The sequence below is a fragment of the Pholcus phalangioides genome, unplaced genomic scaffold, assembly GCF_987345545.1.
Source record: "Pholcus phalangioides strain wild (caught in Gottingen) unplaced genomic scaffold, Ppha-v1.0 ptg000022l_1, whole genome shotgun sequence".
NCBI lineage: Eukaryota > Metazoa > Arthropoda > Arachnida > Araneae > Pholcidae > Pholcus > Pholcus phalangioides.
In genome coordinates this window covers 21,428,300-21,500,388 of record NW_028301615.1, presented here as the reverse complement: position 1 = coordinate 21,500,388, position 72,089 = coordinate 21,428,300, and the positions used below count along the sequence as shown (strand labels likewise).

The 72,089-nt window shown below is 38.3% G+C and overlaps 2 protein-coding genes across 4 annotated transcripts; both read right to left on the bottom strand.

Moving 5' to 3' along the window:
* Positions 1-32,765: 32,765 nt before the first annotated feature.
* MICU3 (Mitochondrial calcium uptake 3) lies at positions 32,766-63,471 on the bottom strand. 3 transcript variants are annotated; one of them, XM_089249251.1, is made up of 12 exons: positions 63,222-63,471; positions 60,733-60,877; positions 59,663-59,773; positions 57,030-57,077; positions 55,600-55,682; positions 54,605-54,685; positions 53,224-53,301; positions 50,312-50,406; positions 46,132-46,309; positions 44,360-44,468; positions 44,110-44,267; positions 32,766-42,210 (listed from the first exon to the last, which is right to left on the bottom strand). In XM_089249251.1, exons 1-12 carry the CDS (start codon positions 63,459-63,461, stop codon positions 42,142-42,144), a joined length of 1,395 nt encoding a protein of 464 aa, XP_089105377.1. In that variant the 5' UTR covers positions 63,462-63,471; the 3' UTR covers positions 32,766-42,141. The 3 variants fall into 3 exon arrangements, with proteins under 3 accessions (XP_089105377.1, XP_089105378.1, XP_089105379.1); XM_089249252.1 differs by lacking the exon at positions 53,224-53,301; XM_089249253.1 differs by lacking the exon at positions 54,605-54,685.
* A 3,656-nt stretch (positions 63,472-67,127) lies between these two features.
* LOC149069994 (uncharacterized) lies at positions 67,128-71,617 on the bottom strand. The gene is made up of 2 exons (XM_089250083.1): positions 70,130-71,617; positions 67,128-67,715 (listed from the first exon to the last, which is right to left on the bottom strand). Exons 1-2 carry the CDS (start codon positions 71,615-71,617, stop codon positions 67,128-67,130), a joined length of 2,076 nt encoding a protein of 691 aa, XP_089106209.1.
* Between the last annotated feature and the right edge of the window lie 472 nt (positions 71,618-72,089).

Here is a 72,089-nt window from a genome sequence, read left to right as displayed (position 1 = left end):
CGTGCTTTTCGTCAACAATACCCTAGTGTTGAACTTCCTACCGCCCGGAGTATTACGCGACGGTATAAACAATTCCGAGTCTGTCTGTGTAAAGGGATATCCCCTGGCCGTTCCCGCATGTCAGACGAAATTTTTCGAGCGCTTCCGACAAAGATTCGGACATGTACTCCACAGAAATCCACTCGTAGTGGATGCAAATATGCTCGCAAAAGTTTGGGACGAATTTGACTACCGTATAGACATATGCCGTGCGTCCCAAAGTAGACATATTGAGCACCGTTCATTTGGTTTGTATTCAAATTTTCTGATTAGCTATGTGTAATATAAAATTTATTTCACGTGTCTATGTTCAATATTTTTCGTAATATACGCATTTCAAATCGGGTGATTCTTTTTCAAACACCTTGTACATTAGAGCTCTGTTCATCACGGGCTTCAAAAGTGTCCATTCACAGGAAGTATCCGTTATGAGGAATTCCACTGTAGTGTCTGCGTTTCTCAGAGGTAATCTCAACAATGATTTGGGGAGTGAAATTAGATTTTCTACCCACCATTGTTGTCATGTCAACAGTACAACCTGAAAAATTTTCGCAACAATGATTTCGAGTGTTTGTTGTGAATGCTCGCCGTATAATCTTACAAATTATATAAAGACGTGCACAGGCATGATAAAATTCATTAAAGTTCCATTTCTCATTAAAATGAAAATAAAAAGTAAGCATTAAATTTTAGGCATTTGAAATAATCTCTAATAGAATTAATATAACAAATTAATTAATTAAAAGAAGTAGCTGATGAAATCGATAATAATACATTATCGGGAAGGGATTTCGTATTAAATTCAATCTTCAGCCATTGGTGTGGATCTACTTTATGTTGAGAAGCGGAATATGAAAGGGGGGCAGAGGATGTGGACGGAAAAATATTCCCTAGAAGAGCACAGGTTGATATTTTTTGAGGAAAGGGTCGAGGTATGCTGGAGTGGATTCCTCACCCTGTGTAGTCTTTAGTGGTAGTTGGAGGACAAGAAGACAATTTTCTCGTCGGAGACACGGCATCGCAAACTCGGAGAATTTCTGGAACCACGGGAATTGTCCCGGGGCCGTGCCACCGTCTCTCACGTAAAGAGGTATCACTGGTGGATGCGATGGATTGAACTAATAATTCGGAGTGGGATTCGGAGTGGTAGGATCGGATCTTTCAATGGAGTTGTAAGAATTATTGGAGTAGTCAAACAGAGGTGAGGAAAAGTGGGAAAAAAAATTCTTATTTGGGATGTGGCTTTATTTTTATATATGGTGATGTGGGAAAAAGAACAAACAATGAGGACGTGGAAGGTTGGGGGCCAGTTTGGTCTTTTTTCTTCCCGCTGCGGTTTTCGGTGGTTATCCTCGAGGACAATATGGAAAACAATTCCCTCATCGGTGGGCAGAGCGTGATAAATGGGAGATCATGTCTGGAATCACGGCAGTTCTCCCATTCCCGTTCGTCGTCTTCTCCATAAAAAGCCGTCCTACTCCATTTATTAAATCGATATAACTAAATTTTTATACTTGGGAAGAGGATGGATACAAGTCGAAGATATCAAGTTTATATTATGACAGTTGTTTATGGAAGTATACTGGTGCTTTGTAATGACAAGATGGAAAAATTTGTTCCCCAAGTGGGGGTGTCGGCTTATACACGGGTCAGTTTTTGATGAGAAAATATCGTCCCCGCAATCAGTAGTCATTTTTGTAGCAGTGTTCGAGAAAGCGGCATTATTGGAATGGGATATGTTCAAACCCCACAGAACTGATAATGTCAAAGCCGAGGCAAATAAACCGAAAACATAATTGGTTGGTGGTGGCAAACGCGTTCATTGTACAGCCTTTAGATGTGAGCATCAACAAGCCTATCAAAGTCTATTTGACGAATTTGTGGATCGAATGGATGAGTTCCGATGGTAAAGAAACCTGACATTGGCCTAGTGTAGAGTGCCAATGGGTGTATGAGGCGTGGAATTCAGTTCGCACCGAAATTATTATCCGATCCTTCAAAAAGTGTTGCAATAGCAATGAGATGGACGGAACTGAAGATGATATTCTCTTTGAAAGTGACAATGGAGATGACAACCCAGATGAAGATAAAAACGAAGATGCCGCACCCCTCCCCCCCCCCTATGATGATCTGATGGATTACGATGAGCTTGGAGACTTCGCCCACTTTCCTCAGTTTTACTCGTACGTTAAGTTTTGAATCACCCTGTATATATTCTCCCATTTGCATAACATTGTTCTCCCCCCTTCCCCTTTAAAATATTACTAAGGCCAGGATTACACTATAAAAGAGTTTTCTCTAAAAGTTGTTTTATGAAATCTGAACAATTCAACCAGTAAGGTTACGGGTTGCATTTGCTCGAAGGTAGCCCATGAGCTTTATTGGCTGGATTTTTCAAGTTTTATAAAAGGGATTTTATCAAACCTTTATAGTGTAATTCTAGCCTAATAAAACAATTTTTAAATCATAAAATTTTTGAATATTTTAAATTTTTTGAAGTTTTTAAAGTCAAAAAGTTTCTCGACCAGAGATTGATTGAAAATTCCTCCTTTCTGTAATTTTAAGTAATCAAATGCGCCTCGACATTGATGAATTCCGGCGATTCCTGAGGACTTTGTGCTGTGGAAACGAATCTTTCTGCTATGAAGATGCCTGCCACGCGTTGATGAAAGTTCCAAACGCAGAGAATTCCGGCGTGGCAGGAAGAAGACCAGCACGTGTCGTCGTGGATCTTCGGAAGATCAACAGTGATAAGCAGGTAATTAATATTTTTGAATATGAAGTATTTAATGCATGTACAGTACAGTGTAGGGGGGGGGGGGGTAATATATTGTTAGAGAACCAGGGGCGGCTTGTCAACCCCAGGGCTGACAGGACTCTAGGTTGGGGCCCGGGACTAAATATTTCTAATTTTTCTATTTTTTTTACTCTATATATTAACTGTGAAAGGTGCAACATGGAAAATCTGGCTTGGATCCCGCGAAAGATTCCAACCTAGGGGGCCCTGACGCCGAATGTATGGTCTATGGGGGAGGGGCAATAAGCAGTATGCGCAAAAAATAAGTCCTGCGTGGGTACAGATTTCGTCTTGAGCCGCCCCGACAGCTTACATTTTTGTTTCTTACATTACTGTCACAGGCCCTATCTATTTTCTCAACGCTTCCGTTGTCGAAGTGTGACTCCAAAGCGTGATGTCATGTGAATTTTTACTGTGTAAATTTTGGGGGTCTTAACTAAAGTCTACGCTTCCGCCCCTGGTTAGGACTTCATTAGAGACAGATTATAATTTGTTTCTAAAGAAATTTTCCTCTGTTTATAATAGCTATTTATACATATAGGTATGATTGTGATGGTCAAATATAAGTTCAATTTGAGCTTTTTCTTTGTTTCATGTGCGCAAGCAGAAGATAGAGGCGCGAGAGAAGGAACTCGATGATCTATTCCGACATTGCTCCAACCAAAAAGGCAAGTTGAACGCCACAGCCTTCTGGGAGTGGGCGCATGCGAAAGGACTATCCGTATCTAGGGCGCAAGTAAGAGACTCCTTCGACAATTCGATCGGCTTAAAAGAAGGAGAAAGGTAAAGTAGATTGTTTTTAGAAACGTTTCAAGATAAAAAATAAATATTACGGTTAGGCAAAAAAGTATTCCCACTTTCAACACGGTTCTTGTACGTTGTAACAAGCACATAGTATCATTTTTATAGTTTACTCTCACTTTATTATCCATTTTTCATGAACTGAATCACCTCACCAGGGCCGTCTTAAGAGCATCATGGCCCCCCCCCCCCCCGGGCCAAGTGATTTTTCTGAGACCCTACCAGGCGAATTCTCGAAAATTTGAACCAGTTCTAATTTTTGTAAGGCCCCTCTTTTCTTGAGGTCCCCGGGCCGTGCCCCGGTGGGCCCATGCGTTGAGACGACACTGCACCTCACCCATCCCAGGCTCGGTAGGTAAGAACTTCCTTCTGACGTTCTATGCCAGGATTCGAACCCACGGACCTTAATGGTAACCTTGACAGTAGAAGACGAGTATTTTGCCACTCGTGCTGGAAGGATCACTGGAGAAGTCAATTAAATAATAAACTACATACCATCAAGCTCATTGGCAAGGAAGTCTCGGGGGACAGTCGCTTCACACAATCATTTTTTTTTTATTATTATGAGAGAGTCAACCAGAATGACCCATTGTCAAAGTCCATTGACAATGGGCTCATGCTTTTACTTGTTCACATCATCGTCATCATTTTACGCCTGCTTTTTGGTCACTGCCACCTTACACTTCATGACATTTTTATTTTAAATGACCATTGCGATGCATCTCGCATTTTTAAATTCATTAAAGCCATTGGTTTATATGAGAAATTATAGTTTTTCAATGTTTAATAAGACGAATTGATTTTAAAACCAAAATGGTTGCAATTTGGTTTAAAAATGCAGTCGAATCTTGTTATAATGAACTGCAAGAGACCGGATAAATCACTTCGTTATAACGGAATTTCGTTACAAAGGAATTCCACGTTTTTGCATTTTTCCTATGTAAAATTATCTGAGGGATTAGAAAGTATTCGCTAAAACGAGATAGATTTTCACTATAACGGTATTCGTTAAAATGGGATTCGACTGTAAATCGTTTATCTATATGCTGTACAGTGTGTCCTGTAGGTGCTAGCACGGCCTCCATCTCATCAACTGTAAATCGTAGAGGTATGATTCCAATTTAAAAAAATGCTCGACATTCAAAAATTACCAGTTTTGAGAGTGAAAATACAGTGTGTCGTCACAAAATAAAAAATCTAAATTTTCATACGTTCTTCCCCTGCGCTCTAATTTTCAATTAGAAAGTTGTGGTCCTATCTCTCCTGTTGCCAACAGAAAAAAAATGCCATGTTTCTGAGTGTAATATTCACAGAGATATCCGAAGAACGGAGGAAATTGGGGAAAGAACAGCGTTAAATGCGAGTAAAACGGCTTTTTCCGCATTTAACGCTTTTCTTTCCAAAATTTCCTTCGTTTTTCGAATTCAAATATCTCCGTTAATATTGTACTTAGAAACATGGGATATTTTTTTTTTCCGTTTGCATCAGGAGAGACAGAGCAAAATCTTTCTAATTGGAAGTTAGAGTACAGGGAGATTGTATGAAAATTTAGATTTTTTATTTTTATTTTGTGACACACTGTATTTCCACTCCCAAAACTGGTACACTGTAATTTTTTGAACCCTATAAGCATTTTTTTTAAATTGGAATCATACCTCTACGACTTACAGTTGATGAGATGAAGGCCGTGCTAGCACTTACGGGACACAATGTACATAAAATAACTTGTCCTGACTAATACTGATTCCCTGATTCATCATTGCCGAGCTCAAACAACTGAAGCTACGAATTTGAAATTTAGTCAGCAGTTCCATTTCAGATGCAAATACTCACTGAGAAGGGACTTTTCAAAATTCAACCCGTAAGGGCAGGGGGAGGGGGAGTTCAAAAGTTATGTGTAGCAATAAATCTCAGCCTAAAACTATTATACGGGCAAATCGAAATTCTCCCCTTGCGTAATACAGTGTGCATTTCAAACTGCTACTAAACCACACATGTACCTTGTCCATATTCCTCTGCGGAATTTCCAACGAATTGGCACATGTTGGGGATATAGGTGTCATCCGTGTTGTGAACCTAACGTGAAGCTTGTTTCTGTGTAATGCTTTTTATAGTGCTGCCATCTGCAACGTATTTTTCGAACTATAAATGAAGTGTAATGTTCGAAGATTTTTACTGTTGTAGGCCTGTTGCTCTCTGCTGCGAGGCATTTCAAACCCCTGATTAACGGCCAACCCCTCTTTTACGGATCTCCCACCCGTGTCCGCAAAAGAGAGGTTTTATTGTATTCTACAGGATCTCCAGTAGCTATTCAATTCCCTCCGCATCTGAAGTTTTTAGTGATCTTACCTATTAAACTTATTCGCAACTTTTCTTACTTTTGGTAACTTCTTTTGCTGATCGATAATTACCCTTTGTGGTTACATTTGCAATGTCTAGTATAGATCCCACGTTTGTAATAAAGGAAATATAATAATGTGTTGTGTAAATTTTTATGCGGGTAATATTATCAAATTTCTAATTATTTTACATTTTTACTCATTTATTAGGTGCCGATTGATTGAGCGCCACCAGCTCCACATATTCCTTTGTGGGTTAGCGAATCTGAAAGGAACGTGCGTGCAGGAACTCAAAGACGGTCTGGTGTACGGATTCACGGAGCTGTAGCGGCTAAATTAAGGTTTACAGATTCGCTTAGACTAGAACTCACACATGAAATTTCAAAAAAAAATTATAGTCGTGTGTACAGTATCTAATTATATTATCATTATCTAGATTTGACTCCTCTTCATTTTGTGAGAGTCAAATATTTCATTTCTGAACGAAACCTACGTCAACCAGGGCCCTTACCAGGAATTTATTTCGGGGAAACACTTTTCCCTAAATCCCCCCTTCGTACTAGCACCTGCTAAAAATCAGCAGAAAGCTTACTCCATCAAATAAGATGGCGTTTTGAATGGGGTTTAATGATTTCTATATTTCAGTATATGTTCTGTTATGCCGATGATGTCATCAATTCTTTTACTGCCAGTCTTGAGATCGGTTAGAGAGTCATTAATCCAATGAGATTTGGTGATCTTGTGTGTGTACTTGAAAGGTTTTTTTAGAATTGAGCTGCCATTTAGAGAACATACCTTCTTCGTCGTTGTATTGAATAGTAGCCTTAGGTACAGTACCGTCTTTATCCCAGAGGACGTGCATAACTGGATTGGAGTGTCTGTAGACTGTTTGAAGAGATGTACTGCCGACGAGCTTGTTGTCAGGATCAGTGACGTATCTGTATATGTCGTAGTTTTTGAAGTATGCTGACCCAAGGGCGTAGCGGGGGGGGGACTTGGGGGTCTGGTCCCCCCCCCCCCCGAAATGTGAGAAAATGACCGAAAAAAGGGAAAAAGATGGCCAAATCCATTGTTCTGTCACTTCGGTCCCCCCCAAAAATGAAAGTGGTCCCCCCCCCCGAACGAAATTTCTGGCTACGCCCCTGTGCTGACCATTGCACAAGTCGTTAGGGTTAAATAATTTCTGTAATTTAAATGTTTTTTGAAGATTCGTAACACTCAAAATTGCTCCATAAGAAAATTTTTGTGCTCCCTGCAGAGATCAATCACTGAGTACTTCACCTGGTTATTACGAAATTACTTTTGTTTTGTCTCGCTTGGCAAAGTTTCTGGCAAAGTTGCGAGAGATCAATCATGCGAATTATATTGTAGTAATCGAATTCTGATAGGACAGGATAAAAAAACACGTGATTCTGCAGGCAACAGTCATTCGCCCACCCTGTTCCCATTTTGTCATATGGTTCCTGGACTATTATTGCTGGACACTGGACTTTTTTTTTTCTCCTCCTTCTTTCTCCTTGACGAGCACAAAATTTTAGCGATTAAAAAAGGAAAAACCGGGTACTGTTGAGATTACGTGGTGTACTAGATCAGAGTGTTTCTAAACCGCTGGGCCGCCGCCCGATACAGGGCCCTGACATCATTCATACTAGGCTGCAAATGATCAGCCGTTTAATTTTTCCTCATTCATTTTCCGTTGGTCTTGGGTTTGACTGAGCCTTCCACTCACAAAAATGAATGAAACCGGGCCGCGGGCTTAGCAAGGTTGAGAACCACTGCACTAGATGGATCTCCTTCCCACCTTTTTTTTCCCCCATGAGAAACAAAAGTTGTTTTACAGGTAATAATCGCCAAAGCTACCCCAGAGCACCTCCTAGAGATAGAAGGTCTCCGCGCGCTGCTTGTGACGTCAGTAAGCAGCCCATTTTGCCTCAGAATATTCAGAGAAAAAAATCCCTGCTCGTGCCAGTATCATCGTTTTACGGAAGAGATGATCGGCTCAGAATTGGCGATTTTTATGCCCAACATCCAGTCACCATGCGGTATTTGTGAGTCAATCAGGAAGATTCTACGCCAAAATAAGAAGAAACGAAATAGGATGCTGCTTTTTAAAATGTGGCAAACTTGCTAGGTAATCTGAATGATAGACGGCTTTTTCTCAGCCCGAGATATCGAGGATACAGTTATTTTCCGGATATTATTCTGAGGTGAACTCAGAAAGAAAAATCGTCACGTCTCCGCCGGGACTCGAACCCAGGCCCTCTTGCATACCGGGCAAGCATGATACCATCTACATCACTGGAGACATGACCTTGCCTTCCTTATTTCACGCACTGTGGCGTGAGGCGCTGAAGTAGAGGCAATAGTAGCCTCTGTTAACTTCAGGAAAACTGAAGAACTTAACTTTTCTGAAGTTGAGGCTACTAAAATGCCTCTACTTCAACCCCTCACGCCACAGTGCGTGAAATAAGGAAGGTATGGTCATGTCTCCAGTGGTGTAGATGGTAGCATGCTTGCCCGGTATGCAAGACTTTTCTGCTCCTTTGTGATGACTTTTCTTTCCCAGTTCACCTCAGAAATAATATCCGGAAAATAACCGTTTCCTTGAGTCTGAATTATGTTTATGGCAACCCGTGCGAAGGCCTTTTATCTCTAGGAGGAGCTGGCTACCCCCAGTCTTGCACATGTGTGTGTGTGTGTCCTACAGTTAACATACAGAACCTATTATAAACTCCCTGAATTTTTTCTCCCCACCAAGCGTCTTCCTTTGAAATTTTCGAAGTACGGGATTTACCTCACGCCGGCTGCGGTTGCCAATAGCATTTTGCGGTTTATGTCCAACAAAGACTTTTATTATCTTTTACTTTAATTTCTTTAAAGTAAGGCCTCAAACCCAGGCCTTCGTGCACATCGGCTTGCTTGGTATGCAAAAGGGCCTCTGGAAAAAGCCATCTATCTCTCTCTCTCTCTCTAAAACCGTCCCACCTGGGGGCCATTTCTTGAAGTTAAGAGAGGCTACTAATATCTTTACTTAGCACCTCACGCCACAGTGTTATTATTGTCGTATATTATTGTCATCACATTTATACGTTCATTTTAATTTATTATAATTTTCTATTTCCCCCCCCCCCCCGTCAGCAACATTTCGTCAGCGGCTTAGAATGTTTCATATCTTCAAAAAATGGTGGTTGATGACGTAAGCAACCTTCAAACCTCCCCCCCTTGTCATCAAAAGTCAGCAAATCCGAAACCCCCCCCCCCCACCTCGATTCTGACGTAATACTTGAATGACTCTTTAGGGGGGGTGGGGGCCCGTGCTGATGAAATTTTGCTGACAATAGCGGGGGGAGGTCAAAAACGGCTAAAAATCTGCTGACGTAGTACTTGAACGACCGCAAACATTTACAAGATGATCTTGATTTTTAGAGTATAGATGATTACATTTTCAAGAACAATCTTGAAGAAACACTTTCAGGACCCACCAGAAGGAAAAAAAACATTTAGGAGGGATTTTTGTGCAAAACGCACATCTTATATTTTGCTGCGAATACGGGAATTATATCACAGTAGTAGTGTTTCCAGAAAACTGGGAAAACAGACCGCGAATGTGAAATCCGCGGAGTCCGAACACTTCAATTTTCCTTTTGAAATCATAAAAAAGCGTCAAAATGTTTATGGCATAAAATTCTCTCGTTGACATTCAGTATATATTTTAGATCATCATCATTGTTCCATGTTTTCCTCATGTGTCGTTCCGTGTCTCGAATTCATAACGAGGGTAAATCGAAACAAAATATTTCGTACTTACATGGAAATAATATTATCTCTAGTGACGAGGAAATTCCTGATTGTACTAATTGTGTGTGTTTTGGTTCTTTTCTTCTTCAAGGATGTGCGCAAAGGAATGTTCAAGGATGTCCATGTTGTTATCCGAATTTCGTGATTTTTTTTTGAGTTTCGCTTTTACGGTTTTTTTCCAGCAAATAACGGATTGGCGTATAGAGAAATACGATTCCTTAATAATGGATTTCTATGGATAGATTATAATCTATGCCGGTACTCGGCTAGATTTTTTGGCATGATTTCGCGGTTATCCTCAATTTCAGCTTTCCTTTGAGGGATCATACAGGTGGACCGAAAGTTTCTGGGGGAGGGGGAGCGAGGGGGGGGGGTAAATCTTCCAGAGGAGTTTTAAGTTACTTGTTTTCAAAAAGCAATCTATAAATTAACAGAGATGGATTAAAACAAAAAATACAGTAAAACCCCTCTTAACGGTCACCCCTATTTTTTACGGCCAAATAAAAATATCCCGGAAAAAAAAAAACTTACTTAAATAATGTATTTTCGAACCCTTGCTTAATGGTCACCCTCAAATACAGTCACGGACATCATTTTCATTATTGGTTTCGTTGGACTAAAACCCCCGCACGGACACCGAAAGCTTCAATTTTAGTTGAAATTCATTTTACTAGATGGCAGCACAAGTTTTAATATTTGATCTCCCCTTTTTGGTTAAAATTCAGTGAAATTTTGGCTTTCAGTGAGTTTTTGTTAACGTTTGGCGACTCTGGCGTCCGTTTCCTGGTTGTGCTCGTATATTTTACATGATTTTGCGCTATTTAATATGGCAGCCCTAGTAATCGTTTCACTCTATCACTAAGAGAAAAAAAACGATGTCATCGTATTTGGGCAGTGATTCGGCTAAAGTTCATGAGTAAGTTTCATCCGGACCGCAAAAAGTGTTCCGGTATCAGTAGTAAAATGCTGATCATAAATTGTGCTTGGAAAATGGTGGAAATCGTATGCATACCGGTCCTCGCCAATTACAGCCACAAATATTTTCAAATGAAAGTCATATTGCTAATTATAGTTAAAACTTCGTCAAAAGAGATAGCAAAGTTGCTAATTACGTACAGCCAAAAAAAAAATTGTCAAGGAAAAGTAAAGTTTCTTACTATCAGCGAAAAATTGTCAAGGGAGAGTAAAGTTGCTAATTATAACCAAAAAAACATTTCCAAGAAAGTAAAGTTGTTAAGAAATTAATACATTTATCTGACTATGAAAATTAGAGTGATAATTATAATCATATAAGGTATAATTTCAATCCTTAATTTCATTTAAAAAAATAAAAATTTGAATAAGACTCGTGTGAAAATCGTGAAAACGATTTTGTAAAAGTTGGGACGGCCGAAATCATGAGAATGTCCCGTAAAATACGGATCATATGGTCACTTTATATATTTAAGTTTCTGACCCGCGAGAGGCATAAATACTGTGCACCCCCTGCCTTATATGTTTTAAAGAGGTGGTACAAGAGGTGCGGGGCACCCGGGCGGCAAGTTGTTAGGTGCGGCAGCTTAGATGGCCTATCTTTTAGTTGAAAATTTCCAATAGTACAAATTCAAATGACATGCTTTTGAGCCAAAATTTGGCGATGAAGATGTTGAGAAAATTGGAGGGAACGGACAAGGCGTGGGAGGGGGACCATAATACCGGACAAGAATATGTGCATTGTGTCACAATACAATTTCTCTACGAATTTCAAATGTAAGATGTTACTTCCAGATAAGTATGGGGCCCCCAGCACATCACTTTGACCGAGGTCCCCATGATGTTGAAACGGCCATGTGCATAAAACCCCCCATAAGGAGGAAATTCACCTTACTCTAGCCCAGGGTAGGTGTGGATCGTCCCATATTTTAGATAGACCTATTTTTCATATTTAATTCGGTAATTGGGAAATATGATTACCCACTTTCTGGACCCATGGCTGGCCCAGGGTTCCAGAGATTGGTCTGATTCAAAAAAATTTCGTTCACTATAAATTTAATTTTGATTGAATTCAATAAGTAGAAAAAATCTCATTCTGGGATGAGCGTACGGGCCCTAAATAAGATAGAGGGGCCACGAGAAAAAAATATTGTCCAAAGGGAGCCATGGTCTGAGAACTGAACACTGCTCTAGAGAAGGGGGTTCTCAAACTTTTTCAAAATTTGACGATGAAGATGTTGAGAAAATTTGAGGGAACGGACAAAGCGTGGGAGACCATAATACCAGACAAGAATATGTACTGTGACACAAAAAGGGCAAGTGTGCAATTTAGTGTCCCCCCCCCCCGTAATTTTTCTGGAACGGGCAAATAAAGACAAAGTAAAAATTTAGCTTCTTTTGTGGCTCTAGAGCAGTGATTCCCAACGTGGGCGTTAACGCCCCCTGGGGGCGGTAGAAGCTATGAGTATAATATAGGATCCTATGGGTTGGATTGCGTTGGAGGGGGGGGGGGCGATGGGTGAAAAAAATTTCTGAAGAAGGGGGCAATGGGACAAAAAAGGTTGGGAAACTATGCTCTATACAGCAGTGATTCCCAACGTGGGCGTTAACGCCCACTGGGGGACGATAGAATGTTCCCCAACGCAATCTAACCCATAAGATCCTATGTTATATACGTAGCCTCTACTGCCTCCCTGGAACATTCTATCGTTCCCCGGGGGCTTTAATGCCCACGTTGAGAATCACTGGTCTAGACTCTAGAGCAATGGTTCTTACCCTTTTCTCTCTCCCGCACCCCCAGTGCAATGTGACTTACCGTTCTTCACCCCTTTGGATAATGCGTTGTTTTTTCATCCTAAATTGAGGTTTTTTCCTGTAATTAATTACATTAATTAATTTCCACGAATTCTTGTACTTATTATTTATTGCCTTTTTCGGCTATGGCTGATATTTTTTTTTTTTTTTTGAAAATTACTTTAAAAACGAAACTAAAAGAAAAAGTTACCGATTTTTTTGGCATTTTTTTGAAATTTGTAAAAAAAAAAAGGACTCATCGAACAGTTCTTCACTTATTGATTCCAGCCGCAACCACTATATATCAACGTTTCTTTGACACTTGACAAAATGTTTTGATGTTTTTCCCTGAGTCATGTTCACGACAGCAAATCTAAGAACAACATGCTAATAACACGAGGTACCAATGTAAAAGCAAACCGTGGAATAGTTAAGGTAGAAAATGGTATTTGTTTTCCTCAACCGAAAAATACAAAAAACAAGTACGATCGTAAATCGAGAAAGAAACTTTTACAAAGCAAATTTTTTCGCGATAAGATTAACAGAGATTTGATTACAACAATTATACAGGAAAACCCTCTTAACGGTCACCCCTGTTTTACGGACAAATAAAAATATTTCGGAAAAAAACTTATTTTAAGTAATATATTTCGAACCCCTGCGTCACCCTCAGATACAGTCACGGACGTTATTTTCAATGCCACATATATTGTGAAATATTTCTGCAAGCGAAAGCCAAGGGGTGAGATGTCGGAATATTGGTAAGATTATTATTTATTATTATTATTTTAGGATGGAAAAATTCAATTTTCATAATCATTCCAATTTTTTTGAATAATCAGTCAACATGATGCTATTTTTAATTTTCTTCGATGCCGCACCCTAAAAATGCTCTCCCGCACTCCGGATAAAATACCGTTGCTCTAGCACAGTGGTTCTCAACTTGGAGCCATGTGCACCCCCCCCCCCTCGTGGTCCTGGGATATTATAGGGTGAGGGGAGCTCGAGTGAAAATCTGATGAAAGGGGAGCTGTGCCGTAGCTTTCAACTGAAATATAGTGCAGAAAAATGTTACTGCTCTCAGAATCCAGTAGAGCTATATATATATATAGAACCAGGGTCCATGTGGGCATGGCCCAGGGGTCTCATATCCTTGGGTGGAGACATGATTAGATCTGGTACTACGAATTTCAAATGTATCTAAATACATAAGCTGTTACTTCCACACACACAGCTTGGTATGGGGGCCCCCAGACCATCACTTTGACCGAGGACACCATGATGTTGAGATGGCCATGCATAAACCCCCCCATAAGGAGGAAGCTTACCTTACTCTAGCCTAGGGTAGGTGTGGACCCAGGGTGATACGTCGGAAGTGTCGATTGTAGGTTCAATGGGTGTGGATCGTCCCATATTTTACATAGACCAATTTTTCACATTTAATTCTGTAATTGGGAAATATGGTTACCAACTTTCTGGATCCGTGCCTGGCCTACGGTTCTAGAGATTGATCTCAACCAAAAAAAAAAATCGTTCATTATAAATTTAGTCTTGATTAAATTCAATAAGTAGAAATAATCTCATTCTGGGATGAGGGTAGAGCCCTGGATAAGGCAAAGGGGTCACAGGAAGAAAATATTGTCCAAATGGGGCCATGGTCTAAAAACTGAACACTGCTATAGTCTGTTTCAGGTTAACTTTGCAGTGAAGAGAAAGGTAGGGAGTGTATTCCTTCGCCGCAAAATATAGTTCCCACCAGATATCGGAGGTTTAAGATGAACCTTTATACAGAATATTTCAATTTTTTATATGATTTTGAAAAAAATACTGAAAAAAACATCGTTTTGAACCGATGTTTACTTGTTCAAAATTTTTAAATTATAGAAAGTATTAAATACCATTATCAAAAATTCATAGCAACGGCAATGACACTCTGGCGCGATATCCTAGAAATTTTTCACAGACATCACTGTCTTGTTTTTTCCGTTGCACAATTGTATACTGTATACATATATTTTTTTCGTTATTTGGTTGAATTTTCCATAACGATACAATTTTTCATTGTTTTACATACAGTTATAGGCTTACATAAAAACCAATATTCAATCAGTGTTATTTTCTCCCAAAAATAAGCTTCAGTGAGTTCAGATATTCACTCATAGATTACAAGAAGTGTTCCAGTGTTTCTCTTCTACGAGAACACCGATATTGTTATGAGAGGCCCTCTATGGGTGCAGAAGTTTTGGTTTTATGTCCTTTATTTTAATTATTTATTTTTTGCCATGTTTATGGGATAGTTTTAGTTTCCGATCACGGAGAGTGTTGACAGAGTCGCGACTTCCACTCGCACGAACGGACGCCATCTTCCATCCACCTGTTTCGCCAGATGCCCCTTGCCTTTAGTGTCTCTTCAGATAAAACAAATGGGGGGGGGGGGTCTACAGTGGTTTGGGCTTTCATATTTTATGTGACAGTTGTGTCTTTATTTTCACCAGAAATAGCCACGATAAAGTTCTCTGGTCTTCCATTCCTGAATACTATGTTTTTGGTTTTTGAATACTCGCTGTAAACAAGACTCGATAAGAATCATCCGTAATAACCATGAGCAGCACATCAACCGTAACAAAAGACTGAGAAAAGTGAGTAGAAAAATTCTAAACTTTTCCGTATCATTATTATTATTTGGTGCTATTCCTGCATTTACACGTGAAAACAGAGTTAATCTGCTTCTTCTCAATTTTATTTAACGTTAATTTTTTAAATTTAAATTTGAGAAAAAATTAAAAATCCCCAAGTATTTGAGAGCCATGGTTAATATACAGTATTGTAACGAATCTATTTTCCCAGTATGGATATTTTTACTAACTCTCTGTGGCCTTACAGCACCTAATGCGTTTTGTTTGTTTATACGTTGTTAAAAGAAGTTGAGAAGAGAAAATCTATCTTCCAAGAGAAGAGAACGTGAGTTGGAATGTGGCTTCCATTCTGTACGGTTGTCTGTTTTGAGTGTGCTTCGAAATAAAGTCTTCTTCGTTAAGCTCCGTAGTTTCGTGTATCAATTGGACATCCCTCCTATATCAAGTGATTGGGGATATTCCGCCACCTCACGGAAAAGAGACGCACCTCCGACTCGACGTCCCCTTATAAAACTGGCGCCCAACGTCGTGGCTCGAACTCAAGGCAGTACGAAACGGACATTCGAAATCAACTGTGAGGTTCCTGATAGCTCCTAAAATCGAAATGGCGTACTTGGCCAAAGGTAAGAAACGTGATTTGATCCTACTCGCTCTAGAATTAGGAGAGGAAGTTCCGAATGATTCGCGTGTAGTAGATCTCAAGCACATAATAACAAAGTCCTCCGGTTATGAGGAAGAATTCGTGAAATCCCTGCTGGCTACTATTATCGGAGAAAGAGAGGGAGAAGAAGAACGAGCTAGAATAGCTGAGGAAAGAGCTAGAATAGCTGAGGAAAGAGCTAGAATCGACGAAGAAAAGGAACAATCTAGGATCGCCGAAGAAAAGGAACAATCTAGGATCGCCGAAGAAAAGGAACGAGAACGTTCGTTTGAACTTGAAAAGATGCGGTTGCAGCTTGAGTTTCAACGACTCTCGCAACCGGCAGAAGAGCCATCCGTCGCTCTCATCGATCAGCCCAAGTTCGACGTGAAGAGGTTGATCCCGAATTTCAATCCGAGTGAAGATGATATGTCGCTATTCCTAAAGTTGTTTGAAAGACAGCTAAAATTCTTGAAAGTGGAGAAGGTGAACTGGGTTGCATATCTGCTGGGAGTTTTGCCGAATGAAGTTGCCAAACTCATTGCTCGAGAACCTGAAGATAAGGCTCATGATTACGACCACATCCGGGAGGTTCTCTTACGCCGTTTCAAGCTGAGTGCGGAAAGGTTCCGGCAGCTCTTCTCTACTCACAGAAAAGCACCTGGAAGTACCTGGAAGGACTATCATTTCGAGATCCAAAGTTACTTCGAAGGCTGGCTGTCCGAACTGAACATCAGCAACTTTGACGAGCTGAAAGATCTGATGATTTCGGATCAGAGGAAGAAGAGGATCCCACCTGAAGTTAAAGAACATTTTCTGGATGTTTGGAGTGAGTGGACTACCCCTGATGAAATCGTGGAGAAGCTTGATGCTTATGATAACCTTCGAAACAAAAAGAGCGAGATCCAATATGAGAGGAAGAAGTTGCAGTCAAAGCAACATGAACCCCCTAGGTCCCCAATGCGACAAAGAGACTTTCATTCTAATCAACGTGCGAATCCGGAATCGGAAGATGCAGGACGTCATCCTGTCTTAAGATGTTATGGTTGTGGGGAACCTGGTGTTACCAAGTCCCGATGCCGAACGTGTAATCCTCCAACGGATAGACCAGGACCCAGTGTCAACGCTTTGGACTTATACAGTTTATCATCCCATCCTAATATGGAATCGAAAGATGCCAGTAGCAGTCATATCCTAAGATGTTACGGATGCGGAGAACCTGGTGTCGTTAAGTCCCGATGTCGAACGTGCAATCCTGCTACGAACACCCCAGAAGTTAGTGTCGACGCCTTGGCTTTTTACAGTTTCTCAACTGAGAGACGTCAAAGAAATGCTATCGAAGTCATGATCTGTCATAAGCGTGGAGCAGTGTGTGCTGACACGGGTGCCACACATTCAGTGGCAGGGGAGAAGCTATACCATCTCCTACAAGAACATGGCTTGCCCTTTTCCCGCAAGACTATCGTTATGAGACTAGCCGATGGATATGCTCGTAGAGCCGAAGTCCTAACAACGACTGTGGACATCAACGTCCAAGGTAAAATGGTTCCCACCGAGTTGATGGTGCTTCCACACGCCAGAGAAAACCGAACCCTTCTCGGTATGGACTTTCTCGGAGATGCCGGGATCGTCCTGGACGTTCAGCAAGGAAAGTGGTACTTCTCTGAAGCTCCTGAGACGCGATATCCGTTCATCGAGAGCCCATCGGAAAACAGTGCACTCCTGCTGGCACTACCTGCTGAATCACCCTCATATCGACTTCGTGAAGATGAAGGTACCCACCTCACCCATCAGCAACGGGAAGTCCTTGATTCTCTCCTTGAAAAGTATCAGAGATGTTTCAAACCAGGGGGAGAACCGACCCCTTTCATCGAACACCGCATCAACACTGGTGACCATATGCCCGTAGCTGTTCCTCCATACAGAATGAATCCCACCAAAAAAGAGATTCTGAAACAAGAAATCGACAAGCTCTTGGCTGAAGGGATAATTGAGGAATGCGAATCCCCATATGCGTCCCCCGTGGTACTCATCCCCAAGCCTAATGGTACAATTCGCTTGTGCGTCGACTACAGGAAACTCAATGCCATCACCGTTGCTGACTCTTATCCTCTTCCACGAATGGACGACCTGCTCCATGAGGCTCGACCTAAATCCTTCATGACAACTATTGACCTCCGATCAGGTTATCACCAGGTGAAGATGCATCCCGCTGACCAAGACAAAACGGCTTTTGTGTGTCCTTTTGGTACTTACCGATATCTACGAATGCCGTTTGGGTTGCGAAATGCTCCTGCCACCTTCCAGAGGCTAATAGACCGATTCAGAAGTGGACTTGGAGACATTCTTACTCTCACTTATCTTGATGACATCATAATCTTGTCAGATACCTTTGAGCAACACTGTGCAGATCTACAAGCTGTTTTTGAAAGGCTCCTTGTCTTCAAACTTCATGCGAACAGAGAGAAATGTCAGTTCGCGTGCTCTCGTGTAAAATATCTAGGATTTTGGATTACTTCTGAGGGTATCGAAGTAGATCCCGACAAGGTCTCTTCAATTCAAAAAATCCCCCCACCAAGGAACATCAAGGAGCTACAATCCTTCCTTCAGACATGCTCCTGGTTCCGTAGATACATACGGGATTTTGCCGAAATTTCTCGTCCACTCAGTGATCTGACAAAGAAGAAGGTTCAGTGGCATTGGGAAACCCTCCAGCAACAGGCCTTCGAGACCCTTAAAAAGAGGCTGACCAGCCCTCCTGTGTTGAAACAGGCTGATGGAACCATACCATATATTATTCGCACTGATGCAAGCAACTATGCCCTTGGAGCTGTGTTACTCCAAAGCCAAGGGCCGGATGAACACCCTATTGAGTATGCTAGCAGACTTCTCACAGCAGCGGAACAAAACTATTCTACGACGGAGAGGGAGGCTCTTGCTGTAGTCTGGGCCTTAAAGAAATTTCGTGGCTATGTTGAAGGAGCGGAAATAACGGTAGCGTCCGACCATCAACCATTGAAGTGGCTTCTCAATCTCAAATCGCCATCGGGAAGACTTGCAAGGTGGGCGCTGGAATTACAATCTTTCAACCTGAAAGTACAGTATATACCTGGAAAAGTGAATAGTATAGCTGATATGTTGTCACGCCCAGTCTGTGCTGAAGTGAATTCTCGCGAAGTTTTGAATATATTTGTGGCTGACCTACCAGCAAGAACTCCTAGAACTATTCGAGAGTCCCAACTTGGCGACGAAGATTTGAGGAAAATTATTCAAAGCTTTGAATCTACCCGGAAAACTGAAGATTACGCGAACTGGACAGAACGTGGATTCGTGTTGAACCAAGGAGTGCTTTACAGATATGCCCCAGATGCCGACTCAGAAGAGGCCCAATTGGTCATACCGAACAACGAGCGTGAATCCATACTTCGGTATCACCATGATGATCCAGCAGCTGGACACTATGGGGAAGAAGGAACTTATCATAGGATTGCAAAGCGCTACTACTGGACTGGCATGCGAAGATACATCGCTGACTATGTGAAGAACTGTCCTGAATGTGCCCGTTACAAAGCAACGAATCAGAAGCCGGCTGGACTACTTCGAACTCCCGTGTATTCTCAGCGCTTTGAGATCATCTCTATTGACTTGTTTGGACCATTACCCAAGACCGAAACCGGTAAACAGTGGATCTTCATTGTCGAAGATTGTGCCACTAAATGGGTTGAATTGTTTGCCCTCGACCGAGCTACTGCTCGTGAGTGTGCCTCCGTCCTGATCGAAGAAGTGTTCATGCGGTATGGGATACCACGGCGGATTATAAGTGACAATGGACCGCAATTCGTTAGCTCGGTTCTACAACAAGTGTGCTACACGTTAAAGATAGACCACAACATTAACCCAGTATACTTTCCTCAAGCTAACCCGGTGGAGAGGAAGAATCGAGATTTGAAGCCTCGACTAGCAATTCTTGTTGGGGATACACACGATAACTGGGACTCCAAACTCCCAGTCATTCGCTTTGCCATGAACACTGCCAAATGTGACTCTACTGGTTGTACCGCTGCGTTTTTACAATTTGGACGAGAAATGAGGACCGTGGACGACGTAGTTCAAGATTTGCGGACGGTGGTGGGAAGTGACAACTTCGTATCTGAAATCACTCCTTACTTGAAGCGTTTCGCATCGATTACAAACTATGTAAGGGATCGGGTCGAGATGAAGCAAGACCAGCGCAAGAAATATTATGATCAGAATCGTCGTCAACTGTTTCTCGACCCTGGTGACAAAGTATGGGTATCTTTGCATTCCGTCAGCAATGCTAAGAAAAAGTTAACCTCCAAATTCATGCCGAAGAGAGATGGCCCTTATCTCATTTTGACGCAGAAATCTCCTACATCGTATGTGGTTTCAAGTCTAGAAAAGCCCACCGAACCTATCGGAACCTACCATATATCGGCCTTGACACCTTTCCGAGGCTCTGAGACTACGCCAGTGGCCCCTCTGAAACCAAGAGGCCGTCCACCCAAAATGACAGCTAACCCTAGTCGACGTCCTCAGAACCGGTGTGACTCGAGGACTGAACTTCGACCTGAGACAAGAGTGTCAGCAGTTGCCCGGAGCTTCCCGTTCTGTTCGTCGGAAACTACTCCCAAAGGAAAGATGGCTGTTACTGGCTCCTCGCCGAGACGTCGTCGGAGCCAGAGGGGGAGATTGTAACGAATCTATTTTCCCAGTATGGATATTTTTACTAACTCTCTGTGGCCTTACAGCACCTAATGCGTTTTGTTTGTTTATACGTTGTTAAAAGAAGTTGAGAAGAGAAAATCTATCTTCCAAGAGAAGAGAACGTGAGTTGGAATGTGGCTTCCATTCTGTACGGTTGTCTGTTTTGAGTGTGCTTCGAAATAAAGTCTTCTTCGTTAAGCTCCGTAGTTTCGTGTATCAATTGGACATCCCTCCTATATCAAGTGATTGGGGATATTCCGCCACCTCACGGAAAAGAGACGCACCTCCGACTCGACGTCCCCTTATAGTATTTTAAAATTATACGTTGCTTTCATAATATTGTTTGGATTTTTTTTTTTTTGAAAATAAATTTCAGCTGAGGGAAGGGAAATATTGCAGAAAAATATTACTGTTTTTTGAAATTTTTAGTGTTACTTAGGGCACATCAATGAAGAGTAAGTGACACGCTGATAGAAAATAATTATTTTTTCTAAATTTTAAAGCACTTTCTAATCAAAAAACAAAACAAAAAATTTCAAAAACCTCACTTTAATTTCTGAAAGTATCGGCAGTAGTTTTCTTTTAATTCTATAATTATTACTAATTTAACTGCGCAATTACGTTACACGTAAAAAATATTTTTCTCAGTGAGATTGGCGAGAATCGGCCATACCTTACCGAGGCCGCGCATCGATACATTGGCTAAGATTCTTTCGTTCCCATAGCAACGAGTGATGCGGTTCCCTCGTAGCTTCCCTTTCACTGCAAAGTTAACCTGAAACAGACTATTATAGAGCATTAGAAGCGAATTTAAAATAAATTTCATAAAATATTCTCCTCGTATGCTTTCTCTTTTTTGGATAAGTCTAAGTAATTGTGGTAAAATCAGTAAGAGCTATAATGTGGATCAAGTTATCTGGAGCGATTTTATAATGTTATAATGACGCCGGGCCAGAATACGGGACAGTTCTTTAAAAACCGGGATAAATGGTCACAAATATTTTGCACGGTTGCAAATGATTTGTAGCTTTCTACTAAACAAAGAGTCAAGTTTAGGCTGACCATATTTCCTCCAGAGAAATACGGAAAATTGGAATTCCAAATACGGGAAAATACGGGACATTGCCAATTATCGCCAAGAATGACGTCAAAAGTGCACAAAGTTGCCAACTATAGCTGAAATTACATAAAATCGAAATGGCGGGAAACGAAGTGTTACTGCGAATTGCAGTGTATTAAAATGAATTCCACGAAATAAAACGTTCAATAAGACAAATGCGGGAGATTAATGTTCTTATTTATAGTTGTAATTATCATAATATAATTTATGAGATGAAAAATAATTTCAATCATTGACTTCAATGAAGAATAAAAATCCAAGTAGGCGTCATGTAAAAAACGGGAAAAACCGGGACACTTTTGCAAAAAAGTCGGGATGGCCAGAAAAAGGAAAAAAACTGGGACTGTCCCGGGAAATACGGGACGTATGGTCACCCTAGTCAAGTTTATATCATTGTCACCTGGGCAGAAACTCTGTCATCTCCCCGCCAGGGTCGTCTTTAGGGGCGGCACATGAGGCTTTGCACCCGGGTGGCTGGTCGGCTTGAGCCGTCCCTCTGACTTGGCCACGTAATTACACTTAAAAACTGTCCTTCGTTTAGTGCGCTTTTGCAGGTGAATGCAGAGTTTTTCATTCCAAAAATATTTTTGCGGAGAATTTTTTTCGTGGATATACGCAAAGTTCCCGATAAAAGTTTTTGCAGATGAATGCGAAATATTTTGGATTTGATAAATGTTTTTACGGGTTAGTGCAAAAATTTTGGATCTGAGAAATTTTTTTAAGGGTGAATGCGAAAATTTCGGATTTGAGAAATATTCTAGCGGATAAATGCGGTAAGTTTTTCTATTTTTTGCGTATGTTCAAAAATATTTTTCTATGAATGAAAACAAAACTCTTAACTTGAAATTTTTGCGAATATATATATATATATATAAATGCGAAATTTCCCATTGGAAAACTTATTGCGAAATACAAATAATATACTATTTATAGTTCTATAGTGGTTTCAAAATTCACTAGATGGCGCTGCCGAAACACGTATACGTATTCGTGTCTGGGAAATTGTGCTTCCAGAGCACGTTTTCGGTGGTGGGTGACGTAAAATCATCCGATCACAATACGGACAGCTGATTGGTGAGTTTCTCGTGGCAAGATCTCGCTGTTCTTCAAATAGTTCTCTGTCGCCTCCTTTTCATGGTTTTTTTTGGGGGGCCCCCTGCCTTCTATCTTCATTATTACTCTTTCTATCTCCAAATTGATCATGGCCTTTCCTTCGTTATAATAGTGATCTTTCTTTCTTTTTTCCTTTTCCTTGTATGCTTTATCCTTCCTTCTTTGAATGATACTTGAACGCGGTACAGAACACGAAACTGGACATTGACAAGTTCGGCGTTGGACTGGACAGTGTATCTATCATACCGTTCGGTAAGTAAATATATAAAATTCTAATCATAAATCGAAACTACTTGTAATAATAATTTCTGCTTGATTTTTCTAACATAAGAATATACACGAAGTTGAAATTTTAAAAACAATGTCACACCCTTGCTACTAAATTATTAATACAGCCCTTTTTGAAACTGAGTTCTCCAATCATCAGAAAATTCCAATTTCGTTTAAATTCTAAAATTAGAAAATCGAAGAGCTGTAGAGAAAGAGATGAATTTAGAGAAATGGAAATATATATCTCTTGGGGGGGGGGGGGGAAATAATATATATTATATATATATACACATAAATTTAGGGATAAAATTAATTATAAATTTGCATAAACGTCTGAATTTCGAGAAATTAAGAAAATATTAGTTCATCTATGACGACTATAATATGAATATCCTAATACTTCATAATAAATTAATACAATCTTTCGTTAAAACTGTTTTTATTCTGAAATAATGTAGAATATTATCAACCCAAGAATAAGTTTTCATGGATGAACTGCAATTTTTTAATCATCGACGATTTGAAAACCATAATTTGAACCCCATAACACCGGGGTTCTATATAATGGGTTGTTATAACCGAAAACCCCCCTTCATCATTGCCCTGCCGATTCAGTAGCACGCTTTGACTCCTAAATATGACATATTGGCCTGAGGGTTCCGATACTCGCTCTGCCATAACGGTTTGTATGCATTAAGTGGCTGAAACCATAGGTTCGCCTGACACCCAGAAGGGTTATTGTTTCAGGTGATAGCCTTAATCATACACACGCCCGACCAGGACAGAGTGGATAATTGAACTTAGAGTGAAATAGATTTTCTGTCCTTAAATTTGTTATAGTTTATGTAAATTTATATTTAATTTTACCTTTCAATTTATACAATATCTTATTATTTATTTTTCCCCCGAGATTTATTTCTATTTCTCTATATTTATCTTAAATTTTATAATTAGAAAACTGAAAAAGCAAAATTTCAATTTTTTAACTGACAGAATTGCATGCATTAGAAATTGGGATTTGTCACTCGGAGAATTTCCGCATTTACATGATAGATGGCAGGGAAAGAGCTTTAAAGATTTTTTGCGGCCCTCAAATATTCTTCCCGCCACAAAGGATGAGATGACAAACAGGAGTCTTGGGAAAGGGGCCGTTCAAGTATTGCGTCATCATCGATGGGGGGGAGAGGGGGGGTTTCCGATTTGCTGACTTTTGATGGGGAGGGGGGGGGTTTGGATAATGCTTACGTCATCAACCACCCTTTATGAAAATATGAGTTGGATTCAGAGGGGCAGAGCTGATGACGAAATTTTGCTGGGAAGGGGGTCAGCGTTTTGCTGACAAGGGGGGGGGGGGGTCAAAAATGGCTAAAAATTTTCTTACGTAATACTTAAACGGCCCCAAAGTATTCGAGTAATTTTTTTTTCCCTTTAATAAAGGGTGGGTGAAAAATCCTGGGCACATTTTAAGAATTGATTTAAACAAATTAGTAATTGACGCGACTTCTTCGCCTCATTTTTGATGGTTTTTAATGAGTCAACGCACTCTAGGTCTTAGTTAAGATATTGACCCAAATGAATTAATTAAAACAATCTTTTTAAATGGCATTTTGACATGCAAATGAATCGGGGAAAAAAAAATTAATTTTCAGTTTTGGCTCAGGTGTCGTGAAGAGGATAAGCTGCGGGTCGCACCAAAATACGTATTTCCATTTTTTCAATAAAACACTTGATCAAAATTTCACTCATAGATGACACTGTATAATTAAAGTGTTTATTACGATTTCCTCCTCACATCGCATCTATATATATGAGCACCCTTTCACTCGTTTAAATTTGGTCCGCGATCTAAAAAGGGCGCTTATATTGAAATGTAGTGCAATGTCTATGTCGTGTCGAATCTACGACAGGTCAAGAATGGACTTTTTTAGTTCAACAGATGTATACGATTCAGGCAGTGAAATACGGGTTTCTCCAATGGTGTATGTCTAGATGGCAAATAGAACGAGATTCCAAGCAGGGGTGGATCTAGAGCTCGCTATTAGGAGGGGTGATTTTACAAATAGCTACAAAAAGAAAAAAAATCAGTATGTGGTGACCATATGTCCCGCGTTTTGTCCAGTATTTTCTGTAGCAACCTCATTTTTTTTGTTTTATTTTTCCTCCATCCCGACTTTTTTTGGAAAATGTGCCAGTTTTTACCCGTTTTTAAGTTTTCTTGAATCTGTTGTTGCAATATTTTCACATATAGAAGTTCCGAAAATTTCATGAAATTTCGCTTGGGAGGGGGGTGGGGAGGCCGTAACTAGGCTGGGGCAACCGGGGCACTGCCCGGAGCCGAATGGGAAGAAGGACTCGCAAGTAACGTACATTTATTTTTCATGATTCTTTCCTTTCTAAGTAGACCCCGCCCCCAGCAAATGTCTGTCCGGGGCCCCAAGAAGGCACACTAAGGTCCTGAAGGAATAGCACATAATTTTCAGATATATGCGTAACTACTTTTTATGACGGGATGATACATTTTTTTTTTTTCTTGTCGATGGCATATTCGTGACAATTTCGTTCGAATTTTGAAAGCGTGCCAGTCGTAGGTCTGGAAAAACGCAGTCACCGTGCTGAATCATCGGCGCTGAATTGTCACAGTGCTAAGTCGTCTCGCGATGAACTGTCGTTCACCGTTATGTCGAGTTCTTCGTGATTTAGTGTCACCTGTGAGTGAAATTTTGAACTTTTCTGTTATCATTGGTTCAAAAAAGAAAGTAACTCGACGCTTTGATGGGTGTTTTTGATGCAAGATTCACCTTCTCATGTCAACTGGTTAATTTTGTTTTTATTAATTTTTAAAATGTGTCCGGGACTTTTCGCACACCCTGTATATTCTTGGTATTAACGTATCGTGCTATTAATATTTATATTAAAATTTTTGTTTTAACATTAGAACGGGATTTATTATGAGAATATTTTCGAAAGGATATTTATTAAGGAGAGAAGTAAACACACACTTATGGTGAAAACATTAGGGGCCGTTCAAGTATTACGTCATCATCGATGGGGGGGGGGGGGTGTTTGGATAATGCTTACGTCATCAACCACCCTTTATGAAAATATGAGTTAGGATTCAGGGGGGCAGAGCTGATGACGAAATTTCACTGACAAGGGAGGGAGTCAGCGTTTTGCTGAACCGGGGGGGGGGTCAAAAATGGCTAAAAATTTGCTTACGTAATACTTGAACGGCCCCTTATTTTTAACTGCAGTTTTTGATTAGAGAGCAGGGACATTGCTAGCCCTCTATAAGTAGTTTAAATCAATAGAAATCGATTAAAATGTAATATACTCCAATAATTTTCATTTCACAAAAATTTCAATTCTTAATCTTTTGGGGCGGCGGGGCCCGCTGAAAGTCCTGAAAAACAACGTATTAAAACGAAATCAACTAACCAGTGGAATCAATGTACATATTTGTTTTAAGAGACTCAGGTCTCTTATTTTAATCTCATTTTATAACCCCTGATGCGGCTGCGCTCTACGCACCCACCAAAATCGGGCCCTGAATTCATAATTATAAGGCCTTTTTTTTTTTGGCACATAAATTTATTGATTGTTAATTAATATTAAGATTTTTTTTTTCTCCTTATGCTTTTCAGGTGCGATCGAGACACGGGCGTAGTAGTAGTAGTATCACCACTGTGCATTGTAATTGCATTGCACGGTATTCGCTTGTAAACGATGTGCGATGCTTTTGCAATGCAAATCTGGAGGTACTTTCATCATCTTTACCGACTATGACAGAGCAACTTGGGAGGTCCCCGGAGCTTCAAGAGATTCCCAGGTAAGATGATTCGACAATTAGACAAAAAAAGACCAGCATCGGAGGGGGATGGGCAGATGCCCTACAATCTATAGTATGGCCCTGATATGGTAATTATGGTGAGAATTATATATACGAGATTTTTTTTCAATCCGATCGCTTTCCAGGCGTTCCAATAGCGTTTTGATGTGAACCCCTAAATTATTGACGATTTTATATGAATGCAGGGGTATATGATTAATATTTCATTTCTGAGTTTCCCAGAGCACACCGGCGCTTTAAACAAGCATAGTCATTGTTGTTCGCGTTTATTTGTATGGCGCAACGCACCCGGTTTTAGTCAGACAAAGTGAGCGAAAAACGGTGCGTCATACAAATCAACGCGAACAATAATAACCGTATCTAAAGCTGTCTAGTAGTAACTAATCGGTGTTCGCCAAGCGTTACGTAATTTACATTGATATGTTGACATTTGTGGATAAAGCATTATTGATGAAGTTTTTTCTGAGCCACGAATAGGCGGCTAAAGCTTTACGAGCGTTTCGAACGTAGAAGAGATTGAAGAAGTAGTGGGGGCCAATCACTCCTGTCAACACCTACTAGAGAATATTCCTATTCAGAATGTTTTCTAGTGGGTGTTGCCCCTGTGGACTTTCGTGCAGCGCCGTCTAGTGACAAAAAATCAAACTAAATTATTTTCTTAGCCAAAAACAAAAATTCTCCCTTCATGAGAACAACTTTTCATAAACCGCATTCAACTGCACAAATTCCTTTCAATTTTTAAACTTTATTGGCAGACCTTATACATTGGACTAAAAAGGCTCCAAAAAAGATTTTTTTTTTTGGTGTGGGGCCCTCCAATTGGGGTGTTGGGGGCCCCTCCAAGGCTCTGTTTCCGTGAGATTTTCAGTAAAAAAAGATCAGTTTATGATGATGATAAACTTTTTTTCCCCCCACTATGGCTATTCATTATCAAGGGTCATTTTACCATGATCTTCCGCCATGAAAAAAAAAGATCGAGATAAGATCGTTTTCCTCCCACTCAGCCGATTTTCTACGTTGATAACCGATCACGACTAACATGCGATGAAACCGCGTAATTTGAAGCTGTAATGGTAGAAAATAATGACTTCGATTCCATGATTACTCATTAAAAATCGATGGTTTTTTTTTTTGAAGATGTTCCATTTTAATGATTTGTCAATGACGGATATATGGTATAACCTTGAAGTAATTTCAAACATATTCAGTTCGATCATTTTTTTTTACCCGTGTTCTCGTAAAAAGGGGACTCAATCCGTGGTTTTGGATGCGTTTCCTTGTTGGTATCTTTTAACACGCATCGATACTTCATATAAGTACTCAGTTGTTTTTCCTCGATGTCTTCCTTACTTTCTATTGTGTTCGATATGTTTTGTGTCTTAAAAAGTGTGACTTGATGACCTTAACGATTTCATGACCGACCTTTTTGGTCCGTTCCGGGTTTGGATCCCGGGCTTGTGAATGTTGTGCGCATGGGAATGAACGTTAGTGTAGCAGAAAATATATTGAAAATTCTCGACCCTGTAGTTCTTTCTCTGTTGAAGGACTTTTCTTGTCATTGGGTGACCATATGATCCGTATTTTCTCATGTCTTTGCCTGTCCCGACTTCTATTATGTAAATTTCCCTTTTTTTTAAACGAAGCTTACTTTGTAATATTTACTGAAATCATGGATGAAGATTATTTTCATATCTTATAAATCATGACCCCAATTTTAGCCAAAAATATAATTTTCAAGAGCGATTTCATTCCCTTCTGAAATTTTAAGGAGTATTTTTGTAAGAAGAGGGGAATTTTTTCTCTCAGTGAGAAATAACTTATTAATGAAAATTATCCAATATTTGAGGAGTATTTACCTCAACGAAATTTGGAGGAGTAAAATAGAATTTTGAGGCATGAATCCCTCATCTAGATATGTATTGGTGAACACTGATCATGACTAGTAAACACAAATTTTATACATTTCAACTGTCTGCACATTGAAGTAGCCGTTTATCTCCCGCCATTGACAAGATTTCAACGATAATCGGCAGCTTTCTCCTCACTTGGTAACGTTTTTGGTGACAAAAGTGTTTTTAACAGTCGGCGATTTCCTTCATTTTTATGGATGAAATATGACCTGCCTATAGCCATACATATTATATTCAAATATAATCGAAATTCTCGTGCTTTCACTGAAATTGCGAATAGAGATAGTTGGCACAAGTTTATTACTACATATATGTTATAAATTATGCAAATATTTCTCTGTGGCTTTTTTGCACATAATTTCAGAACATTTGCATTTTACATAATGCATTATAATAGGAGGCAGCTTGCCAAATTGGATAGGTTTATGACTCCGAGATAGGACGTATTGAATTGTGATGAGGCAGTTTTCTGAGTTCATAATCAAATAATACACAATGGCACTAAAAGAAAAGTGGAAGAAAGTGTTTTTGAAAAATCATCCAAAAGTAGAAATTAGGACTTCTCGTCATTCCGGAATTTCTCGATCCTGAAACGCATACAAACAAATGTATGCCCGATCAAAAATTTTACATGAACCGGGCGCATCAGACAATAGATTATTTATCCAGTCATTCAAAACATATAATAAATATAAGCACTACGAAATACATTGCAACAGGCAATCGAGTTTTTTAACGTTTCAATAGTTCATGCTCATGAAGCTCAGAAGGAGCATCGTAGGCTGGCCGTATTTGCTCGAGAAAAATACGTGAAATTGGACTCCGAAATACGGGGCATCACCAATAATTGCCAGAAACGATGCCAAAAGTAAGCGAAGTTGACAACTCGAGCTAAAATCACAGAAAAGTCACCAATCGAGGAAAATGAAACACCACTTCAAATTGCAGTGAATTAAAAAAAAAAACACAAATATGTGAAATAAATATTCTTATTTGTAGTGGTAATGTAATGTAATCTTAATGTAATTTCTGAGTTGGGAAGATAATTTTAATCGTTGATTTGAAGTAAAAAAGTCAAGTTGGCTTCGTTGAAAATACGTGAAAAACTGGGACATATTTACAAAAATATCGGGACAACCAGAAAAAAATCGAGAATTTCCCGTCAAATACGGGACGTATGGTCTCTTTAGTATCAACCGATACCGATATTTCACTTCACCTGATTATTTTATAAGTATGCACGACTTTTCAAAATGATTAAGTATTCTGAAAATTATCGAGAAATTGATTGCTCGTAGAAAAGTGAAAAAAAATACGGTCGTAATTTTTATACGCATGAAATTAGAAAATTATATTTGAAGTCGAAGATAGATGACGCTAAAAACCAAACTAATTTATGTTTTTACGCACAATATCGAAACTAAAACTGCTTTGAAAAGGAACAAAATAAGAAAAAATTATATCAACAGACGTTTGACTGCATAAAATATCTCAATGGTTGAACTTGACTGTAATAAATTTTATTAAAAAGTAATAACTTATATTTTGTTTTCCAAAAATGGAGATAATTATTCTGGTAAAATACACATCGATTCAGAAATCGCTGTTTGAGTCAACGGCAGATGACGCTAGTAAAAAAACATTTTTTGCATTCGCATTAAGGCAACTCTACCTCTAGTAGACTATACCAGAGGATCTCAAACTTTTTCCACCCACGGCGTCTCTTCCCTAGATCAACGCTTACCCGCAACTCCCCAAAGCTGTTTAACAACAGATCTCTTCGAAAAACCATTGCCAGGGCCGCCCCTCTGCGGCACCCCTGACGAAAACTGGCGATCCACAGTTTGAGAATCCCTGGACTATATATTACTACGTGGTCAGAAAAAATAACCTCACGTTTCGCAAGAAAACGGTCAACAACCTCAGACGTGTTGCGTGAAGATCTCTATGGAAGCTTCGAACAATAATCGCTGGTCAAAATTATTCGTTACGTATCAGAACTATACTGAGAGATTGTAAAATTTTAAAAATGTCCCAAGATCTCATTTGCGTCTGCACGCTTTCAGAGTCAGATTTTCTGCGAAAATTCCACTTAAATACCAGAAAATCCTACGCAGATTTCACTGAAGACATAACGAGATTCGTTTAAGTAATTTTTCATAGTTTTCACTACATAGAAAAGGTAGAGGAAAATTCCTGTTGCTGCTTAATTCTCTTACATGCCAAAACCTTGCCACCTATCGAATGTCACACACACATTGTTATTCGGATATTTTCCTTTTGAATATTCACTGAAGCTTAAGAATGCATTCTTCTCAAAACCAGGAAAAAATATATATATTGGATTTTTTTTTGTTGTCAGAGAACACAATCGCCATATTGCAATATCGCAGTGTCGTTTCCTCGAGAAGATACAATCTTTTGCTCCATGTCTTGAACATGAAAACGGAGGGATGATTCCCAAAAAAGATAAGGAGCGCCATTGTTTTTTCAGAGAATGAGATTCCTTAAAAAAAATCGTACAGGACAATCTCATCGGGACAAGGCGCTGCTGAAGACAATACAAGTGGTGACACTTCCCGTTATTTATTTTTCCGACTCGCATAAATCGTATAGAAAATCCTGGCATCGTGTAGGCGGATCGGGCCTTTATCGATGTATGGATCACTTTGGATCATGAGCTCTGGCTATTGAGGTTTCAACGAGGTGAAACAACTTATAAATTATTCATGGGCTTCGAACATTGGAGAGCGCTAGTTTTGATTCTCAACGTGGTTATTTCACTAACAAAAGCAATTTGAAAAGCTATTCCTTTGTACGCGAGTTGCTAAAATACCCATTCCACAGTCCCATCCTCCTGGAATGGGTCAGCAGGCAAGGGGATTTTTTGAATCGATTTTTTTTTTTAAGTTTTAGACCGGGGTTCTTCACGTATGCGTTACGACTCGAACTTTGGTCACAGGGGCAGGGCCGTCTTAAGAGCATCGTGTTCTCCCGGGCCAAGGGATTTTTCTGAGGCCCTACCTGATAAATTTTCGAAAATTTCAACCGGTTCTAATTTCTGTGAGGCCTCTTCTCTTTAGGCCCCCGGACCTTTCCCGGGTGGGCCCATGCGTTAAGACGGCACTGCACATGGGCTTCCGAGAGGAGTTGTTCTGATCCACTTTCAGCCAGAGATTCGTGAGCTATGGCCCAAACCTGATTCGGAGGGGGGGGGGGCTACCGAGGTAGGTCGTGCAAATCCACTTACAGTGAGGGACTCTTAAGCTATGGGTCACGGCTGAAATCTGATTCACATGGGCTTGGGAGATATGTGGGGTAGTATAATCCACTTACAGACAGGGACTTTTGAGCTATGGGATACGACTCAAACTCGATTCGCAGGGGCTTCCTAAACGAGCCGTACAAATCCACTTAGTTATAAACGTGTAATCCCGTTATAAATTCACTCTTATTTCGTCACTGGTTTCGCTAACTTGGAAAAACAAACAGTCCCATGGGTCGCGAAGCTGATCTTGTTGTTCATTTTGGGTCGCGACCGAAAAGGGTTAACAACCGCTGTTTTAGACGGTTAAGGTTGGTTCCTAGTGCTACAAGTTTCCATACAAAAATAAGGTCAGTGATGACCTCGACGAACAAAATATCCCTCGAAAAAAATTGTTTTTAAACTAAATTTTTCCATAAAAATGCAAAACTAATGTGCTGTTGTGTCTATTGGCAAAAAGATTCATTCAAGTATTTATTTAGCAGGAGAAAAAAGTATTGCACAAAAATTTAACAAAAGTATTGCACGAAATTCTGAAAAAAAATGTCAAAATTCGTCCTGTGCCCAGGCCTTCTACTCAGAAAAAAAAAGTCAACCGGGCCACGGGCTTGTTGAGAACCACTGCTATACAACATGCAGATTCTTTGAAATTTTCCACCATTTGTTTGCCCTCTTCAAAATGACACAATCACTCCAAAATAAATGGCAAGGCACCAATTTATTCGATGTATAATATATATATATAGTTACATTCTTCTTTATAATCCAATAACAAGTAAATTTAAGAAATAAATTCCAGCGTTGGACAATACGGAAGAAAATGAACACTTCATGACAATTATTCGCATCTCATAGGAAAAGAAGCTACAGTATATCCCACTATGTAAGACGTTATGTACGCATATGAATATTTATTATTATTATTATGTACGCAACAGTTATATGGACTACTTTTGGCGAATATTTACTTGCTACCAATCTGTTTTATGTAGCTGTTGGAAGGTCGCTAACTTTGGTATTGGCTACTTTTTTCTTGCGCTCCCGGTGAACTGGATGATGTTCAATTAACCACATCACGTACAAGCTTTTTTGGCAACAAAATTAGTTTATCTCTGTTTGAAATCGGCGATAAATATGGTAACCCTACCCTAACATAACCACACATTAGAAAAAGGAAGACGGGGGAAAAGAAACAAATATATATATGATAAGGCAGATAAGCGAGTTTTTTTTTAGGGTTCTCTTTTTCGCTCTTACATGTACACAGAGCCGGACTTAGTCATTTAGAGGTCCGATGCGAGAACAGTTCTGCGGCCCTCTTCAATATTACGAGAGGTAATGTCACATTAGTTAGGCCCTGCTCTATACATCCATCGAAATTCAGTTTGGTGGGGAAGGGGTGAGCAAAAGTCTTGGGATTCGTATAAGTAAAAAAAAAACATTTTTGAGAAAGTTCCAGAAAGCAGGGCCATGTTAACGCATGGACATGCTGGTTACTGTAAGTCGATAAGAAGCCTTATGTTAAAATCATTTGATCATTTTCGTCGCCCCACGGTCATTTTCTGCACACGAGGGCTAATTAGACCGAGACCTACAATTCATTGCCGAACGGTAGGCTTTTTTTTTATACTCATCGAGAGGTTGGTGCGCTAACCCCTCGATGGGGGACCCCTCTGCGGTAGCAATCCTTATGGTAAAAATCGACATATTTTTCATCAATTGAATTTCAAGTTCTGGCTTTTTAAAGCAGTTATCGTGAAATGTTATACATAGTCAATGCAATTTTACAGCAGTGGTGATGGGCTGAAGTTAGTTTTCTGCGGTTCCCAACTTCGAGGCACGAATGCGAGAGAGCCGATCAGCCCGTTAAAAAGTCTCGCCGCAAGAGAGCAACAGGCCTACAACGTTAAAATTATTCATTCATTACACTTCACTCACTATGAGTTGAGAAAAACTTAGTTTAAACTGATTCCAGATGGCAGCACTGCACATAACAAGCATTACACAGAAACAAACTTCACGAAAGGTTCATTATACGTACACACACATTCCAACATGTACCAATTCGTTAGAAGTTCCGGATAGGAATATGGACGAGGTGCATGTCTGGTTTAGTAGTAGCCTCTAATATTTTGCGGCCTGGTGCGCTTGCGCCTGCTCAAGTCCGGCTCTGCATATAAATGGTAGAAATGGCATTGTGAAATTTGACAAATGCAACCAATAACCTTATTAGTTGCATTTTTCAAGTTTTATAAAAGAATTTCTGTAAAAGTTTTACAGTGTAATTCCCGCCTTAGAGCGAAAGAGAAGGTGAAGGTGAAAAAGAGGCTAAATAAATACTCTCTTATCTACTTATTATACTGTTTTTCCTTTTATATTTTTTATTACCGATTTGTCAAATATAGATAATCCAAATTTGTTGTCAAAACCTTGTACGTGAAGTGGTTAATACACTCAATTGCTGCCATGTAAAACATTATCGAATTCCACGTCAACGAACGAAAAGGTAGCCAACACTCGAATTGGGAGGGGGGTAGGGGGGAATACAGAAGAAAAGGCCGCCAAAATTCGAGCTAACAAGTAAATAAGTCGCCAAAATCCTTTGCGATATCCATAACTGACAAATACCGAAAATTCTGAAAGATAATCCATGCGAATTTCTGAACTTCATTTATTTTAATATCGTTAAATTGTCACTAATCACTAAGAAAAGTCTCAGGCATTGCATTTTCTATCAAAAATACAGCAGGGTTAATAGACGATAGTTACATATTCGATATCACCGGACAATAAATTGAGAAATTGACAAATGTATCTCAGGGTAGATTTTTAAACTGGATTATATTCTTAATAAAATCGCTAAATTGCTATCTTTTCCATATTTATATGGAATGCCTTTGTTCTACTTGGGATATGAAATGAATATGTATGGAAACCACACAAAAAAATTAAAAGAAATACAGCTCGCATTGCAGCAATAGCAAAATATTAGAAAAGTACTTGTAAGTACAAATCATTAAAGTACCTACTTGTTTCACCTGAAACTCGATCTTAATGGTACGATGAAAATTGTATCACAGCATGTGTGACTTTCAAATACGACTACAATATGTGATGTAAGTACCATCATCATTAGTTGGAAATTTACTGTTATAAATAATTCCTACAACAGAATAACGATTCTCTTAGATATAATTGCTTTTGATTGTTAATGGTTGATTTTATTTACACTAAAGTTGTTTAATGCAACTAGAAACATTATTTTGAAAAAAAGTTAAGTAATTAGAGAGAGATTGAGGGCTTTACTCCTCAGCCCAATATATTAAGGAAACATATTGTCTGGATGTTACGCCAAGGTGAACTCGGAAAGAAAAAGTGATATGGTCTCTGCCGGGACTCGAACCCAGACCCTCTTGCATACCAGGCAAGCATGCTGCCATCTACACCACTGGAGACATGTCCCTGCCTTCCTTATTTCACACACTGTGCCACGTCTGTTTCCTTGATAGATAGACTGCTATTTTCTTTACCCAATATATCTCTCTCTACCATCCCACCCGGAGGCCATTTGCTGAAGTTAACAGAGACAACTAATACCTCTACTTCAGCGCCTGATGCCACAGTGCGTGAAATAAGGAAGGTAGGGTCATGTCTTCAGTGGTGTAGATGGTAACGTGTTTGCCTGGTATGCGAGAGGGCCTGGGTTCAAGTCCTGATGGAGACCAGATGACTTTTCTTTCCGAGTTCACCTCGGCATAACATCCAGAAAATATGTTTCCATGAGTCAAGTAATTAATTTAAAATTAGTTATGATAAATAGTTTTTACATTTATAGGTCTATGTCTATACTATGATAATAATGTAAATTAAAAATTAAACTTTTTATATTATAATTATGATAATGATTTTGATAATTACTAATGAAAATTATGAGATAATTACCACATTTTAAACATAACACTGAAGGCATCAATCAACAATAACCGCTTGCGTATAACTCTTGATATAACAATCCAACTTTTCTTGATATGCTTCAAGAGAAAGAAACAATTACAATAAGCGATTGAAAAAAAAAATTACATGATTCTCAAACCCACAAATTGATGCAATACACTTCCAACATTACATAGAGACGAGATCAATGTGTCTTTTTTTAAGTACAAACTGGAAATTGATAACTTTCCAAAATTCGCATTGAACGTATTTGATTATCAAAGCAATGTGTATAAATTTAGATATGATTTTGACAGCACACATGTTAGATATAATTCTGAACTGTTTCTTCAGTAACTGGTTGATAAAAAATAATAATAGAGACTAAGTACCATGTGGCTTGATGCCAAAATAAACCTAAATATTAATTGATAATTGTGAATTTTGACATTTGCATTATTACGATACAGTTTGTGCTGTACATTGCAAAACAAATAAGGGAGAACAGCGAGAGTATGAATGAGACTTCAGCAAGAAAAATCAACAGTAAACAGTTTCAATAAATTCACCAATTAAAAACAACATTCCTAAGATTAAGACAAATAATGAAAGAATTTAAATGACCTGAAATGTTTCTGCATTTTTGGGTGCCATTTTTTCATATAATTAGAGGCATATTTATAATTTTGGTGCCCTTCTTCTGTTCAAGTCTGATTTTATTGACTCAAATTTGCAGCTCTGCGCTATAACATGGTGGTCCCCACCCCGGTAAACCCATCTATCTCTAGGTCACTCCCATGCTCACACACTGTTTTGGCCACTTAAATGCTAGCACACATTCTAGGTCACTCACTTACCTAGTCCCTTGCTCTATTTTTGATCATTCACATGCTACACACTGTTTTGATCATTACACACTGTTTTGATCAATCACTGACCTGGTGCTTTGATCTCTAGGTCACTCTTATGGTCACTTACTGATTGGTTCTTTGCTCTCTTTGTCAATCTTTTTGTCCCTCATGGTCTGCATATTCTTCTGTTCACTCACATGCTTAAAAACCTTGAAGGTCACTGATTGACCTAGTCCCTTGCGCTCTCTAAGCAGAGATGGATTTATGGTTTTAATGCTTGCGGGCTATAAAATGTTTTACCACCCATCTCCCACTCTAACAATTTTCTTGACGACTCATTCCTCGAATTTGCCACCCCTTCAAACTTGGCGCCTTGTAAATACACATCTGCATACAATACCTTTGAAAATGGCACCCAGGAGTGCCAAAACACATCAGGTCATTTAAATTATTTTATTATTTGTGTTAAAAAGATTGTTTTGAATTACAAACACTTTGTAGAAGTCTTACAATAAACCCTATGGTTGCAAACGTTTTTAAAACATCTGTATATATATAATAATAAACGATCTAAATGAGCTAATTCAATGAAAGTTTTTTTATATGAACAATAAACATAATTCTTTTCTTTTAGCATTGTCGTAAATTCATGCAATTTTTAAATTTCCACGTTATGTAAGTATCATGTTGTAGGTCTTCCTGCTCTCTACGGAGAGACTTTTTAAATGAGTGACAGGAGAGTCAAGGATTGCATAACTTGAATCACTGTCTCCTGAATATACTTGTCATTTGTATGAACAGTTAAAAATGTCCAGGTTTAGCATACATTCACGACAGCTAAAAAGCCAGGAAACCTTCCATAATAGTACTATTATGCTTAATGTATTTCACCGAAATACACACTTCAAAACATTTAACCAATTAAAAAAAATGAAATTAAAAACAACATAATGGCACAAAAAAATGACATGGGTGTTTTTATGCTTGGTGCTATTATCAATCGTTAATACTAGAATATTAAAACTATAACTTTTTCTCTTTTTTTTGTACATCAAATCAAATATTTTATCTATAACACATTAAGTACATAGACATTTGAACATACTGGTCATGTAAACTAAAAGCATTCAGAATATCCGAATAAAGAAAGCTCCAATGTTTATTTCTAAAAAACTCACTGTGTACTCAGTTCATTGGAATATGACAAACTCACGTAACTAGTATGGTGTGATAAATCTATAATAATTAAAACAAATTTTGATAAATAAATTAAAAAAGTACCAACAACCAATAGAAATGTTGAAAGTTATTTCATGAAAATCTGTCCTTTATTCTATAGTAGTATTCTTTGACAGGTGAAAGAAGTTGAACAGTTTCGCGAACCAGCGGAAATGTGAAAATAATTAATAGGGAAAAAAATAAATAAGAGGAAGAAATAATAAATAGGCGAAATAATTTTTAAACCAACAAAAAATACATATAAATGGGAAAAATGATTTGAGGACCAACAAAAAATAAGTAAATAGAAGAAATAATCTGCAGACCAACAAAACATAAATGAATGAGGAAAATAATTTGCAGGGTAGAAAAAAAAATTGTAAAAATAATTTGTGTGCCAGCAAAAAATAAATGAATTGGAAAACTAATTCATGGGTCAGCAGAAAATAAATGTGAGAAACAATTTGCAGACCCGTAAAAAATAAATAAGTGAGAGAAATAATTTGCAGACTGGGAGAAAAAAATAAATTGGAAAAGTAATTTGTGGGCCAGCAAAAAATAAGTTGAAAAAAATAATCTCTGTGGGCGAGATTAAAATAAATGTGAGAAACAATTTGCAGACCGGCAAAATATGAATAAAAAGACAAATAATTTAGACTGGGAAAAAAATGAATAAATTGAAAAAATAATTTGTGCCAGCAAAAAATAAATTGGAAAAATATTTGAGGGCCAGCAGAAAATAAATACAAGAAACAATATGCACACTGGCAAAAAATGAATAAGTGGGAGAGATAATTTGCAGACTGGAAAAAAAATAATTTGTGGTCGGCCAAAAAATAAATGAATATAATTCTTAAATCTCTAATGGCTAAGATAGAAATAAAAACCAAATGTGGAAAAGCCGAAATGTTTCACACACTGGTGGGAAATTCTCATGGACTGGCACCAATTTGCAGACCAACAGCTGAAGAACACTGTTCTATAGGCAATCAAATGGCTTCAGAAATTGATACAATTGGGGTAAATCACAAACTATACTATCAGCACATTGTAGCAATTGCAATGCCATATTTTTGAAATGTAGTAAATTAACTTAATAAATGTTTTTAAAAGTTTTAATTTATTCAGATAAAATTTAACTAAACAGTAACTTTCACAGCCAAGCATGTAACAATGATATGACTAATTCGCTTTTGATTTCTACAAAAGTCCTTAACAAAAAATCCAAATTTATCAAAAAAAAATACATATGGGGTGTTGATAAAATCAATGTTGGAGAAACTATTCACTAAGCTATCCACAGCCTTAATTACCCATCTCAGATAGCTATGAAACTCTGGAAATATTTTTATCAATGGATGGGGAAGAAATTTAAATGAAAAAAAAAAGTCATTTTTTTGCATGCATGTGATCAAACTGTTCAAGTTCCACTGCAAGGTATTTAAACATTTCCATTCTCATTTGTTCCCTAATGAGAATGATATCAAGTTTAGAAGAGCATGCATTGCTGATAAAACTCTCACGAACATTGCGAATTCACGATAAAAGATAAAGTTCTTTTTCGTCCTCTTATCAAGACATTCCTGAAGTTTCATAATTTTTTGATTCATGGTTAAGACTGCGGAGAGCTGAGAACACGTCAATTTTAGTTATATAGACTCCCAATACAGGGTGTTGCCTTGAAGTGGCAACAAACTCAAAGGGGTGATATTAGGCACCAAGAAGAACAAAAATTTCCATAGAACATAGTATTGCAAACCACATTTAGCAGGTGAAATTGCAAAAATACTTATGAAGGTTATGACGTCGAATGGGACAAAACAGCCAATAATAAAGAGAAAACATTTATTTCACAGCATGATTACAACACAGCACTTCAAACAACTCCTGCAATAATTTCTCTTCCCCTACATTCTGATATTGAACTGTGGTGCACAGGCTATATTATAATCATTGTTGTCATGTAAATGGTTTTTGTACTTATTTATTTTACTTTTTTGCACATATTTTGTACTTATTATTGTACTTTATGTTATACATCACACACTGAGTTGTAATCATGCTGTCAAATAAACGTTTCTCTCCTTATTATTGGCTTTTTTGTCCTAATTGACGTAACACCCTTCATAAGTATTGTGGTGATTTTTACCGACTAAAAAAGGTTTGTAATACCATGTTCTATGGCAATTTCTGTTCCTCACGATGCCTAATATCATCCCTCTGAGTTTGTTCTCAAGCATCTCCACTTCAAGGCAATACCCTGTATATTAGAATTATTTTGTTCAATAATTACAACAGACTTGAGATGATCATATCAAAAAGCAAGCTAAAATATGTTTTGACATTTCATGTGCATAATGTACCTTGTTTCTAACTCCTTTCTTTCACTGGAAGAGTTTTGTTGTGCTTAGGACCCCATAAAATGCATGCACATAACTACAATGCTTTAGGATTTTTTTATGTACATAAATGAGCAATTAATTTCACATGGTAAGACCTCTGACAAGAAATAGGAAAAACTTTTACAATGAAACAGCTGAGCAACATATCAGTAATGAAGTATAGATATTCCAACTTTATGTAACATAGTAGCAAATTCCAAACACATCTAGATTGTCACTGGGCAGCTTTTTGAACAGAGTCAAACTTTTAATCTTCACATTCAGGGAGGACAACACATCACATTAATTTATAGTACCAAAGGCAGCGCAAAAGTAAAGATAAACAAACTTTCATGACGAAAGTCGTTCCGACAGTCCAAGGATTCTCTAGTCTCTTATAAGCAGGGATTTGATTAAATAAGACACACCAAGATGTTTGGCTTGCAGCGCTGCATCATGTTCCTACAAATCAATAGAGGTGATCATATTTTTCCCATCTTGATGCCATCAGAGTATGGCACCTAGCATGGAATAATATTGGAGAGAACGATGCTGCAACTGCATAAAGAACATCTCATTCCTTATCAATTTCAAACCAGGTCTTAAGAATGATTAATGAATCATTGAATTGTAAAGTAAAAGTACTTTGTCGCAAAGCTATTTTTTCAAGAAAAGAATATAAATACATAATTTGAACAAAAAATAATGATCAATCATATAAAAATTTTCAAAAAAACACTTTCTGTATAACAATAAATTTCTGGTAAATATAACAAAGTACTGAATCAGATACCTGAAGAAGAAAAAATTTCTCACACACAACACAATATATACCCAAAATGAAAATGGCAATATTATTGCAATAAAACATATTCATTAACAATAAATTTATTCAAAATGGCACAAAAAAAAAATCCCGCTCGATTTGGCATATACATGGGGGGGGGGGGGGAGAACAAAATCGTATTGCACTAATGCTATTTTTTATGAAAAGAAATATGAGAGATCACAATTATTTGTAACATAAATTCATCAACAGCGCTGAATATGAAATAGAGGCATTAAAAACTTGAACAAGTAAATAAGTTTTCAACTTCCATTATTAACTTTGCAAAAGTGTAAATTTGTTTATGGCGAAATAAAAGTGATTAGAAAATGAGATCTAATAATAACTACATAGCAATGAGAATAAATGCGAAAAAAAGAACACAAGTGCACAAAATAATACTTGAATTATAATGCTCGATATCAGTAATGTCAATCTTAAGCAACTAAATACAGTGGAACCTCTTATAAACTCTGAAAATACTAAATATTAGCATTCATCAATACCAGCATAAAATATCTCGACTCAATATTTTATTGTGTAATAAAATAACTAAGTACTGATTCACTGTCTTCTATAAGGTTTACGAATCGCTTGTGAAGTAACTGCATTGTTATATTACTGTTCGAGACATTTTTTTTATAAACTGGTTCCACTTGCATTAAAAGTACTATTATAATTAATACTGTACATGATAAGCTCAAAATAAAATAAAAAAATTACATTATTAAATAAAGAAAAATTTGAACAATAGCTGAAGAATTATGCGATATGATTTTTCACATTTTTGATCCTGGAGGTAGAGGAAGAGAGGTGAGATTCTTGTTTTTTGAGATAAAACACAGCATGAATATTTCTCCTCTGATTCACGATCTCATTTCAGTTTTCACGCATGACTTGAAAGCTTCCCATCCTTCACTTTTAACTAGATGAGACTGAAATGAAAAAAACTAATGAGACTGAATGAATGAAAATATTTAGTGAATTAAACAATCTGACACTTATAATTAGTAAGGCCAAGCACATAGTGCGGCGACCAAGAAATACGGGAGTGCATAATAGAGACTAGTGGAAAAAACAATTGTATTGTGTGTTTTGTCCTACACCACACATACTCGAGACGTCAGACAAAAGAGGCCTCTCAATGAGGTGTGGGAATTGAATGAACATGTTTGTTTTCACTTTGATTTGGCGATTTTCGCTATCAGCTGTTTGGTCCATTTCTTCCTCTTTTTTTCTTTCCCTCTTCTGCGGAGGTATCATCATCATCATCATCACACTCTTACATTTCGGAACCCCTCTGGTCATTTTCTCTATCCTCTTCCTCTTTTATTACGTGCAGACATCTCTTCCTCCACCCCATGCATTGTTTTCTTCCTGGTTGCAATTGTTGGAACTTGTACCTCTTCACTCTATTATGAGGGCAACCTAAGAGTATACAAGGGCTGGAGGCATGTCATGCCTCTATTTTTTGTTCTTGAAAATGTAGAGCTGGTGCAAAAGTTTGAAACATACAAATGAAATCGAGTAGTGTGCAGCACTGTTTTAAATATGAAAAATGTGGTTCATATTAATGTGTACCAGGAATAGGCAAAGACGAACAAAACAAAAGTTACAAAGAATAATGATAATTTTCTGCACATGGACTGGGACCTACATTTAACAGCTGATTTCGAATGGAAAATGTTTTATAACTTTTTATTCATGTCACGCCTCAAGATGTTCACATGCCTACTACTTTATGTGGGAACTTCCTGTAATAGCATTATACTTTGGTGCAAAAAAAAAAAAAAGAAAAGGCTACGACTTATACTCCAAGCTTTGCATATTTTATAGGAGAAAAAAAACTTGCAAGGGAAGAAATATTTGCTTCTGAAATTAGATAGCTTTGTATCACTTCTTAAGTGATATACAGTATATCAAACATTGTGGTTAGAGTATTCTAAAATCTCAACATGATACTCTAATACCACAAAGTTAGGTGATAGGTGGGTCAGACAACAGCCGCATAAGTTGGGGTAAGATTTTGCATACAAGTACATATAAATACATCATCAGTTAATTGGGGACCAAAACTTAGGGGAAAAATGTGTGTTTTTCCTTTTTACTATGGCTGTACCATCATGGTGATTTCGTATGTCTTCATAAAATCTAACTTGCCTTGCATAACTGCAATCTTTAAAAAAGACTGTTTCCTAAAATCTGTGCAGATGGAAGTCATGTGTTAAATGCTTTTGAATGTTTAGCTAGTGTGTTGGTTCAGTGGAAAAAATAAGCTGTTTGTGTTTGTAGGCAAGAAAACAACTTTTATCAGTGAGTTGAAATTGACAGTTTCTGGCAAGGTGCATTAATGTGATGTTGATGCCCATCATTTGCAAACCAAATTTTTTTGAGACCAGCAATAATGTTGGGCTTCAGATATGAAGTTTTGACCTTCTCTGCAAAAATGGCAGATACCAAATAAGGCTTTTCATTCTGATTTAAAATCATGGAAAAGTTTTCATCTTTTTACATAATGCAGCCTCTCAAAAATAAGTATAGTTCCATTATATATGGTGTTCTGATTGAATAAAACAATTCTTACTTGATTACCACTTAATAATCTCTTCTCTCTGAGCAATTATCCAGTGATTGGCTTTAATTTCAGAAATTGACACATTTCCCAAAAAATTACGTAACTCTTAAATCCTGCAACTCAAAGTCACTTTAATCAGGATATCACTGTAAATATTTGTGAGTAGCTTGGAACCTTATTTAAAAACCCTTGCCATGTTAGGGGATAAGTTAAAATGACTAGAAAATTAAATGTGTAAAGAAAACTCTCTTGTTTTTACCCTAAATCCTCTGTGCAGCCTGTCTCTCATGATGGCGATAAACTCCTTGTAAGATAATTGGCCATCTCCATCCTCATCAAAAATTTGAAAAACAGTGTTCACAAGACTACGATCTAAACTATGACCGGTACAAATGGTAACAGCTCGGTGGAACTCATCTAGGATGGAAAGAAATATTAAAATTGTGTTTGATTATTTTTGTAATAACACAAAATTAAATCCTACAAGTGAAGACTTGGCATGAAAATACCTTGAGAAATCGGTTGGTTGGCAAATGTAAACATCCTCATAGCAATTGAAAAATCATCCAGGTTGTTGAGAAACTGGCAAAAAGCTCGAAATTGATCAAATGTTATGCCCTGATAGTGAGAAAGAGATAATCATTAGAAAAACTGAAATAATTACTGCATTAATATCTGACAATTATCAACTTGTAAAGGATACAGCAGTAAAGGAGAATTCTTTATGAATTGTTAATATACAGTAAAACCTTATTGAAATAATGTGTAATGATAAATATCACTAAAAGTGATAATATTTTCTGTTATGGTTGGAATCGGGCCTAAATCCATTTTGTCAAACTTCTCTCAATAAATACTCATTATAATCAGAAATCTGTATGAGATATTTGCATAGATAAGATACAAATCACTTTTCAGTAGTCTTCAGTGGCAGTTAATTACTTATTGACAACTGAGAATAATATAAAAAATTTCACTCTATCAGCACTTTTCTAATGATGGCAATCAACGTTGTATAGATATGATCTATCTCTGCACAATTTGCCAATACTGAGTTCAGGCTAAAGAGCCCAGAAGAAAATAACGATCCCAGTAGACAACTTTAGTTGAGACAAAAGTAGAGTTGATTTGATGTGATTATCTCAATCTGTTCTGAAATGATGAAGTTGAAGTAGCCAGGCATCTAAAGCATTAATAAATATATATACATAAGATTTGTATCAAACTGTGGACCTATTACAGAAGAGTCAGATGACAGTTTTCCCAATTGCACTTTCCTGTAAATAGCCAGACATTTGTAATTTGATCACAATCACTTAATTTTAAAAAAAATAACCTGTCACTGTGCTGTTATGTTGGAGTGTGAAAATTTTTACACGAATAGATTAAAACTGCATGGGGAACTTGAAACTAACTGGTGGCTATAAACTGGCCAAAAGTATCGTTGAACTTAGTGATGCTTAAGGATGTTCCTAATAAACAATTGTTCATTGGGAAGCAATATTTCATTCAACAGAAAGCATCATAATTAGTGCAGCTCGAACCCTGATTTAACATTACCATTTTCTTTCAGAATTCTGGTGTTATGGTGAATCAACAGTTGAATTCGTGTAAATCCTATATGTGGAAGATTTGTTAACTGAAAATTCCAGATGCTAAGCAGAATTGATGCTAAATCAGGGAAAGGCGTTACAACAGGGTTCGACTATATATTATGTTCTATCATTATTACATCAATTTATGTTTAAAAAAAATTCCTATTTCTCAGCTCTCTGTAGTATTCTTCAATCTTTTTACACCTACATAAAGGTGAAAATAGTTGAGCAATATCATGGAATGGTGGGAATGGGATAAATAATTCCCAGAGATTCCAACAGCTAAGGCAAATAAAAACCAATGTAGAGACAGTACTTTATGCACAAAATCTAAACTTATGTAGCGGCTACCTGAATTGTGTGAAATGTTTTGCAGGTGGCAGAAAATCCCCCACACACCAGTGCCATCTTAACGCATGGGTCCACCCTGGCACGGCCTACGGGCCTCAGAAAAAGAAGTAATTGAATTTTTCGGGAATATGCCTGGTAAGGCCTCAGAAAAATCACTTGGCCCGGGGGGCCTATGATGCTCTTAAGACGGCCCTGCCACACACCAGAAGTTGAAGACAACTGATGAACTGTTTGTATATACTGTTACACATATTTTGTTTCTTATTAATGTAACCTTGAACTATAGACCTGTGACGTATGAGAAGAAATATCTAAAGGTGAAAACTTATTCCAACCTTTGTCTCTGGAATTCTTTCTTGTACCCGTTGTATATATGCCTCATAATCACTGCTATGAACATAAGTGTATCTCAGTAAAATTCTGGCAAAATCCACTTCTGATATTGTTGGCATGCCTCTGGAAAACTCTGTGAACTCAAGCTCCAAGACCTCTGTTTGAAGATTGTCCATGAATCTGTTGTTTCAAATAGAATTGAAATTATGATCACTTGATGGAACTAAACAAAATATTGTGGTAAAGCATAAATGTACAACTTTTTTACAGATGTTATAGATGTGCAACTTCGCATACATGTTCTAGGCAGCAATATTTTTTTAACCAATTAAAAAGAAATGAAAAAAATTCAACACTGTTAAAGATTTTAAACAATCCTTTTTCATGGAGTATTTCCTATATAATTTTAACAGACAAAACTATTTTGTACAAGTAATTTCAATAGCTATTAGTTGCTATAGCTAATATGGTTACCAGATTTGAAAACTGAGCACCTTTGGTAACATCACTTTTCCCGATTTTCATAACAGATCATGCCACATGATCTGTTATGAATGCCACAGATGAAAAAGCCCAGCCACAATAACAATTTTTCTTAACTGCTGGAAAAAAAAGCAAATGGTGATCTATCTCCCTTTGCTTATTATGAATAATGAATTGTTCCCACTGTCTGGTTAATGGTCTTTACCTGGAGCATGGCGAGGTTTTCCTTGGACCTTATCTTTTGTTACATTTATTGGCATTTCTGAAAGCTTTCATACCCTCATTAAGGAGGCTGTTCCATGAAGCACTGCAACTTTGATGCTGACTGCCGAAGCTCTACAGTACTTGCAGCTGGCTTGTGGTGGTAGCTGGAGACACTTTGCAGTTTGTGTCAAACAAAGACATTTTATTACCTTTTTCCGAGCCACGTCTGTCCAACCCTAGCTGTGGGACAGTGGGACAGCTTCTTTAAGCTTTACCCTCAGAAGGTTTTCTTTTTCTTTCGGGAGAGTTTCTTCTTTGCCAGACGAGATTTGCCATAGGAACCAACATTGAGTGTAGTTTGCATCCTATTTTCCTCATTTCTAAATGGAAAAGGTAACACCCCTTCCTCCCCACTTTAGTACATAGCATTTACTGTTGGTGAGCAAATTATGGTAATCTCAAAATGGATGTTGCGATGGACTTCTTCCAAAGTTGTTTTTTGGACTGTCTTTTCATATTATCCTGGAGCAAGCTGGGCCATGGTTAGAATAGCAACTGCACTGCTTGGAAGCAACTTGGATTCTTGTATTCTGGAAATTTCGATGGCAACTGGTCGAAGCATGTAAACATTTGGTAAATAAAAACACAAAACTCTCATGTTAATAAACAGATATATGTTCCAGGGTGGAAAAGAAATTCAAAAAGCCTGAAAAAAAGATGACAAAAGGTGAATTTTTCAAAACATATGAGGATGCTCGTAATGACACAAAAAAGGAAGACATACCTTCCTAAAGGAGGATGTCTGGTAACCCTCTATTAGTATATACATTGAATATGTATTAATGTTGAATCTAATTTTTTGATACAAAATAATGGATATCCTGTTAACTCATTTCACATGATCCCATGTTTGATATGGGATGAAAGTATTTTCTTTCCAATCTGAAAATTCCATTGGCTTTGACTTGTTCTGAATGTCTGATCTTTTCACATTTTGAATGAATTAATCACAGATTTTCCTCTCATGTTGCATGCTTGTTAGTTGAATATTCACAAGCACACCTTGGTACATTTTAAGCACAAATGTTTCTTTTCCCTCACAGCTTTAATAACGCATTAGCAGATTAACCTTTTAACGGCCAATGTTCCCAATTGGGAACATACTTTTGATTAATTCAAAAAAAATATTTCTCTTTAACGAAAATAGCTGATTTTTTTCCCCTGAACATATAAGGTTCTGAACTTAATTTAGACAAGACAAAAGTTATTCGATTCAGCTCTTATTATATCAATTTATTATTCTAAAATCACCCATTTTCAAGGGAAATTATCTGTAAGTTTATGTTTTAATTATTAAAATAGTTTTTGTAAACATACATGTATCTCAATTTTTTTTTAATTGTAGAATATTGCCAAGAATGATAAAAAATGCTCAATGAGACAAAAAAAATTTTGTTCGAATTCCAGGGAACTTTTCCTACGATTGTTCCCAATTGGGAACATTGGCCACTACTGACTATTCTAAGTGCAATGCAGAGGAGTGGCATTCCGAAAAAACAATTTATTGCTTTTTCCCTCTCTCTGGTGTGTCTCAAAAGGAAGGAAAAGTATCAAATTTCCCATTCCGATGTTTACATGCAGCACCCCCTTTTTTCTGTGACTGACCTTGTCCCCACCCTCCCCCCCCCGCCTTCCCTCTACGTTTTGAGTAATTTTGTTGGTATGTTGGTCTTTCAGTTCTCAGTTGATATCTGGTCTTGTGACTTTCTACACTTCTTTTTACCATCTTTTTTGTTATACTAGTAGCTTATTAGACTGAGTTTGAGAGATTCTGATATATCACATCTCTCTGATGAAGAATTCGAAATGTGCCAGCTACTGCCTGATGAAAATGAGCGGGCTACAGATGAGGAAGATATCGATGACAACATGCTTGTCCCGGTCGTTCCTGCAGATGTTTCTGGATATCTGTGTTTTAAGATCACCACGTAGTTCATTTGTGGATGAATTTGTAGATCCTATCAACATGCCTTCTACACCAAAATTGCCTTTCAAAGATCAGATAATTACCCAGTCAAAAAATAAGAAAACATCATGTGTCAAGTGCCAAAAGACTGAAATTCACGCAACCGGAGTGGAAAAAAGTACTGCATTCGACGAAAATATAAGTGAACCTACTGAAGCAATCAGTCATAAGTTTCCTGAGCTAAGTGCAAGCCGCCTCGATTGATATTTTTTTCAAATTTTTACCGCAAGAGTACCTCAGTTACTTGGCTGAGATGACAAACATTTATTTCGCACAACATGGATCGAATTTGAAAATTGAGTGGAAAAAAATCGCAAAGTTTTTTGGATTGATTTTGCTAAGTGGGTATCACAGAATACCAAGTGAAAATGATTACTGAGGTACTTTCAGTAGACACAGCAGTACCGATCGTCCCCACTGTTACGCCGAGAAATAACTTTACAGACATAAAAAATAACTTCCATTTGATGGATAACTCTTTCTTACAACCCGGTGATAAGTTGGCTATCTGTGATGAATTAAATGAAAAATTCACACACATTCGGTTTGGGTTGTTCCATGATAAACTAAGCATCGATGAATCAATAGTACCGTATTAAGCTCATCATTCAAGTAAGATGTTTATATGGGGAAAACCGATTCGCTTTGGATTTAAAATTTGGATGATTTGCTCAAACAATGTGGATTCCCATATAAAATGAAAGTATATACTAGTAAGCAGTCATAGGAGCCTGTGCCTTTAGGTACCAGAGTTGTAAATAATATTTTCTCTCTCTTTATATTTTTTAAATAATATCTTTTAACTTACCAAGGGATCCATACAAAACCCTAAACCCGTATGTATGTATTCTTTTGTGAACTTTAGACCAGCATTTCAGCTCATCATAAGCTCTTTATTATAATCCAGATATACATGCCTTTTGAGTATATTCGAAAGAAATTTATTTCCATCATTTTTAAAATTCTATATGTATATTCTTTAATTTTTAAAATAAATTTATTAAATGATGACGAATTTTGCATCATCCTGTAAGATGGCTTCACTGCGAAAATTATGTTTAGTCAGATCCGGCCAATGTTCCCAATTGGGAACATTCAAGAAAACACATAGGGAAATTTTTTTTCTTCAATTTCTCGATTGATATCTCTTAACTAAAAAATCAGAAGGAGAAATTAACAAAAAAAATAATGAAAATCAGTTGGAATCTGAATTCGGCCGGTAAAAGGTTAAGATACTACAGCATAGTTTTCCAAACTTTTTAGTTGCATCGCCTCCTCCTTCAGAAATTTTTCTCTCTCACCCCCCCCCCTCCCCAACTGAAACAAGCCCATAGAATCCAATGGTATAACCGTAGCTTCTATCGCCCCCCTGGACAATTCCATCGCCCACCAGGGGGCGATATTGCCCACTTTGGGAAACACTGTACTACAGTATTAGAAAAAATGGAGCTACATAAAAAACTGTGTACCTATAAAAGTCTTCAAAACTGAGCTCATCCTTCCCTTTCTTTCCAAACAAGTGTATCAATAAAGTTGTGTCAACTGTTTCAAAGTCTTCAGGAGCCTAATAACAAACATAGCAGCAAAAATATCACAGATTACTTATTACATTATCTGTGTGCAGTTATAAATAAACCAAAAAAAACTGCATGCCTTGACAATAAGGTGCAGTAATCACATCTATGAATGCCAAAAATATTGAAACAGTCAAATACTCATTTACAACAAGGGAAAAACAACTAAATAGCAGGAAAAGCAAAACAAAAAATACAAAAGCAGGTAAAAGTGATGCAAAGCAATTCAAAAAGGCATAAATAATCACTGCAACATATGCTCACATAAGCGTGCATTTGAAGTTTATGTGCAGAAGCATAAAAATTGAGATTCTAGAACAGGGGCTTCCCCAAATGGTGTGCAGTGATATCTGTCAGGGAAAGGTGTAGCATGATATATTTTGGAGATGAATTTTTTTTTATTGGGAATAGTAATAGGCTTGCAATTCCCAACTGTGTCATTGCACCCTCAGAAATCCCAGAAGCAGTTCCGAGATACTCATAATTCTAATCTAATTTCTAAGGTTATGCTTGCAAAAACATTGGGAATCATTATTCTAAAATATTCTTCTTGAAACAGTGATGTCAAACTTTTAATACTGCACTCTACAAATATTTTGCATAAACACAAAAACACCTAATAATAATCAATCGAGAATTATTTGGTTGTTAGTAAGGCCATGCAAAATTGTTAATTATAAAAGGTATATTAATGAGTAATATTTGAACGATGCTTCACATGCAAAAACAAATGTCAATGTCAGTAACTGAACTCCATACACAGTTTTTGATTATCAAAAATTTCCTTGCATAAATTGATATCAAATACTTATACCAGTCATAATGAAGTGATAACTAAGTTATACATGCTCCACTAATAACTCAAAATGATGCATCTGCTTCGATATAAATTAATGATTCACGTTTTCGATCATTGACTAAAGAAAGTTGGAAAATGTTTCTTCAAAATATTTCATCACCAAATGTGATGGATATCTTCAATATGGATGATATACAGCAGGGCTTGACAAATTGAAAAAATATTGCCAGTCCAAATTTCTTAGGAGCCAAGAATGCTTCTTGATTAAGAAAAAAATCAGTTCTATAAAATGTTTTTTTTTCTACTTTCTGGGACTTTATAACTCCTGTCCTATGTTAAAAGATACACCGTAAAAATTTATTTCTGAAAATAAAATTTTGTGTCATCCTAAGACACAACTGTGGCAGACACACCGTGATTTAGCAATCACATTCAGAAAATTTTAGCCACCAAAAACGATTTTCTAGTCGCCATGGTGACCTGGGATTTTTCCAGTTCTTATTTACAGTGAAATCGCTCAATAAGGGACACCAATGAGACCAGATTTTTCATTTCTTAAATCATAGTTTCCCAAAATTTTTATTCCATTGCCTCATCTTCAGAAATATATTTCCTCTCATCCTCCCCCCCAACTCAAGTGAACCTATAGGATCCTATGTTAAATCTGTAGCTTCTATCGCCCCCCCCCCCCAAGAACATTCCATTTCCCAACCAGGGAGTGATATTTCCCACTTTGGGAAACACTGCCTTAAATAGAGATATCCTTTATGCAGTTATTATTCAAAGGGACACTGATCAGGACATCAGTTGACTGAGAAATATGCAGTGAATGGTCAATTTCGGCTAAATGAAAAGGCGGGCAACTTCCAGACAAAATCTCGTGTTACAAGGGGAGAACAGCATGGGGAGCAGAATCTATGTAAACACTTTTAGCTCTCAAGCAATAATCAAGACTTAAAACAGGATGCACCAGTATTCAAAGAAAAATCGGGCTGCTGTAGATAAATTCTAGATGAGTTTTTTTAAAAATCTAACTGATGCTTTGGAATTTCAGTGGCTTCAATATCAGGTAAAAATGAGAAGAAATAAAAAGAATGCTAGTCTTATTGAGTTGGATTATATGGTTGCTCACAGAATAAATGGATATTGAAAATCCCCTAGACTTGTTCAAAAATAAAAGTCAACAATTCCTTTTATGATACTGTAGAGACATAGAAAAAATATTGTTATAGACAGGTTATCGTTGTACACAGTTTGAGCATTTGAATTATTTCCTATTGAATAGGAATTCCACTGGGACCAAAGAAAATATTGTTATAGGCAGATTTTAATGTTATAGACAGTAGCTTCATATGCAGGTTTCACTGCATATGGTGTCTGGCTCAATATGCACTGGCAAAAAATCTCTTCCATGCTCAAGACGAAGACAGAAGTAAAACATGACTTTCCCCTAGAGAGAACAATTTCTGACCAAACTTGATCAGCAGTAAATTGCTGTATGGAGAGATGATCAGATTTGGGTGTATAGTGAATAGAAAGTTAATTTTGTGCTCTAAGAGACAAGATTTAATACTCATAGTTTGAGTTTTTTTTCTAAATTTTCAAAAAATTTAACATTTAAAAAATGTGAATTGTTCAGTTCACAAGTGATATTATGTAAATAATTTAACATTATTAGTCATTAATGTTATGAATACTGATTAGTCACTTTCCCATAAATATAAAAAAGTGTGTTAAATTATAATTAATATCAGTAAGAGTTAATTATAAGCCACAAAAATATGATTATATACATGCTTCCAAATGAAACATAAGAATCAAATTTAAAAAAATGAATAAATTAACAGAAGCGTGTTTACGTAGTGCAAATATATATGCAAGCCATTGTGGACAATGGCCAACTGAAAGCATGCTGTAATGAGTGAATGAAAAAAAGAAGCAAAAAATGCTGCCGATGACAAAGCACAAGACGTGCAACCCAAGCTTATAAACAGTAGCTGTGTCTTACGCTATCACCTCCTGGAGATGAACCTTTTCTTCTTAGTAAGTTCCCTTTCCTTGCTACCGTGCTGAAGATTTTCTCTAGCTATTTATATAACAATGGTCGCATGTGATGAGATGTTCTCAATATCATGATGGAAAGAAAGCATTACATACAAGAATAAAATAATTCAGTCAGAGCTCGTTATAACAACCCCCTTCGCTCCACGGAAAACAGACGTTATGTTGATAGGTCATTATTTTGAACGTTTTATAAACATTATAAAGTTTAGCTTCTCCAGAAATGATTCTGCTATTTTGGCTTTCACACACAACAACAATTTCTAGTCAACTTCCGCTCAAACTTCAATTTAAGATCTGAAGATATAGTGCTCTGTTTATGTAAGCCATGTGAAATTAATAATTTTCAACATGAAAACATAAGTTTATTTGCCTGAAATTGCACAATGAAATTTAGAATAAGATGAAAAATAAACTACTTGGGAAGTGGGAGTGAGCCACCACGAATGGTAAGCAAAGAGAGGGGAAAAAGAAACACCAACATCATCTAATTGTTTCATGTGAGCACATTGAGCTTAGCTATGGTTTCGTCCTGGTTCTAGTGATGGCACTAGTTAACCACTGGATTTTACGTAGAAGTGACAATGCTTTATCTTTAAACTACCTATGTTTCATTCTCTTTCTTCTAAAAACATCACAGATCAACATCAAACACACTTGATGACAGATTTTGTCTATTTCATTGAAAAAAAAAAGCAAATAAAACAAATGGGAGGGCCAAGCTGATTTCAATCATTGTAACAGATTGAATGATATCAATTGGTCATTATTTTAGTAAGATCTGTTGCACAGGTCTTTATAACGGAACAGTCTTGTAACAGATGGTCATTATAACGAGCATCGACTGCACTAAGGAATATTCATAATTTATATTCTAAATTATATTTTGATGAATATTAAATTATTTTTAGGACAACTTATATCGAAATAGCTATTAGAAAAGCAATTACATGTCATGGCATCAGATAACATATGAATAATGTAAAAATATCAAACAATAATGTAGAACGTTGCACCAAAAAACGTTCACAGTACAAAAGTTCCTGTCAAAACATCTTGAAAAATAAAAGAAGCAATAAACACACAAAAATGACACACAATTAACACACAAATCTGATATAAAAATATACTAACCCGTTCTATATCAATGGGATATATATGTCCCAGTAAAGAAAAAAATCAGTCTTAAAAGGGTTAAATGGCCAGGCTATGATTTTTCACAGCATTTTAATGATCAAAATAACCAAGAATGAGTGGTCCCTGTTAGAGTTTTTATTTTTTACACATAAAAAATCATTATCGGAGTTCCATTCAATGAATCTACTCACAGTGTCTTCAGAAATTCCTGAATATAGTCCCATATATCCACTGGTTTTTTTAAAAAAAGACTTTACTAACAGGTGAAGAACCTAAAAAAATTGTGTTGGTTTAAAGAAAACAAACAAAACAGTTTGTGTTAAAGGAAAAATCAAAATAAGAGAAATAATAACAAAACATCATAAGAAATCAGAAAAAACGAAAATTTTAAAGAAACAAAACAAATATAAATAGGTTTTAAATATGAATGAAAATTAAACAAATAATTGGTGTCTAGAAATTAATTAGGAAAATTATATCTGAAAACTGAACTTGTGTTGAAATAAGTGATAAAATGTTTTCTTGATCCAGCGTTTCACTTTGAATAACACAATGCTATGCATATGTTAAAAATAACATTATTTTTGTTCAAGAAAATGAAATATATCAGAGTTAGAAATACAAACACAAATGTAAAAATTTCAAACCTAAATTTTTTACATATTTTTGAAATCCATATAATTTTGACACTGTAAACAAAATTTTAGCAAAAAAATATTACTAATTAATTTAATTATTTTATATTTTATATGCAAATTTAGGATGTACCTGAATAATTTAGTTGGCTAACATGTTTCATATAGAACTATATATAACAAAACAATTGACACTTTTTGGTCACTATTGAGAATCTCACATTCTTCAGAGTACTGATCCATGTATGTCATAGTTTCGTGGCTTTTTTTCTTCCAATACAATAATTACAAAAACTTATTCAATTACATTAATGTTATTCAAATCCTTAAGCATTGTAACTTTTACAATATGTAGCAGGAAGCCAAGAGCTTACATGGATTTATAAATTGAATAGTGTGAGACATACTCTGGTAAATATTGCTATAAAACAATGTGTGCCCATTATTGTGTGTTCTCTACAATGGAAGAAGATCATAAGCATATATAAGAACATTTTCTAAAATATTTGGGAAGTTGTATTTGGTTTTTTTCACAGATCATAAAAACATACCACAAGGAATTCATTCTTGTCGACCCTCTGATTTCCATCAGTGTCAAACATATTGAAGGCAATACGGAAACCTGAATGAGGTTCTGAAAGAAAAAAAACAGAATTTTTCTTTATTACAATGTTGATTAATTTCCCAGGAAATTAAAAAAAAATTCACTGATGTAGAACTGAATGCAGTGTTGATTTCTATAATAGGAAGATTAAAAGCTAAATATTTGTGAAATATATGCTTTGATAGAAAGCACTGTTGTGCACAAAAATGTACGAGATCGATTGAGGGAATTTGAAAAAGATAAAAATATCTAAATATTGTATTCCTCCATATTAACCGACGTATCAGAAAACATCAAGGAGACCAGTGCCGGGAAATTTGAATCACAGATTCTGGGAAATTCTCAAATATATTTATTATAAAAATCCATTGAACTGGCTGAATGCATACTCTGATCCTTATTAAGCCTTGCTTTTCCCAGCATACCGGGAACAGACCAGATCCCCAACATTCAAAAATCTAATGTCTGTCGAGTTTGGCGACATGCGAGGGGAATAGGGTATATCCAGAGATGTAGGATCTTAAAGAATGACACACATTCTGAGAATGTAAATTCAAACAGTAGAGTAGTTGTGATACAGGCATAGAGTGAGTATAGTCTGTAGCCAGATTCTATGATTTTTCTGTATTTAATAAAGGTTTGTTATTTTTATGAATAAAATCTAACTTTATGATTTCATTGCAATTATTCTGAGGTGGACAATGGGAAGATAATTGTACTCAGCACTTTGATAACATTTATAATGGATGTATTGCATATGTTACTGCCAAAGATAGAAGTGCTGCCAATTCAGGAACTGGCCATAAGTTTTGGTCAGTCTGATTTGCAGAAATTATTCTAGCTTCATCTAGCCAATTCACAAAGCGGCTGGAGATACCTGGCCAATGTTTGATGTGCTGATGTAAGACAGTCGAATAGCCCCAAAATCCATTTTTTTCATTGCTAACGTGTGATACGTAACTGTATATAGTAGCTGTGTATTGGATTAATTCCATGTGAGGAGAAAGAAAAAAGCAAAATTTGAAAAAACTATTTATATAATAATATAGACATTTTTTTCCCCTGTCAAATTTTGAAAATAAAAATGACTACCACATCACAACTATGATATGATAGGTTGCCATAGCTAAAGTGGGCATAATTATCACGAATAAATGCACCAAACGGCAATAACCCCCTTAATCATGTCTTTTGTTATCAAACTTTGGCCAAGGATCTCTAGCCACTTTGCAAACTGGCTGGCCAAAGCTTGAAATTCAGACATTGGCTGGGTCAATTTACAACGAAATTGACCAGTTCGTGAACAAGTCGATTTCTGTCTTTAGCAGCAACATATACACAACAAATATAATTTTTTAAAAAAACTCAGTCACTTACTTGTGAGTACTGACAAGAGAAATAAATATTCTGTGTACGATATAATGCCTGAAATCAAAACAAAAAACCATATATTCACAAATCGATAATCTATATATGTGTCATTCTCATGAAATTGGACCAAAAATATTTAAAAAAAAGTGAACCAAAAAATCCAGAAAAATTCTTAGGGACACTGCTTTACAAATACAAATACAAATACAACGCCACAACAGGCAAATTGCCCAACGAGGTGGCTGACTTAAGAACATCATGGATCCCCGAGCCCCTACCTACTACTGCTACACCACACAAGAACCCCCCCCCCCCGCGGACCCCCCAACGAATCGGTACATGCGGGAATGTGCGTGTACGTGTAGTGCAACCTGACGTAAAGTTTGTTTTCTGTGTAATGCTTGTTATGTGTAGTGCTGTCATCTGCCCCCAGTTTTTACTAACTATGAGTGAAGTGTTATAAATGAAATATTATGTCAGCCATGAATTTTGTTAAAAATACACATATGATTTTCAACCATTAACAATGGTGAGAAAAAAATTAATTTAAATTTAACCACGTGGCAGTTTGCCTGCTTCAGCACTTAACTTGATATTTATACTTGGCAATAGCAACGTGTTCCATCTATTTTGGTGGCTCATTTTCAACTTGGACAAGAACTGACCATCTGAACAATTTTTTTGTCATTTGAATTTTTATTTCTTTTTTGTTTGTGTTTCTTGCTTCGTTTTTCATCAATTTTATGGGGACAACCAATTTCTAACATGTCTTTGTTTTGTTAGAGCACGAGATGCACTCTCGAACCAGTCTATTCTATAGATGAAACATTACTGCAGCTTGATGTTGCATCCAAAAAATTTTGATTTTTCTAACTTCACCCCCCCCCCCCCATTAACTTATAGTGGAACCTCTCTTCTGGTTACCTAATGGCAGGAGGAAACACATTTTTATATGTTTTGCAACACTGATGAAAAACTAAACAAGTTGAAAACGTGCTTTACAGAAATAATGGATGTCTCTGAACTGAAACAAGCGGTAAATTGAAAATAATTTTCAATTATATTTTTCTCACAAAAAAAAAAATAAATAAATAAATAAATAAATAAATAAAAAAATAATAAATAAATAAAATAAATAAATAAAAGGGCGAAGAAGGACATTTAATAAAGACACTCGCCTCTTTTTTTCCAAATGAATCTAATTTGTGAATTAATTTACAATTCTAATTTATATATATATTCAATTCTAATTACTTTCAGAATTTTTACTTTGTAAATGTTTTTTGTGTGGTTGCCATAGTTCTCTAACAATGCATCTCAGACTTGTTTAATACTTTACAATAGTTTGTCATTTCTTCAGTGCTACCTGCATATAGAGAAAACCTGGGCAGTGCCGGGTATTACTGCTAGTAATTGCAATAATGATCATCAGTCTCACAATGCATTATTATTAATGTAATAATAATATATTAATAATATAATAACATATACCGCTGTGGTGGTCGAGTGGTCATAGCAACGGGCTCGCACTGAGAGGTCCCGGGTTCAAACCCCATTGGCGCCACAGTGGTATTTGGCTGAAATTGGTATTCTGTGGCCCCCAACTACGAGATGTGAATGTGAGCTGATCTCTTCATTAAAAGGTCTCTTCGCGTTCTCCTAAAGTCATTCTTTCGCTTTTTCGAGGCTTAGTTCGTCCTCGACTGGAGTATGCTGTAAGGTTTTGGAAACCATACCTACAGAGGGACATAGACTTGGTTGAAGGGGTGCAGAGAAGAGCTACGTGTGTCCTTATTGGCACACAGGGTTTGAGTTATGAAGAGAGACTTTATTTTTTGAATATGTTTACATTAGATGAACGCAGGTGTCGAGGAGATATGATCGAAGTGTTCAAAATTTTCAATGGGATGGATAGGATGGACCATGAACTTTTAGTACACCGCCAATCGACTGCTTTTACAAGGGGACACCAGTATCGATTGGTGAGGAACAATGCAAGGTTATGGTGTCGCAGGGAATTTTTCTCTAATAGGGCTGTTAATAAATGGAATAGCTTAAAGGTAGTAAATTTTAACACAATTGACACGTTTAAAAAGAAATACAATAAACATGTTGGGGTAAATCGAGAAGCTATTCATTCTTAAAATAAGACAACCATAAGTATTCTTTATGGGCATTGTATAATATTTTATCATGTGTATATATTGTTTATAATTTTTATTAATTGCATTTTTAATTTGGTTGCTGTATTTTTGAAATATGTGACATCCATATTTTTATGGGCATCTTTTTATCAGCCACCTCGTTGGGCATTTTTCCTGTTGTGGCGTTGTATTTGTATTTGTATAAAAAGTCTCACCACAGAGAGCAACAGACCTACAAACAGTGCAAATGTAATTTAATCATAACACATCACTCACTTCACTTCTGAAATACAGGCCTACAAATGGTACAAATATTACACTGCACTGAAAAATCAGATACAACACTTGATACGCACTCAGACTGTTTAGGTACACACACTTACTCTTCTGCCACAACTTACTAGGTAGTGAATTTCCCATGGAGATAGACCTGAGCTGTGCTCAATTTGAAAGAAAGAAAGTCTCACAATATTTATGAATGTTTAAAGGACTCACCTTTGTCATGAAGAGACCGAAATAGATTTTTCGAACCTTTACGCCTAGCCGGAGTGCTATCGTAGAGAGATTGCAGTTCTTTCTTGTTGAAAACTCGTCTTTTTATTCTAGCTGGAGGAATAAACAGAAGAAAAAAGCGTTAGCGGGTTCAATGACGGGAATTTTTTTTACGTGCACGCAATCAAAATGATACATGATTTAAATATTACTCTGAAATTTATACAGCGAAGTCTATCAATAACAGAAAACTATAGGACCAAAAATTTAGTTTGGTAACGGAGAGTAGTATCCTGTAATATTTATTGAAATTCATTGAAGCCAATTTCCACAGAATTTAAAAAGCGACAATTATTAGAGATAGGCTCTACTGCAAAGCTTTTTTTTCATGTACATCAACTGGTGGGGTTTATGCCCCCCCCCCACCAGTAAAGAGAAAAAATGTTTGCTCGTGGGCTATAATCCTTTGTTTTTCTGCGAATGGTTATGAATCTTGCATCACTATTGAATGTCCTTTCTCTAAAATGGCCGTCAGTTTGAATATCCCATACATTATGTACAAGGTTAAATTATCGAAGAAATATTCAAGAGATAGTATTTTAACACATTTGCATAGCGAAAAACAGACACACCTATGAAAAACAAAGTATTTTAATTGATGTAAAAGTGTTTCAACATATGTGCATTAAAAATTTGATTTTTGTTTTTTAGTATGCTACCTATTGCTTAACTATGGCAGGGCCATTACTAGAATTTTTGCCATGCCGGACAAACATAATTTTGCACCCCCACAACTTCAAAATTTGATAACTTCATAACGGTGTTCTTTGTTCCTAAAATTGCTGCACCCATAAATTTTGTGACACGGGGAGTTGCCCCCTCTAGTTACGGTCCTGAACTATGGTAAGTATTGGCGAAAAAGGTTTTTTTCAACGATACTTCAAAGAATTCTTGTTTCTGGAGGCAATCCTTATATTTTTAAAAATAAGAATTCTTGTTTCCTATGAGAACAGAAAAAGATTTAAGTTTTTATATAAAATTCAATGAAGATTGATATTTATTCTTATACTTACGTCTTGGATCTGTTTCTGTAACGGAATCGAGAAAATCTTGAGGAGTCATATAAAGCTGTCCTTCATATTCAGCTGAAGCGAATTTAACAAATCGTTTTTCTCTTTGGGTCAGGTTGGAAATCTGTTCCTCATCGTCCTCTTTTTTCTAAATGTGAAACACAAAATGAATTGATGTGCAATGTATTTGCAATAGACTCAATAATCCAACCATACACTAGTCCGGCCCATCTTAATGAGAGAGATTTTTGCAATAAATCTTCAATTTTGGCCACCAGATGAAAAATTGACACTTTTTTATTGCATTCTAATTTTTCCCCATGGTTGATTGATAGGGCTACCAAGTTTCTTTTTCAATGGAATACGTCCACCAAAACAGACATTACATAGGTCTGAGTAGTTTCAGTATACAAACATTTAAAACTGGGAAGCAGCGGTAGAAAAACAAATTCACCTGGATATTAACATAAGGATACTTTATTAGATTTTAGTTTGACTAGGAACAATTAATAGAGTTTAATCATTGTCGTAAGCATGATTTTGTACATAGAGCTGTTATAGGCATTGGGGAAAGGGATCCTACTGAAGGGGAACAGATTAGGGGGGTGATTACCCTAAGAAAAGCTGAGCAGCATGGGAAAATTTGTCAGTCTCGTAAAATATGGGATGATCCAACAAACCTATGTAATAAGTTATCCCCTCGCAACAGGTAGCCCTAGATCTGCATCTGCCTCCACTCTATTCACCGCTGAAGATGTTCGCCACCTCCCCATTAGAGGCTGAAGAAGCTTATCTTGACCTTAATCACAGCTTCCTTCACAGCTGAAGACATTTGAATTCATTCAAAGCTGAAGATGCCTGGCTCTGTTTTATTAAAAGATATGAGATATGATGAATGTCTTTCCACCCTTGCTATTAATATGAATAGAGAAATGTAGGGTAAGGTAATGCCTCTATGGTTAGGGTTACCAGACATCCTCATATTTTATGTTGTTTCAAACGTCCTCCTACATTTCGGAAAATTTGCTCTTTTGCCCATTTTTCAAGTTTTTGGTATTATTTTTGTTTCTTTTTTTCTGAGGAAATTTTTTTTCTGCTCTGAGTAGCTTCACATCAAAGACGGACATCTGTCAAAAAAATCAAAATTGAGTTAACATTGGTTTCCTATAGGATTTTGCACATTGTTTTGAATGGCGAAATTTGTTTCTATCAATACCGGCACAAGCACGTTATTTCTGACTCCAAAAAGAAACAAAAAAGATATCTAGAAATAATTCAATGGAAGTTACACAACGAAAAGTCATTTTTTTATCAACTTACTGAAAGTTACAAATGTTCGTCTCTGATGTGAAGCCACTCTTATATGTCTTCATTGATATGCGGGTGTTTTTATTGTCTTTTTCCATCCCACAAGCATTGACCACATTTAAAATAGGCGCTTTTTTTAAAGGCTCTTTTAGTTGGGAGAAATAGTTGTGTGGTCGGTTTTACTAGACAGTATAGTGGCACCATCTGCCGTGGAAATTGGGAAAAGCGACTTTATTAAAGGTGTACACATGCACAGGTGTAATCCTTTCTCAGTTTTTGAATCTGGTAACATCTTTGCTTTGGTGTTGTGTGAAGCTGATGCTGCCATCTATTTAACGAATTGTGAACGAAATGTAGTGATTGATTACTTATATTGTTGTGTGCGTGTGTGTGTGGGGGGGGGGGAGTTTTTGTTGCTCTCTCTGTAACTCAAACTGAACCCCGCTCCTCACCAACTGGTTTAGACGAGGGAGATAATGAATGAAAAACTCTGACCAAAAGGCCCAAAGTAGGCATTGGGGAGAGGGATCCTACCGAAGGGGAACGGATTCGGGGGGGGGGGGTGATTACCCTAAGTAAAGCTGAGCAACATGGGAAAATTTGTCTGTCTCGAAAAAAATATGGGATGATCCAACAAACCTATGCAATAAGTCATCCCCTCGCAAAAACAGAGCCCTAGATCTGCACCTGCCTCTACTCTATTCACCGCTGAAGATGTTCGCCGCACAGCTTCCTTTGCAGCTGAAGATTTTTGCTCCTGCTTCATTCGAAGCTGAAGATGCCTGGCTCAGCTTTATTCATAGTTGAAGATGTCAGCCCCTACCCTCGTCAAATGTTTCACGGGCTAAACCCTAGAAATTTTATAGTATGAAAAAAAAATAAGAATCATTCCGGCCTCTTGCTAGAGCCCTGTCAGCCCCCCACCATGTGGTGCGGCCCATGGTCTTCACTTAGGCGCGGGAACCCGAACGGGACGATGACCCCTTCCAAGTGCCGGACATTATGGGGAAACTTGTCTGACCCGTAAAATACAAATCGCCCCGCCCGCCAACGAATTAGGTCAATGATGTTTGGTCAAACCAGTGTGACTACATGTTATTCAAACTTGTAGGAGCCGTTGCATGAATGGTCCCCTTGCCCAAATGGGAAATCAGGCCCTGAATGAAATATGGGGGGAGTCTTACTGATGATTTGTTGTGGTTCTGTTTGGCGTGAACTTGACCAATGTCCGGAGGGTTGCCGAACTTCATGAGTCCGTTACTGAACGCCGCCAAGCTCAAGACGACGCCAGCACCGCCAGCTACGTAATACAATGTCTCCGGTTTCAACTTCGACCTGTTCAACAGTAACTTCTGGCTCGACAAGGCGCGGTACTTCGCGAGCATTTCCGCGAAGTATTTGCGCAATTTCGAGGAGCTTGTCATCTCTTTGCAGTGTTTGTTGACATTATTAAGGATGATGGCGACGAAGATTCCTGATTAGGAATCAATTTGACGTATCTTATGCTTTCGTCCCAAACTGTGTTATTTTGATGACCATATTTTAACAGGTGTGACGGGATGTGCTGAGACTTTAAGGTTAGGGTATCTAGGGCAAAACAGCTTGAAAGTTCTATCTCTCTTGAAAAAATTTTTATGCAGCTTTGATCCAGGGTGAGGATCTTGACTAAAGCCAAGTTTTCCTAGGAACAGGTTTCTACAGCGAGTGCAGCGTGTAAACGCTGATTGGTCGAAAAAAACCAGAATTTCAGGTTTTCAATCAATCAGCATTTTCACGCTGCACACGGCGCAGAAATTCTACTCCTAGAGCCGGATTTTCCTAGGAGTAGAACTTTCGTGCCGTGTGCAGCCTGAAAACGCTGATTGGTTAAAAGAATGTGAATTTCAGGTTTTTAACCAATCAGCGATTTCACGCTGCCCGCACCATAGAAAACCTTTCCCTAGGAGTAGAATTTCTGAGCCGTGTGCAGCGTAAAAACGCTGATTGGTTAAAAAAATTTGAATTTCAGGGTTTTTTTGAACAATCAGCGTTTTCATGCTGCGCGCGCTGTAAAAACCTGCTCTTAGGAAAACCCGGCTTTAATACAATCATAATTATATAGGGCTTTCGGCTACTAGGAAAACCAGGCTTTGTACTGAAGTTCCTCCTAAAGGCTGTACGGCTTTGACCAATTTAATTTCGTAGTGTGTTCAAGAAGGCTTTACTGTCATCTAGTTTCCAAGGATGACACTAGATGTTAGTTTCAGTATTTTTCATAAACATCAGATGGCAGCAGTCATTCCGAAATCGGTTTCATTTTACGGATGATGTTTGCCGGTCTGTTGGTAGATGGCACGGAATTTTCTGACGTTTAGACGTTAAATTTATATTCAAGAACTGAGCGAAAATAAATTATTTTAGTGCAGGGCCATTTTATTTTAACCTCAAATTTAAAAACAGCATATATTCAAGGGTGACTAACAAACAGCTTGAACTCTATAGGGGGAGGGTCTCATATGCTTTCTTCGCACGAGAAAGATTTTTCATGTGCCTTAAAGGCTTACTACATACTTGAGTCAGACCGGGCCTGAAAATTATGTACTTAGAATTTTTCTCAACCTCTATGAGAAAGATTTTCAATTTTCCGATAAATTCTCCTGCATGCCTTTCAATTAATTTATTATGCTTTCTTTGCATTTCATTTTATTATGCCTTCATTAATATCTTTTTAATTTGTTTTTTGGCATGGGTGGAGATACGCCCTTTCTCCCTTCCCCCACAATATCTAAGACGTCTGCGGGTGATCTAAGTCAAAGGTGCTCAACCTTTCAGGACAGCACGGGTCACCCAATTGTTCAAAAAAAGTGTCGCTGGCCACTTAAGTGACCTCTAAATGTGCCGCGGGTCATTTAAGTTATGTGGAAATGTGGTGTGGACCGCTTGAGCAGTGCCGTCTCAACGCATGGGCCCACCCGGGCACGGCCCAAGGGCCTCAAGAGAAGAGGGGCCCTCACAAAAATGAGAGCCGGTTGAAATTTTCTAGGATTTACTAGGCAGAGCCTCCGAAAAACAACTTGGCCCTGGGGCCCATGATACTGTCTTAAGACGGCCATGCGCTTGAGTGGTGTGGAACTGGGCTGCTGGTAACTTAAGTGATGTGAAACCGCACCGCTGGCAGCTCAAGTGCTCAGGAACTGTGCTGCCGGTGCAGGCCACTCAAGCATAGGCGGGATGGGGCACGATGATAATGTTAATTGACATATACACATACATTAGATCAGTCAACTCCACCTTTGACGCTGGAAAGAGGGGGGGGGGAGGTCAATCCCCCCCTCCCTCTGTATATATCTGGCAATGTGCCAACAGGTCGTTTTTTTTTTTATAAAAAGGGCCTACCCGGGCACGACCCGGGGGGCCTCATGAAAATTAGTTCTGGTAAAACTTTTCTAGAATTTACAGGTAGGGCCTCAGAAGAACCAATTGGCACGGGGGCCCATGGCGCTCTTTAGACGGCCCTGCCCGCCGGCCATAGCATTGATCATGTATGATCAAAGTGATCTAATACATATGTCGTTAATGATGTTATCTCCGCCTATGCATCATAAAGGTAACTGAATTCTCGGCGAGTGACATCATATATTGATAGAGTGTGATAGACATAAGGGAGAAAAAACACTATGAATTCAAAGTGTAATATATTTATTACTTTTTTCCTTATACACACCTCCTGTTCTCAACCAAGGATTCACGGAAAACTCGGGAAAACAGGGGTTCATAAGCATGAATGAGAAAATAATTAGGTAACATTGTTTTACATTATTATACGCTCAATTATTCTTCTGTAAAAGGGCCCGAGTGACGTATTTACAGGAGGCGGGCCCGAGGCGGCAAGTTCGAAGAGACGGCAAATTTGAGAATTGAGTGGTCAAGAAAATGGGAGGAAGGCGATAAAATTTGTATAGCCCGTAATAAATCCACCACAAATCCACCTCTGCCCAGAAAGAGCGAGAGACTGAGTTAGTGAGTGACCAAACAAGTGGCCTAAAGAGTTTATGAGAGTGAACAAGCACAGAGCGTGTGCAAGTATGTGTATTACACCAAAAAGTTACCGAAAGAGCGAGGAACCAAGTTAAGGGTCGTATTCAGTGACGAGGTTTAAACTGTAGTCACAATTTTTGGATAAGAAATCAACATAGATTGGTTAAAAACCTGAACTTAACCAATCCGTGTGGATCTCTTATCAAAAACTTGTGACTATAGTTTAAACCATGCCGGTGAATACCACCCTAAAAAGCTGAGTCCGAACGTGGGAAGGACTAAAAAATTACCTTTCTCTGGAGAGTGTGTAAGCATGAGAGTGACTGAAAAGTGGCCTAGAGGGGGGGGGGGGGGAGACACCACTTCATTTACCAACCAAAAGAGTGACCCAGAGAAAGTGTCAGCAATAGTGACCTAGAGAGCGAGAAACCAGATCAGTGAGCCATCAAAAGAGTCACTCAGGGAGTGTGCATAAGAGTAAGCATAGGAGTGACTAAAAGAGTGACCTAGAAAAAAAATGTACGAACACGTGTGAGTGACCAAAAGAGTGACAGATACAGAGGCGTAATTACAGGGGGCGAAGGGGGGCTAAGCGGATTGTGGCCCAGCGCAGCAAAGCCATAAATACACCTCTGATGGTTCCCTGGACTTCGTCTAATTAGCATAAGGAGGTCTGTAGAACACAAAAAAAAGTAAAAACTCCTATTATGTGCACCTTCCAAATAAAAATTACGAATTTTAGCTAATATATACGAGATTTGTTCAAAAAAGTATCCAACCATAATTTTTCGTGCGTAAAACCAATGAAGCTAGCGAGACGTGGTTTAGTGCACGTATGTGGGCAATCCTGGTGCGCATGCTCGAATTTTTTTTCTGCCTGCAGAAGCTGCCACTCGCTGTCAGACCGCCGATGAGTGAGGAAGAACTGTAAGTGAGAACTGTAGAATTTTCGTTGATTTATTCACGAAAAATAAAGGTCGGATACTTTTCCCAACAAACCTCGTATAGGCTCGAATCGACAGGAAATGAATGTTATTTGCAAATAATGTTATGTTTAAATATAACATGGAATGTTAGTTTGTGCTGCAGTAGCAATACTTCTTGAGGATCGTGCTCGGAACGCACCACGACGTGTCGCCGTAACTGTTGATCCTGCTGATGTCACCCAGGACGACGAAATCTCCGCCGATCTGCATGAGCGTCGCTTCGAATATACCTTCCCCGGGAAGAGTCCCGACCGTCACCAGGTAAGTTTCCGACGACCACCTGATGTCGCTGGCCTGCAGGGGCGCCCGCTCTTCCTTCGATATGTCGCCGTTGGTGTCCCAGGCGAGCAGCCAGTCGAACTCGAGTTTCTCGTCTTTCATCTCCTTCACGTCCTCCACCGACGAAGGGGACGTGACGTACGCGTCGATGATGTAATCGACGCGCAGTTCGGCGCATACGGGTGACGACGAGACTTTTGACGACAACGAGTTGTTTGTCCAAGCGTTGATGGTCTGAATTATTGCCTGAGCAGCAGCCACGACCTTAGGATCGGTTATGGGGATTTCTCTACGGTCGTGACAGGTACACCAGTGAGGATGGATGTCCGCGTCTCTGCACGTCCTGGTCGCTGGCAGTTCCTTGAACAGACTCCGGCCGCGTCCGTACTTGTTGTCCTGTAACGAAAAGAAATTGGTTACGTCTTGATTGAAGAGACGTCAATTATTCAAGAAATATTGTCAGCAACGTGGTACACTGTCAGGCAGAGGTGGAATTACGGTTTTGCCTCCCTTCTCTGATTCTGTTCTGATCTTCTTGGTCACCCATCCTTCAAATTTGCCGCTTAGCCCTCCCTCCTGTAAATACACTTCAGTCACTCTTTTGGTTACTCTCATGTTTGAACACTTCTTGGTCTTTTTTTGTCATTCTTTTGATCATTCACTGACCTAGTTTCTCGCTCTCTAGATCTGCCTGCCTCCACTTCATTCACAACTGAAGATGTTTGTCTTCGTTCCATTCGAAGATATATGTCTCTGTTCCGTTCGCAGCTGGTAATACCTGCCTCCGCTTCATTCGCAGCTTAAGTTGCCTGCCGTTGCTTCATTCACAGTTGAAAATATCTGCCTATGCTTCATTCACAGCTGAAAATATCTGCCTGGGCTTCATTTACAGCTGAAGATACCTGCTTCCGCTCCATTTGCAGCTGAAGATATCTGCTTCGGCTTCATTCGAAGCTGAATTGTCTCTCTCCTCTCAATTTACAGCTGAAGTTGCCTGCATTTGCTCCATTTGATGTCTGCTTCCACTCCATTCGCAGCTGAAAATATCTGCCTAGGCTTCATTCACAGCTGAAAATATCTGCCCAGGCTTCATTCACAGCTGAAAATATCTGCCTAGACTTTATTCACAGCTGAAACGATCTGCTTAGGCTTCATTCACAGCTGAAAATATCTGCCTAAGCTTCATTCACAGCTGAAACTATCTGCTTAGGCTTCATTCACAGCTGAAAATATCTGCCTAAGCTTCATTCACAGCTGAAACTATCTGCTTAGGCTTCATTCACAGCTGAAAATATCTGCCTAAGCTTCATTCACAGCTGAAACTATCTGCTTAGGCTTCATTCACAGCTGAAAATATCTGCCTAAGCTTCATTCACAGCTGAAACTATCTGCTTAGGCTTCATTCACAGCTGAAAATATCTGCCTAAGCTTCATTCACAGCTGGGGCTTGCCTTCGCTCCATTCACAGCTGAAGACGTTTTCCTTCGCTCAGAAACCCCCCCCCCCCACCCCCAAGAGCCGTATAGTATGAGGATATTTGTCTGTCCTGTAAAATACGAGACGATTCAAAGAACTTACACTATTCGATTCTCCCGACACATCGAGTTCTACCATCTCCCCATGGTGTGACCATAAAAGTGACTTAAGGCATGAGCAAGCATATGAATGACCAAAAGAGTGACCTGGAGAGAGTGAAAGCATGTGAATCACTAAAAGAATGACAAAAGAATTTACGGTACGAGAAATGTAAATGATCGAAAGAGTGACCCATAAAGCAAGGATCCATATCAGTGAGCAACTAAAAGAGCATACTAGTATGTGAGTGATTAAAGAGTGACTTAGAGAATGTGTGAGCATTGGGAGAGACCGAAAGAGCGACTTAGGGACTTACGGCAAAATTTGCGTAGTCTACATTCCGTAAAACCATAAATGCGCCTCTGGGGGGATGGGCATTCAGGAAGAAAACTGAGAAGTGTGGTCAATAGAATAAATAAGTTCAAGCGATTCTTCGGAAGACCTTGGGGTTCCAACCGCCAATGAATCCATGTCCGAGAGTCCCATGTTATTATTATTTTTTTATTTCACAATCTAGAGGCGAACTATTGAAGCTGAGATAGTTAATTTTTCCCTTTTGGTACTCAAGTATTATACACCAGTGTTTCTCAACCGCTGGGTCGCGACCCAGTACCGGGCCCTGATATCATTTATACCGGGCCGCGAGTGATTAGCCGTTTAATTTTTCCTCATTCATTTTCCGTTGGTCGTGTGTTCGAACGGGCCTTCGACTCACAAAAATGAATGAAACCGAGCCGAGGGCTCAAAAAGGTTGAGAATCACTGTTATACACAGCCTACTTGACGAGAAAGTATTGAGCCTGTTTGGTGATGTTTTGGCCCCATATGGCGAGTTTTTTTTCTCTTTTTTTTTCAATTTTACAAGTGTTACATTTTAGTGCATAGTCTCCCAAACTTATTGTTCCATCGCCCACTTCATCAGAAATTTTTTCCTCTCATCGCCTCCCAACTCCTATGTTAAATCAGTAGGTTCTATCGCCCCCTTGGACCATTCCATCGCCCACCAGGGGGCGATATTGCCCACTTTGGGAAACATTGTTTTAGTGCATCCTGATATCATGTCGGGTTATCGGCCCATCACCAACATGATGATTGCAAGGTTAATGAAATGATGCCTTTTTTTGGGGAAGAAACGTGGCGTTTGGCTTAGGTTTCGGATAATACGTAAGTACCGGGGTTTTTTTTCTCTTATCACTTTGACAAAACGAATAGAGATTAAAGAAATATCCCAATTACCGGAATCAACACCGGATTTTCTCCCTGGTTCAACTTGAGCGACAGCATCGTGATATCCAGCATAGTTTTATGGACATCGAAGACCGTGGTCAAACGACGCTGGTTCGTCTCCAGATTCGCCGCCACGTCAGGGTGTCTCTCCAAGAACCATTTCGGATAGCGTTGGAACATGAACGGCATCCTCTCTTCGATCTTTCCGATGTACGTATTACGGATGCCCCCGTAGCGTATCCCGTGATCGCTCAAGAAAATCAGCGCGGTCCTGTCCAGGACGTCCGAATCGTACAGGTCTCGAAGGAGCTCGTACGTCGGATCGTCGAGCTGCTTGGCTTCGTTGAGATAATTGTGGGACAGCCTCGAAACGAACGTGAACGCGAAGAACGGCCTGGCGCCCATGGCCCGCAGGAATCTCCTCAGGTAGTCGTAATGGAATTCGGGCTCCGACGTGTGACCGCAGCAATGATAGCCGTTCTGGACCCTCCATTCGGTATCCTCCATCGCAAGGACGAGAGGCCGGAAATAATAGTCCGTGGGCTGGTTCCAGAAACCCATTTTCTGGTACGTGAAGGTGCCCCATTTCGGGTAATCTTCCGAGTAAAGGGTCCGGTAACCGAGATCTGCGAAATCTCTCCATACAAGGTCGAGGTCGTCGTAGTAAGTGATCGAAATGTTGTCCATGCTGCGGTACTCGGATATGAAGTAGCCGGTCAGCAAGGGTACGATGTTGACGTGGGTGTTGTCGGCGACCTTTGTGTGGCCGTGGAACTCGAAGGGCTTCAGGACGTTCCTCAGGAACTCGTGGGTCTTGGGGAACTGGCGTATGAAGTTCAGCTTCGATACGGAGTCGATGGCCAGGAGGATGACGTTCAGCGGAGTCTCCGACAGGTACTCCTCGGCCGCCGGTGCTCGAACCGCCTCCACTTCTGGTTTGAGAGGGGCGAAGGCGAGGTAATCTTCGAAGATCGCGGCGGTGCTGTTGCCGTCGGCATAACAGGTTACCCTGATGAACTCGTCGGTCATCGCGGTGCCGAAAGTCAAGTTTTCCTTTTGCAAGATGAGGAAGCTGTGATCCGGTGCGTGCGCCGTTGACGTCGTCCTTCTTATAGGCTGGTAGTAGCAGTCCACGTCGCTGGTGTTGAAGTCCCTCCGCACTAGCGTGGCGTTGAGGTAGACGCTGTCACCGTCGACCCGCAGGTACTCGCCCTCGTGACACTTCCACAGCTCGCTGGTCAGGTTCTCGTAGTAGTAGGCGACGCTGGGATGGAAAGGATCGAATTTCGGCATGTGGCATCCCGGCGTGTTGATGAGGTACTCCGGGTGGCCAGCGGGTTTTTTGAACACGAGTCTGGACATCTCTGCGATGTTGAATATTTGTAAGTAGTTCAGTCCGGTGAGCACGGCGATGAATATAAGCAAGAGGAACCTGGTGGTTTTGTAGAACCTTCTGCAAGTAAATCTGCGGTCGACCACACCTCTATTCTGTGACATTATTATTATTTTTTCAGTCGTGATTGCGTCAGATGAGGATTGATATCGCGTCTCCACTACTGTTTACCGTTCCCTATGAATGAAGACAGAAAATGAGATCATGTGTGAGTGTACATTGTATAAGCCTACGCATATTACTACACTACTGAATAATGCTTCTCAGCAAATACAAAATCAGATCATAGTTACTAGAACCTAAGTGCTTGGATCATTTGAGCCTCCCGATAATGAAGTGGTATGCACTGCAATACGCACCTCAACCCCGCTACGAGTAAGCCCTTGAATCCTTCTTATACGGAACGTATACCCACCCTAATCAGCTGCTGAAGTAGAGACTCCTCTGAACTCGATGACACAGAGGTGTCTCGCAATTTGATACCACTACTGGACTTAACGTCACACACTTCCTGTCACATCACCATACTGTAATTTACTGCCGCTATAGAGTTGGGTTGGAAATTAAGGCGTCATC

Bases quoted from the DNA above. Each gene is read 5' to 3' on its own strand.
- MICU3 (XM_089249251.1), bottom strand. From the start codon at position 63,461: ATGACAAGCTCCTCGAAATTGCGCAAATACTTCGCGGAAATGCTCGCG. The intron at 53,302-54,604 runs GTGAGTAGATTC...TTATATAAATAG, and splicing joins CAGGAATTTCTGAAGACACT to CTAGAGAAAATCTTCAGCAC. The intron at 50,407-53,223 runs GTAAGACACAGC...GTTTGTTATTAG, and splicing joins CATCTCCAGGAGGTGATAGC to GCTCCTGAAGACTTTGAAAC.
- LOC149069994 (XM_089250083.1), bottom strand. From the start codon at position 71,617: ATGTCACAGAATAGAGGTGTGGTCGACCGCAGATTTACTTGCAGAAGG. The intron at 67,716-70,129 runs GTAATTGGGATA...TTTTCGTTACAG, and splicing joins AAAATCCGGTGTTGATTCCG to GACAACAAGTACGGACGCGG.